Source organism: Syngnathus leptorhynchus, chromosome 2 (assembly GCF_054491065.1).
Source record: "Syngnathus leptorhynchus isolate UIUO chromosome 2, UIUO_Slep, whole genome shotgun sequence".
NCBI classification, from domain to species: Eukaryota; Metazoa; Chordata; class Actinopteri; order Syngnathiformes; family Syngnathidae; genus Syngnathus; species Syngnathus leptorhynchus.
Window position 1 is genome coordinate 6393133 of NC_141196.1, and position 68598 is coordinate 6461730.

The 68598-nt window shown below is 41.2% G+C and overlaps 8 protein-coding genes across 17 annotated transcripts in view; 3 read left to right on the top strand and 5 right to left on the bottom strand.

Moving 5' to 3' along the window:
* cfl1 (cofilin 1) overlaps nt 1-4728 on the bottom strand; it is a 6826-nt gene extending 2098 nt beyond the window's left edge. The window contains exons 1-3 of the mRNA XM_085936330.1: nt 4592-4728; nt 139-449; nt 1-25 (exon numbers count right to left, since the gene is read on the bottom strand). The exon at nt 1-25 is cut by the window's left edge and continues 52 nt beyond it. Of these exons, the coding sequence (XP_085792456.1) occupies nt 1-25; nt 139-449; nt 4592-4594 (339 nt within the window). The 5' untranslated portion in view covers nt 4595-4728. The remainder of the gene's footprint in view (nt 26-138; nt 450-4591) is intronic.
* A 2266-nt stretch (nt 4729-6994) lies between these two features.
* LOC147060458 (atlastin-3-like) lies at nt 6995-16574 on the bottom strand. Its single transcript, XM_085936302.1, has 14 exons — nt 16377-16574; nt 14295-14507; nt 13866-14000; nt 13215-13319; nt 12730-12780; nt 12400-12456; nt 12216-12308; nt 11998-12136; nt 11559-11686; nt 11402-11458; nt 11250-11321; nt 10584-10775; nt 10107-10346; nt 6995-8640 (listed from the first exon to the last, which is right to left on the bottom strand). Exons 2-14 carry the CDS (start codon nt 14496-14498, stop codon nt 8578-8580), a joined length of 1536 nt encoding a protein of 511 aa, XP_085792428.1. The 5' UTR covers nt 14499-14507; nt 16377-16574; the 3' UTR covers nt 6995-8577.
* A 331-nt stretch (nt 16575-16905) lies between these two features.
* On the bottom strand, nt 16906-23990 carry LOC147060459 (forkhead box protein N2-like). Of its 2 annotated transcripts, none has more exons than XM_085905649.1 (5): nt 23046-23990; nt 21140-21730; nt 20576-20697; nt 19528-19583; nt 16906-18059 (listed from the first exon to the last, which is right to left on the bottom strand). In XM_085905649.1, exons 2-5 carry the CDS (start codon nt 21716-21718, stop codon nt 17704-17706), a joined length of 1113 nt encoding a protein of 370 aa, XP_085761775.1. In that variant the 5' UTR covers nt 21719-21730; nt 23046-23990; the 3' UTR covers nt 16906-17703. The 2 variants fall into 2 exon arrangements, with proteins under 2 accessions (XP_085761775.1, XP_085761774.1); XM_085905648.1 differs by having other exon boundaries at nt 16906-18083.
* Nucleotides 23991-24150: 160 nt separating this feature from the next.
* yif1a (Yip1 interacting factor homolog A (S. cerevisiae)) lies at nt 24151-30236 on the bottom strand. 3 transcript variants are annotated; one of them, XM_085905652.1, is made up of 9 exons: nt 29961-30236; nt 28437-28489; nt 27265-27497; nt 27076-27180; nt 26432-26510; nt 25928-25985; nt 25686-25841; nt 25503-25596; nt 24151-25180 (listed from the first exon to the last, which is right to left on the bottom strand). In XM_085905652.1, the coding sequence occupies exons 2-9, from the start codon at nt 28465-28467 to the stop codon at nt 25028-25030; spliced, it is 909 nt and encodes a 302-aa protein (XP_085761778.1). In that variant the 5' UTR covers nt 28468-28489; nt 29961-30236; the 3' UTR covers nt 24151-25027. The 3 variants fall into 3 exon arrangements, with proteins under 3 accessions (XP_085761778.1, XP_085761777.1, XP_085761779.1); XM_085905651.1 differs by lacking the exon at nt 29961-30236 and adding an exon at nt 28802-29416; XM_085905653.1 differs by lacking the exon at nt 29961-30236 and adding an exon at nt 28643-28761.
* A 3650-nt stretch (nt 30237-33886) lies between these two features.
* fosl1a (FOS like 1, AP-1 transcription factor subunit a) lies at nt 33887-38983 on the top strand. 3 transcript variants are annotated; one of them, XM_085906604.1, is made up of 5 exons: nt 33887-33921; nt 34183-34292; nt 35315-35584; nt 37315-37422; nt 37690-38983. In XM_085906604.1, the coding sequence occupies exons 2-5, from the start codon at nt 34188-34190 to the stop codon at nt 38209-38211; spliced, it is 1005 nt and encodes a 334-aa protein (XP_085762730.1). In that variant the 5' UTR covers nt 33887-33921; nt 34183-34187; the 3' UTR covers nt 38212-38983. The 3 variants fall into 3 exon arrangements, with proteins under 3 accessions (XP_085762730.1, XP_085762728.1, XP_085762729.1); XM_085906602.1 differs by having other exon boundaries at nt 33919-34062; XM_085906603.1 differs by having other exon boundaries at nt 33919-34062; nt 35318-35584.
* A 3918-nt stretch (nt 38984-42901) lies between these two features.
* Nucleotides 42902-45267, bottom strand: ccdc85b (coiled-coil domain containing 85B). Its single transcript, XM_085905469.1, has 2 exons — nt 44598-45267; nt 42902-44008 (listed from the first exon to the last, which is right to left on the bottom strand). Exon 2 carries the CDS (start codon nt 43987-43989, stop codon nt 43387-43389), a length of 603 nt encoding a protein of 200 aa, XP_085761595.1. The 5' UTR covers nt 43990-44008; nt 44598-45267; the 3' UTR covers nt 42902-43386.
* A 2291-nt stretch (nt 45268-47558) lies between these two features.
* fibpa (fibroblast growth factor (acidic) intracellular binding protein a) lies at nt 47559-53323 on the top strand. 4 transcript variants are annotated; one of them, XM_085906418.1, is made up of 11 exons: nt 47559-47905; nt 48105-48192; nt 48429-48630; nt 48819-48945; nt 49082-49182; nt 49361-49494; nt 50154-50262; nt 50369-50432; nt 50971-51057; nt 51136-51233; nt 52565-53323. In XM_085906418.1, exons 2-11 carry the CDS (start codon nt 48108-48110, stop codon nt 52632-52634), a joined length of 1077 nt encoding a protein of 358 aa, XP_085762544.1. In that variant the 5' UTR covers nt 47559-47905; nt 48105-48107; the 3' UTR covers nt 52635-53323. The 4 variants fall into 4 exon arrangements, with proteins under 4 accessions (XP_085762544.1, XP_085762543.1, XP_085762546.1 ...); XM_085906417.1 differs by having other exon boundaries at nt 48108-48192; XM_085906420.1 differs by having other exon boundaries at nt 47560-47905; nt 48432-48630.
* Nucleotides 53324-55364: 2041 nt separating this feature from the next.
* Nucleotides 55365-65279, top strand: efemp2a (EGF-like fibulin extracellular matrix protein 2a). 2 transcript variants are annotated; one of them, XM_085906350.1, is made up of 11 exons: nt 55365-55470; nt 60511-60711; nt 61177-61225; nt 61293-61481; nt 61881-62003; nt 62091-62207; nt 62351-62470; nt 62547-62666; nt 62752-62878; nt 63513-63708; nt 64233-65279. In XM_085906350.1, the coding sequence occupies exons 2-11, from the start codon at nt 60631-60633 to the stop codon at nt 64404-64406; spliced, it is 1296 nt and encodes a 431-aa protein (XP_085762476.1). In that variant the 5' UTR covers nt 55365-55470; nt 60511-60630; the 3' UTR covers nt 64407-65279. The 2 variants fall into 2 exon arrangements, with proteins under 2 accessions (XP_085762476.1, XP_085762477.1); XM_085906351.1 differs by lacking the exon at nt 55365-55470 and adding an exon at nt 56499-56677.
* Nucleotides 65280-68598: the final 3319 nt, after the last annotated feature.

The window sequence follows — 68598 nt, forward strand, 5'->3', positions numbered from 1 at the left end:
TTTCAGGGAGGCGCCATCAGGAGCCCTGCAAAAACAACATAGTCACTAAAACCTCAAAATTGCACCGGCATACAAAATGTGGATTGGAGGCACTACACATGCAGCACCCCTGGCCCCATATTTTGAAAAAGGCCTCACCAGAATATGAAGACGAGGTCCTCTTTCTTGGTCTCTTTGGTCTCGTAGGTGGCGTCGTAGAGGGCGTAGCGGCAGTCGTCGGACGGCAGCATATTGACAAAGTACTGGTAGGGGTCCTGCACGGTGGTGCCCAGGTCGCCCAGCAGGATCTCCTTGCCGTCATCCAGCACGATGTTCTTCAGATCCTTGCTCATGCAGAAGAGGATGGCCTTCTTCCTCCTCCGTTTCTCCTCCTCGTTGGCTTGAGCCTTGCGCACCTTCATGTCGTTGAAAACGGCGATCACTTCATCCGTCACTTTCACACCGGAGGCCTGTGGGGAAGGAGGTGACGTCACGTTAGCATGTGGGCTTAATACATCTTTTTTTTTTTTTTTTGGGAAGAAATTTAAACGAAAACTACCTTTTGGCTTCTTATTTACTGGACATGAGACGTTTTATGAAATGAACGAAGTTGGAGCTTTTGTGCTACTTTTGCAGAGCAAATGTATCGCCACGGGGAAAAAAAAAAATGGCTAACTGAAGCGTTGGTGCCTTAAAAGCAAACAATCGCCACAGTGTTCCATGGCCCACAAGAGAGTCGGAGTGGGAGGAAAAAGGGACAAGCAAGAGCCCGAGGGCTGCATGTGACTCTCTGCTGAGGTGTGGCCATGACCGGCTGTTGGCCGTGGGACAGGACGGCAGGGAAGAAACGACTCAAGCGGGACGTCACCATTTTTTTCCATATCTAGAAATACTGAACCAAGAAAGGATCCCATTTTGTCATGCGTTTGGGAAACAACGTTAAAACTAGCTCACTGTATGAGCCTAAACAATACAACTGCTAAAATCATTCAAAAATGAGCAATGTTATGCCTGTGTATAGCAGACGCTGATATGTCAGGCAAAAAATTGTTTTAATGGCCCTTCAATCGAAGGCACCTCAGACAGCTCTTCGCTTTGGCCTGGACATCCACATTTTGATTTCCATATGTATTTTATGTGCCCTCTTTGCATCCATTGCAGCCTAGTGATCGTGAAAGGGGGTTCCTTCCATCTGTGGTCCCTTCTCAAGGTTTCTCATTTTTCCCCTGGTAGGGGTTTTTTGAGTTTTTCCTTGCCCTTTTGGGAGCCCAAGATCAGGGGATGCTTTGAAAATAATTGTCAATTGATGGTTTATGTGAAGCCCTTTGAGACTGCTTGTGATTTAGGGCTATACAAATAAACTTGACTTGACTAATAATAATCTGACAGTCCTCCATGCCAGTAGTTAGCAGTGTACTGCAGTGGACCAACACAAATCATCAGACGTGTCATAAAAAGTATTTTCTTTGTTACAATTCACCATTGTTTATTTAGAATTTCATAAAATGTACAACTAGTGGTATTGTTATTCCATCAGTGAGTACTCAAGAGTGAATCCTCGAGGTGGTCCCAATCTGAAAAATGTGGCATTCTTAGGCATCAGTAAAGGTTGAATGGCGGCAACTGGACACTTATTGAGTTTGTTTAAAAAAACAAAAACCCAACGAAAAACTTGTTACGGGCCACTGAAAGTCTAAATTGCAGCTAAGTTCCATTTCGTTTCCTCCAATGACATATGCAGACCAACAGGCAATACCTTCAAAGGTTGGGAAGGAGGCTAATGCTAACCGCGCTAAGCTAAGGTGGGCCGCGCCGAGTTCAAGCAGCCCACAATGGCGCTTCTGTCTGGCCCACTGACGAGTCACATATGCTGTCTCCACTCACACCGTTGCATCTGCTGACTTTGCTTCAGCCAATTCATCAGAAGGAAAAACGCAGTCTCATGAGGAGAACGCCACAAAGTGCGTGCATGCATGTGTCAATGGGGGGAAGGGAGGCAGGCAGGCAGGAGAGCTAAAGAACAAAGAAAAAGGAAATAAGGCAGGAAAGAGAATCACGCATGGAAAAGAAAAAGCAAGACAAACATGTTTGTCGAAGGTGGAAAAGGAAGTGGGGATGAGCAGTCTCAAATGTAATAATTATTAACCAGGAAGAAAGCCGAACATTCATAAAAGCGCCATAAGAATTGGCTTGACCTATTTTCTGTCTTGTGATTCAAGAACACCAGCGCTTGACGGCACCAGCCAACCAAAAGACCCAGTCATTTTCAATTCATATTGGTTTCCCTGCATAGGAACTAGAATTTCAGCAGGTGGCTCTAAAGTATCGCTACTCCCACAGAAGCTTCAGTTGCTTTCTTTGTTTACATTTTATGTGGACAGCAAATTCAAAGGATTTATTATGTGGAATTTTTTTTTTTTTTAACATGAATTTAGGGTGACTGGAACAGATTAATTTATTCCCATTCATACAAATGGGGAAGGCTGACTTGAGATACAAGCGTCGACACAGAATGAATTTTACTTGCATCTCAAGCCATCACTTGATTGTATGATCAGAACAAAAGGCACAAAGGAGAAAATATAGAAATGAACTTTTAAGAGTTGCTAAGCCTAAAGTCACACACACGCAGTGTAGTATTTGTCGTGTGGGCCCAAGTGAGCAACAGTTCTACGTTTTCATTGCGGCCACACTAAAAGGTATCGCAGAGAGACTGCAGTAAATTCACATCGCTAATCTAATCAGACTCCTGGAGACGCTTACCGATGAGGGCAAGGTCCAAGTGACAACCTCACGTTTACAATCCGGACATCTGACAAATAACAAAATGGCATTTGGCTGCAAATGCTCTTACATTCCTCCACCGCCAACTTTAATGAGCAACATTAATCAAATCAAATAAAATGAAAACTAAAATTTTAATCAACAGTTTCATTCATTCACTGGAGGAATTGGCTGCAACGTTATGGAACACTGTCAACAATATTATACCTCCTACCAACATTTCCAAAATATTTTCTATAAGAAGGTAAGCGTAATGTGAAATACAACAAGTAATTGGGCCTGGTAGTAATGCACATAGTAGTTCACTAATTATGTTTAATTGCATACAAGTAGATCAGAAGGAGCACTAATGTGGGAAAACACATTTGTAAAGGTTCAATTGGGGCTACTGGGCTCTTGTTTAAGAAATTAAGTGCTTTCTTTGTTTAAAAAAAAAAAAAAAAAAAGCTTTAAGAAATTACTTTGATGCCATTCGGCATTTGAATTGAATCCAGTACTCTTGATTCATCAGCTCCAGTTTTCTAAAGAGCTAGGTGACAGAATATGACCAATTATTAAAATGAACACATAGCACAATAATAGGTTTTATAAAACTTAACACAATACTAGTGAGAACAAAGAGCGCTAGTGATAACAACACGGACATTAAGGATATCCAACAATTTTGTCAACGTGTTGCCATACTTGTCGCCTCAAATGGCGTGACGTGAACGCAGGGCGGCGCAGACTGCGCAGCATTAAAAAAAAAAAAAAAAAAAAAAGGGAAGATGCGCAATGAGGATCCGGACGCGGCGACCGTTAGCTTCCGCTACTACAACCGGCTTATATAACGGTTCATAATTCGCTTCAATGTCGACCACGAGCGAGGGACTACGCGGCGAGACAAATATCTACAATTGTGCTTATCATGCGAATAAATAATCAGAATTGGTTAACATTAAACACTAAAGATGAATCACTAAGATGCTCTTTGCACCAAATTCAGGGTGGGGCCGTGAATGCAGCACATGTGACGAGTAGTCGCGAGCACCCTATACATACACACACACAAAAACGACGCTTGATTTACAAGCATTTTGTCGTATCATACAAACCAACACTAGATCTTTTATCACGTAATGTATATATGTGATATCGTAGACTGGACATCATTTCGTTAATCACAGTGAAGGGCTGTGTAGGATTGAAGTTAGCGTCAAACAAGAGACAAAGAAAAAAAAAAAAAAATCACAGCTCGCGCAGCCGTAATGGATGTCATGATGTTAGCTTAGCAGGCTAACAATACCGTTAGCTTTGTTAGCCGCAGGCGTCTTGCTCGCTGTGCACCTGCCAGCCCGACACGAAACATCGCCGAGCCCTACGGCCAAACAACACAGCGAGGCGGCACAGCCATGACAACCGGTGATGGCTCGTCTTCTTACGAACAAACGCGAAGCAATGCGGTCAAGGGGGCTTTGGGTTAAAGAGAAAAAAGAAAAAGCCTTTTATGTGGGGCGACTCACGGAAATGGGCGAAATGGCGCCAGTCGTGTCAGGCCGTGGACATTTTAAAAAGGCCCCCCCCAAATCCTAACATCTGATTCTCACGTTTACCGCTAAGCAATTTTGGAAGATTAAAACGATTAAAAACACATATTTGGCAGACGAGCACACGACCAAGCTAGCTTGCGTGACACTCTGTGAAGCTTGATGCTAAAGTACAGCTTTTATCTTTTGGGGGGTAAAAATGGGGGTCGCCTTGAATTAAACCTCAGTAAAATAGTTTGTTTTAATCTTAAATCCAGCAAATGGAACACTCCAAACGTTGCGTAAAGCGTCGATAAACGTACCATTGTTGTAGCTCTGAGTTGGTCAGCGTCCGGCCAGAAATTGAATGGAGCTCTGATGGTGATGACGATGATGATGATGAAGACTTGCTCGCTCGCTCTAGTCACGGCGTGAACGCGCTGACGTGCGCGAGCCTGAAAGCGTGAGCGGCGTGCACGAGCGCGTAACCCCTTCAACAACGTCCCTAACAGCTAATTTTTCCATTTAGTATTGGAAAACGGGAAATTGTTACATGATAACTAAAAATCATTTTGTGGCTTGGGGCATGTGGACTTAGTTCATTAATGTGGCTTAGGAAATTAATTACGAAAACAAACATTCATTTTAATGTCGTTTGTTTGTAGAACATCATTGCGGTTGTCAAATTTGGCGTCCGGTTCTGTATGGCCTATTTGTAGATTATATCGTAGGGATGAAAGTCGTACATCTGCCGCTTTATCCTGGTCTCAATAAAGTTTCTAGTTCAACAATAGTGTAGAAAACGTATGATTGACAATGATGGTGGCTGTTAAACGTTCTTTTTTAAACAGAAAAATACAAACTATTGAGTCATATAGAGGCTATTGATTTGGCGTGAGTGAATTCAATATATATTAAAAAAAAAAGGTCGTTCATTTGTTCTGTCAGTGATGGCGGCTGTCTCACAAAATCTCATTTGCCTTTTTTTTTTTTTTTTTTAATACACTCTCCAAAATACTGAATATAGACTCAGATTTTCGCATTCTAGCGGGATTCTAGGGGAGGTGTTTATCTGGCCATTATCCTGCCCTTTCTCACTCTCTCTCTCTCGCTCTCTCTCTCTCTCTCTCTCTCTCTCTCTCGCTTTCTCTCTCTTTCTCTCTCTCTCTCGCTTTCTCTCTCTCTCTCTCTCTCTCTCTCCCTCTGGCCGCTCGCGTCTCCTTCCCCTCTGCGGATTCTCGTTGAACTCACTTCCTTATTTGGAAGTGAACGTTGCTCTGCTCTGTGAACGCGCTTAGCTCCGGGCGCGCGGAGGGGGCGCGGTCTCGCGACGCTTATCGCCATATAAGGACACAAGGAACGCCAAAAAATCGCCATGGTAGACGTTTGTGAAGCACGCACACACGCACACACGCACACACGCACACACGCACACACGCACACACGCACACACGCACACACGCACACACGCACACACGCACACACGCACACACGCACACACGCATACTCCCTCTCTTTCTTTCACACACATGAAGAGAGACCAGTGAGGAGACGACAAATGTAAAATGTAAAAGCGGAAGGTCGCGCCGGTGATGACTCAACAATTCATTACCGCGTTTTAAGTGACACAACTAAACCGCTAGCTACCGTTGATAAATAGCTGCCGTCAAGATGATCAGAGACTCGCATTAAAGTTCATCACTACATCACTGATACTTGCATTACAGAAATTTTGTTGAGGAAAAGCACATTAGAACGCATTGTATCTGTGTGGGTATTTGATAGGAATGTGAAAACCACGCCCTATACGCGCTCTATAATGTGAAATAAAATGTTGTCATTTTAAGTCCTTTTAACAACTAAAATTCAGGGTAAAATGGGGTTCATTGTCGAGTCAAACATGTTTCGACATTTTCTGATAGCAATTAATGCACTCAAATGCAGCAAATAAATTATGTAATTGTGGTTTTACAAAATGGCGATATGAAATACTCACTTCCTGGTTACAATGTTGCCCCAGCTGTTGCGTAGGTTTTCTTTGAGTAAAAAAAGCATATGCACTAGCTCCATTACATTGTAAATCCTTCATTGATGCAAATGGGAATAGTTGCTGTCGATATGTGCCGTGATTGGCCGGCGACCAGTCCAGGGTGTATCCCTCATTTTGTCCAAATTCAGATGGGATAGGCTTCTGACAAAAGGATGCACAAAAATCAAGACCTATTTCTTGTTTGCAATCTGCACTACAAAGCAAGTCGATCACCAAGTTACAATTCCTTCTTGAGAGAGTATCATAAATGGAAAAAATATAAATATATTCAATTCTTCAATATATCAGTTAAGATCACAAAGCGTATCAAATAATGTTTTATTTTAATGGCCCTGAAATGAGAATTTGTGAAAAATTAGACTTTTTGTCTAAAAGGCGCACTGGTTAGCACATCCGCCTCACAGTAAGGAGGGTGTGGGTGCGATTCCACCTCCAGCCCTCCCTTTGCATGTTCTCCCCATGCGTGGGTTTCCTCCCACATCCCCAAAACATGCTTGGTATGCCAATTGAGCACTCCAAATTGCCCCTAGGTGTGAATGCTAGTGCACATGGTTGTTCATCTCTAACCAGTTCAGGGTGGGTAATTCTTTTTCCTTTGTGTTTTGACGGCAGAATGTCATAAATTGCTCAAAATTGCATGTCACCTTTAAATTCATTGAGTGAAATGAAACAACAGTTGAGTTGAAAGATCCAATAGTTTATTACCTATATCACCAAATTGACACTTTGTCCCGCTGCAGAAGAATCACACTCTTCTGTCATCATCCTTCTTTGCTTACATGTTAATTATTTTACTGCAATTTTGAATATATTGCATATAAAAACTAAAATCATGTTTCGTTAACACAACAGTACTATACGTACAGTATATTCATCATAGCAAGATGGACTAACTCCAAGAGGCTGCAAAAGCAAAGCAAAGTCTTTGGCTATGTGGTCACTACATCATCAAGTTAAAGTTAGATGATCTTTGTCAATCAATAGAACCTTTGGTGTAAACATCACAGAAATCACTTTCTATAAATAACACATCTAAAAAATATCAACTTTTCTGTATCAAAATCTATTTTGAATAACATGAAAGGGAATGCTCAATAGAGAATTTGGAATGCGTGTTTTTTTTTTTTTATTCTTTTGTTAAGAGTAAACCCCCACATGCTTGCTTCTTTGTCATTTCAAAATAATGTACAATACATCAAGTTATTCTTTTTTTTTTTTATATTAGGCATTAATTTGGCTCCATCTTGGTGACAAGGGAAGGGAATAGATGAGCTACACTTGGACAAAAGTTGTGCTTTTACCAACATCTTGAGCCCAAGCAACTATGTTGACGTGAGGTAAGAAGCTTCATTTAGTCAAATAGTGCTTTGCCTCCATCTTTCAGGCTAAGAATCATAAATGGAGAATTAGACAAACATCTTGGAATGACTGTTTACTAAAGTTTCACCAAGACAAAAATTCTTTGCTGCCATCCTTCTCCCAAGGAGTTATGTTGATGTGATATTTAGACAAAATGGTGCTGTGATGCCATACTGGTGCAGAGGAATGATATTCAAGTGAACCGAGGAGCTCAGTTTGGACAAATATGGAGTTTTGCTACAATCTTGATGCTAAGGAACTATGTTGAAGTGAGAAGAAAAGCGTTCATTTAGGCAGAAGTGGCATTTACATTTGACGCTCATATTTAGACAAAATAGCGGGAGGGGGGGCTCACGCTCTACTGTGGTCCGATTTGGTGACACAAAGTGCATACTGTAACAATCTCCTCTTTGATACAACTGAACTTGATCAGGAATGTTACGTCTCCATCGAGACTGGAATGCTTTCAAGGCACAATGTAAAAGAAAATAAATTGAGCTTCTAAAATATGCATATAAAAAGCTCCAAAAGCTATCCTCATAAGGTAGACAACTAAATTATGCAAAAAAGAAGCCCGTAACCGTTGGAAAGAATTTCTCCTGGTGAATCTTTTGTCAATGCGGCAGGATCAACAGAACGTGCGATGCTTTCAAAGCAAGGCAGCTTGTGTCCCAACGCGGGTATGAAACATGCTTTTGGGAATGTTTCCTTCTCTTGTGCTTTTTTTTTTTTTTTGGTGTTGTATGTTCTCACAGAGAAAGTTTTTGGGGGGGGGGGGGGGGGGGGGGGTTGGGGGAGAGAGATGGAAAGAGTGTGTGTGCAATGATAAGGCTGAATGCGGGTCTGTGCCAGCTGCAGATTTTGCGTGGCGTCGAGATGACCAAAAGCCTCGTCGGTCCTCTATCTGGATTTCTTCACGGGGGAAAGGCTCTGCCCTCTCGACTTGTTCAGTACCACCGTGGCCTGGCGGGAGACGAGACAGCAGTTGAGTTGATTTCGTACCGTGTATGTGAGCTTGTCTATAATTAGCACTCGAGTAGCTAGTTCTGTTTAATGGTTTCATATCTTGTTCCTGGTGGTATACGTTTTAGATATCAAAATGATATCAAACAAGTGTCGATTGATTGGATACACCGTTCACTGTTGTACTCGGATTGGCCTTTGCACTTTCTCACAACGTCGCACGTGTGAACCTGAATGTGCCGTTGATGGCACTTGCTTGCCGTGCCCTGTGGGCATTTGAAAGTTTGCATGTGGTGAATGTGATGAATATCCAAAACAGGAAGTTGAACTTAGCTGCCAGCAAATCACGTCAGTCGCAGAGCTGAACTCTGATTAACCTCCAAAATCGGCCGAGGCCTGGTCGCTTTCTTGCTCAATGCGGTTTGTCATTTGATTGAATCCTGCAAATTGTTTGTTTCAACTCAAAACAGCCTTCACGGCGGAGAGGAAGGAATCATTCCATATTTGTTGCTTTGGGTGGAATGGTCCATTCATACAATACAGATTCAAAAAGAGTGCTTTCTACAAACTTATATCACTATTTATTTGTGTTAACGCGCCATTCGATTGTCCCATGTCAGAAGGCCCGACATGACCGAATATAGGCTGGGAAAACACGGCGGCTTACGATGAAGAGCATCAAAGACTCCCGTGACTGAGCAATTGGAGCTGACCTAACAGCAACCTTTTGCTACAAAGCGCAATTCAGCCCTGACATTAAACGGAATGCGGCGATCCAACTTTTGTTCACCTATCTCGGAATACACAAATGATGTGTTCCATGTGTGTTAACTTACAGCATAAGAGAGTATTTTAAGGATGAATCTAATAAAGTTTTTTTTTTTTCTTTCTTTGACAAAGTATTTTGTGTAGCGTTTGTGCTTGCAAATCTATCTGGTCAACAATGTCTGAAAAGTAGCTAAAGCTCATCTTTACATTTAGAAGCAAAATGAGAAGGATTCATGTGATATGATCAAAAACCCCCAAATGGGCAGTATTGTTCAACAATTGAACATTGCAGCAAATAATTATTTGTAAAAAAAAAAACAAAAATAACACACACACACACACACATGGATTGACCTAAAAGATACATTTTAGAAAAACAAAAAAATATATATACTTCTTTCTCACTCTGATCAGCGTGAGATCATGATCCCCCCCCTTTTTTTTTTTTTTTTTTTTTTTTTAAACTAATGGTGGGCCGTGTTAAAATACACTTTCCCGATATTCTAGGTCAAAAGCAAATTTTATATTTAGTAAATTCCTGGTTTACTCCCACAAATTCCTGTTCATTCGCACACAAACTTTCCAACTTTAAAAATCCCCAGAGTTTTGCAAATCTAGTTGCCAAGTGATCACACATCAAGTGTGACTTCAATCCCAACCTCCGTGTTTTATCACAAGACAAACGAACGTCATCTGACCTGTTCCAGCACGGTGCCCGCCGCCTGGTCGATGGCTCCGCCCACATTCCGGTAGCGGCCCGAGTAGCGGATGAAGGCCCAAGTCAGCATGGACATCATGACCAAGCCCAGGACGCAGTCGCACACCAGGGCGAAGGTGGCCAAGCCCACGAAGAGCAGCACGCCCGACAGCACGTACAGGAGGCACACGAGCACGAACAGCACGGCTGGAGTTCGGAATGCGCTGAACAGATTCTTTGACTGTCCAAAAAAAAAAAAAAATGTAATCGTACAGACCTTAAAGCATGTCTACCCTACAACTAATGGATTCTCTTTTTTGTCTCATGTCTCATTTTTTATTTCCCTGCCCTTCTCACTCTTCTGCCTTTGTAAAAAAAAAAAAAAGCGCCAGTTGGTCACGTCAGACATATTTGGACATGGACTGATTCCATTCATTCCTGCAAAGCTGAGCTAACGTGCGCAACTAATGTCGCTGACCTCGTTGTGCTTGCTGAACGACTCCCACATCTCCACCAGCTCCTTCTCCAGCTGCTCTTGGTAGCGGTCGCAAAACTCCTGGCCGCCCATCTTCTTGGTGGAGGAGAAGGAGAAGAGAGCCTCCTTGAAGTAGAATTGGTGCTTCTCCTCCAGTGACTCAGGAGACACATAGGGCAGGTCTCCGCCACACATCTGAGAGACAAAGAGGAGCAGATTTGATCTCATAGTCTTTAAACTGCTGTACCCCTAGGTTTTATATTAACTTGATAATATCATTTAATTTCTCTATGACTCATTCTCAGGGTCTGCACAGAGGAATCACGCAAAAATTAAAAAAATTAAAATTAGATTAAAAACAAGGCAAAAAAGGAGAATATTACCTCATTTAAGACAAATATTTGGCAATAAAAACAGGAGATTTTGACAAGTCAGCATGCACACAAAAATGTTTTGCCTAAAAACACAAAAATGGTAACTGAATGAGAAATACATGACTTAAATTAAGGAAAATCATCGAGTTTAGTTTCGTGCTTTTCCACTCGGGGCAGTAAGAAGAAAAAAGGAAAACCAATTTGGCTCGGTAAGAAAGTTAAAACATGTTAACAGCTAGCATCAAGTCTGTCAGTCAAACAGCGTTGTGACCGTCTTGTCTTACACTGAACCCACCTTCTCCATATTCCTGTAATACTGATCTTTACTCGCCGCCACGGCTGCCAGGTTGTTGGCCTCCGCTGTCGCCTGGCGAGACAAACGGACGTGTCAAGACGAGCTAAAGGTCATAATAGACACTTTTTTTTTGTCAATCTTTCTGCGCTTACCATGAGCATACTCTTTGGCTGGGGCAAGTCTTCTCCCTGGTAAATTTTAATGTAAGCCTGACAAGAAAGAGCTCACAGTTAAGTTTGGCGGTGAACCAAAACATAAGAGGAACGCCAGAAGAGACCAACGGAGGAACAAACATGAAAGGCGAGTTACCTTGAAGTACTCTAGCAGGCCTCTGCAGGTGACTTTGTTTCCATTGATCTCCTTCTCGGCCAGGTTGTCGGGATGCAGGAGATTGGGGATCAAATTTTTCAGCTGCTCTTTGAACTCTGGTGCCACCGCTGACAAAACAAACACAAGGATCTGAGTACTGTCAACCGCTGCCGTTCATTTTGTACTACGGGGTGCGTTTTTTTGCAGTAAACTTCAACTGGGAATGGGAAGTTAACAACTTGAAGCAAGCACACTTGGCCTCTTATTTAGAGAGCTGTGCGAGCGAGTCTTCATTTTGTTTACTTACAGAGATGCTACGTAATATGGCTCCTATTTCTCCAGAACACACTCAAACACACTACTAAATGTTTTCACAAGTTTAAATGTGTTGAATTGATATTCCACACGATTTACTGGACGAAAAAAAGGGACTTCTCACCATTGAGTTGTCCCTCAAAAGTCGGGCTGGTGGCAACTCTCAAGCCAGGGTGTGGCAGCAGGAAGCAGGAAATGTTGCTGAAGCAGGAGTGGATGTGTTCCCTCACCGTTTGCAGCTCCTCGTGCTGGGCCTCCTTGACCTTCAAGAAGAACAAAGTGAGGAAGTTCATCTCCCAGAGGAACCAAAGCTTGCTCGCATTTGCTTCTGCCTTGTGTTACCTGTAATCGTTTCTCCAGGAATTCGTTGCCTCCTTTAAAGCCGTACGTGTACTCGTAGGGGCAGCTCCAGTCGCGGATGAGGAACATCAAGGACTGTAAAGCACAGGGTAAATAAAAGGAAGGTTACAAGAGTTGCATCAAGACAAAACCAAAAAAGGGTTGTGAAATGTGGCAGTTGTCATACCTGGAAAGGCTTCAGGAAGATTTCATCCAAGGCCAGGCGACCGTACTCGGTGAAAAGCTGCCAGTCAGACAGTTACACAGATAGTACTTGAGTCATTCCATGGGGGAAATTCAATGGTCAGAAGAACAATTAACCCTCATTCATAAAATAGCACAAACTAAACAGCAATGATGACTTCAACTTTTTTTAAACATCTCAAGAAAAAAAAAAAAAAAGGCTTACACATTACATGTTGGTTTATGGCAAGTAGTAATGCTAATACAATATGTCTATTTGATCACTATTACACAAACATTATTTGCATTCATGTGACTTCACCAGGTTAGTTACCTGTAGCTGCTGCAGGTCATCTTCTTGGATGTTCTGGGACAAATTGTAAATCTACAAAGAAGAAATAACATCAATGAGAAACGACGTCAGTGTGACACAAACTGGGAATTAAAATAATCTACTATGTGTGATATATGCCAACAATTTGCAATAAAAGTTCATCAGTTGGGCTGTGGGAAATGATCCACAACAAATATTCCATTTCAGTGTCGTCAATAAAGTACTTAGTGGCAAGATGAACACTTCAATGCTCTTCCACTAGATGGCACAAGATGTATTCACTTGAGACATTTTTGCTTTGGGCTTTGCCCAGTCTCGCCATTCTACTCCTCGTTCGAGAAAGGAGTGCAAGATACAAAAACACCAGTCAGTTCGCATTCAAGATTTTAGAGGTTAACTTGTGTGAAGGTTAAATTTCAACTTTTTGTGAATATTGTATCCGACTGGGTTTAAAATGAATTAATTAGGAAGGGTTGGACAATCACCTGAATGGAGCTGGTCATGGTGCTGAGGGCGAAGATGGTGGCACAGTCTTTCACTGTGGACTGGTTATCAAAAGCTCCCTGAGTGTCCATAAGCATTACTGCCACCTGCAGGAGAACACACGTAAAACACAAGAAGATAGGTGATCACTTTGGTTTCATTATTATTGCAGCTTAAGTACCCCTGTTAAAAAATAAATTAAAAAAAATACTCAAGGTGGCGGGAATTAGGAAACAGTCAGTGTTAGCACAAACCCTTCCGTTTTCTGCGAGACAAAGAAAACGCCCTCCCTCCCAAAAATAAGTCTAATGAACATGAGAGCTTTAGTTGCCATTAGTCACGGGCACTTTAAACAGCGTCGGACTTTGCATGGGTTTAAATGCGACTTTAATCCAAACAGGCACAGTGCCAATTATAAGAGTGTGCATCCTTGTGCAATCACATTCTTACCTCTTGCAATACATTTTTGAGTTGTATGGGCTACAGGGAAAAGTTCTATACAATGGCCTCGTTTTTTTATACTTCCATAATTGGCCATTTGAACAGGGGTGTGTACACTTTTTGGTGGCTATCTTGTTTCTATGTCATCTCCTTGTTTTGCGTAGGTGTGCTTAATATTCTGACGCTTCACATGTCCGGCGCACGGTGACCACCTCGCTTCCATCACTCTTCTGGATGGGGAAGACCTCGCTCCAGATTTGGATGCCGGTCGTTTCCGGTTCGGAGCCCCCTCGCCAGGAGAATCCCGTCAGGGTCTCGTCGTCGTTACCCAGCCAGTTTTCGTCACCCTGCGGTTTACACGACGAGGAAAAAGAGGTGAGGTCAAACTACCCTGGGGAAAGTGTCTGAGTATAAAACAGAAGGTAAATCCAGTGACGCCACTAAAACAAAACAAATCAGCTCCACCCTGGCTGTCATCCTGAATCATTTCTTGTCGACAAACTTGTCAGTTTGCATGTTGCGGCAGGGAGGGGCAACGGCGTGTGACCCTGTACTTTTTCGGTTCAACTTGAATCTGTATTCACACGGCAGGCCCAAGTGGCTTGATATTTGTTGAAAAAGTGACGTCTGGCAATGCTCACCTTTCTGTACATGTATCGCAACATGAAGTCGAGCAGGAAGCTCTTGCCCTTCCTGAAGGCGCCGGCCACCGAAAGCACCACCACATTATGGTCTCGCACGGCCGGGGTCAAGAGGACGCGCGCGAGCGCTTCCTCGTCCAGCGTGAAGGAGTGATCCTCCTTGCACACCGTCACTATCTGAACTGGGCCAGGTTTGCTCCCCATTGCTGCTGCCTGTGGGAACAACCACACGGTCAAAAATGCCACAACATCACAAGCCAAAGACAATAATGAAATGGAATATTCAAATTTTTTTTTTTTTTGACGTTTTGCCAAATTTACTGTGTTCAACAAATACTATATGTTCGGCCTGTATTTCATATGATCATTGGTATTAAGGAACCAAATAAGAAGTTAATTTAGTCATTAAATCTTTTTAAACTACTCATTCGAGTACAGTAGTTATCATTCTTTCTGTCAAAGCTAAATAAATTGGGATTTTTGCATGAAATTTCAGAATTAATTTAAAATGCATTTTGTGTTACGTCGCAGAGCCACATTTATGAATTTTCACATTAGTTAAATTAGTTAGTTCATAACTGATTGCAATGTCCTATGGTAAATAAATAAACAAAAAATATGAAACTATTATTTTATCAATTATCCGACTGATTATTAAAATATATATTGATTCTGCCTTAATAAACGACATAATAAAGGAGAAAGATTTTTTTTCCGTTAGTCCTCATTGAGACATGATCACTATTGAAGAAGTTTTGTTTGGACTTTTTTTTTGTAACAGAATTATTTGATGAATCATTTCACAAGTGTTTGATTTCAGCGTATGGCTAATGGATTTCATGTGACAAAGTGTGAAGAATGTCACAAGTTCATTCGAGTTGGTAATGCTGAATGAGTTTCATGTTGCTACTCAGGCTTAAAACTAGTTCCTTGCTTGCTGTTTGTAACCCCAAAAACGCCTGTCCATGATGCCATAAAAGTAACATTAGGAAGAGTTCAGGACATGATATTAGCTACGCAGTGTGTGTACACTTGGCAACACCCCAACCTACACATGGTCACAATGCGCAGCTCTGTATTAATTAGAAAATGTGCATGCTTCGATGGCTGTCACACTTTGTGGCTTTAGGCTAAGCGTCTCACTGTCGATTGGACGGCCTTCAAGGAGCTCCTTTGTTATTGGCGCTTCTGTGGAGGAACAAGACAGCTCCCACCATGAGGAGTACAACAGGCCCTTTCTCATTTGGAAAAGATGAGAAAATATTTGGGCCACATACTAGTACATACTAGTACTGTATCTTACTCGTATGTTTTGTTTTTTTTGACAACTACTGCCTTAATTGCATAACTGCCAATGGGCAATTTGGTACTACGAGGGTCCAGGATAAAGCTAATGTCTACTAGTTGGGCCAAATAGTGTTACTAGTACTGCACTGTACTTGAAACATATACTTGAAGGTACACTTGCCGTGTTATTATTTACCAGTGAGGCACATTAACTCTTCCATTCCACTGAATTGTCTTATTTGTGAGGACATAGAGCGTCTTTAGTACAGAAGATGGAAGTGGGAGATGAAATATATGAGGGGAAAAAATTCAAATCCCTTTCTATTCCCACTTTTCCAAAACAAAAACAAAAAAAGAACACACCAAAAGGGTGTGGCCCTCAGAGGTAACGTGCCAACATTTCATTACACGTTTTTGTGTTGAACACGATTTATTCAATATCAGGTTTAGCATAGTTTATTGTAAATGACGTCCAGTGCACACGCACGCACACAAAACAGTATTCAGAATATTTTTTTACCTTTCGCCCAATAAAGCGCATGTTACGCGTTTTCACTCTATTTCTACACATCACGTATCAAAGCGAGACAGATGTCTGAATTTAATTAACATTAAAAAAAAATGACAAGTTTGATCAAACTGTTATTTATCTCGCGCTGTTGATAATGCACGCAGACAACAATAACAGTAAAAGAAAGGCTAACATGTATTAGCCATCTGCAGCGGTTAAGTCGCGACACACATTTTGCACAACTGACAGCATCCTAGCAATATAAGTTTAAAGGGAAACTTTACCTCAACTGTGACTTTGCTTCCCTCCCTGGCTGTGAATTGTTGAGTGAAAGCTCTTAAAAGCCTTCGACGGGTTTTAAGACGAACTCGTTAGATTGGATCAGCTCACACCAACGTAACTTTTTTTTTTCTCCAACACTGGCATGAAAACAACCATGTCAACTTATTCCAGGCGCAAATCCTGCACACTTCCGGGTTTAAAGCCACGTGGGACGTTTTGGGAAATGGAGTTATAATGCGCTCGTGAGCGACCGGCAGAGTTATTGTTTGAACTACAACTCCCAGCATGCACCATAATAGTCTTTTACATGGGAAATGTTGTTTTTCACGTATAACGTGTATGTGTGTGTATAGAGTATTTTCGGGAATCACGGTCATGGGATACGGTTTTAAACAAGAAGATTATGATGATTGATGATGATTGATGATGATTGATGATGATGACGATGAGATGCAGTGAGAGGATTCACCGTAACTGTCAAAATAACTCCAAAAAATAAGTGATTTTTATTTCTTCAATTATGACAAATTACTGTGACATCAAATTGATCAGTTTTCCTGTGCGGCTCTTGTAAATGAATGTAAGGAACATGCAGAACTGTAAATCAAAAACAAAAAAAAAGTGAACACAATTATGTTACTCCACGATAGCACTAAAATATGAAGAAGAAAAGTAAATCAGTGAACAAAAATGCTAAATGATTACGGGGAAAATGAACTACAAAAAGGGCCTATAGTAACAAAGTGCATAGAAAGTGACACGTCCTACCGAACCAGAAAAAGAGACACGACAGTCACAATAACAGAATGACATATTTTATTTGTTAGATTAGAAAAATGTGTAAGCAAAAATAGTTTTTACATGATTTTCCACTACTAGTGCCACTTTTGGCCTACTAGTATTCAATCAAACCTTATTAGTAAACTACTGTCTTGCACTACTAGTGATCTGCACTGGTAGCCTGGATCCATTATCGAGGATTTTGACTAAACGATATCCAGCTCAAGTATAGTACTACTATACTGCTTGTCCTCACTTGGACAATTTTGACATGCTAGTAGTACTGAGCCACTGAGGGGGGGCTAACTTCATTTTGTTGGAGATTTAAACATGTAGGCAAGGATATGAAATAAAAGTGTTTGGAAAACACTTGTAAGTGTCCCAAAACATTTGTCTACTGTACTTGGTGCATGTTTGATCAAGTGCTTAAAATCAAGTGATGCAGTTCTAGACTCGTAGTACCCATATAAAAAAAAAAAAAAGCTACATGTTTGCAATCATTGGGCAGTGATGTTGTCACCTATAAGAATACAACAAAGACTCAGATGGCTATTGATATCCGCTCCCCGCTAAATCCAGCAGCGAGCCGGCCGCCTCCTGCGCCTCGGCGTCCAGCTGCAGAATCTCCACCGTCTCCAGGTCCAGCTCGGTGTCGTCGGGCAAGACCAGATACTGGTACTCGGGGGACTGGTAGTAGTGCAGCTCGATGTAGCCGCTGTCGGCCAGTGGGTCTTTGTCCAAATCCCCGCCCAGATCTTCCGCTTGGTATTCCACGGGCTCGATGGCCACCAACTCCTCGTGCTCCGGTGTCAAGGGGAAATCCGGGTGGTCGGAGAAAGCGGGATTATCCTGGCTGGAGCTGTGGGGCGACGGCAGCGACAGCATCAGGGTGTGAGGGAGGCAATCTGGAAGGGACAAAATACCAAAGCCTGCATACATTATTATATTCATACAGACGTAATTTTTACATGTTTACATATAGAAATACAAATTGGAAATACATGCTACAGGATAGTAGCAAAGGTCTACACTACTTTAGTCCAAATCAAATTCCTCCTCCTAACCCTAACTCCCGTTTACTTGACGTCACGATGCTGAAGGATATCAGCAGAGCACTACTTTTGTCAAAAGTAAACCTTCAATTGAGTTCTTTGACACTAAGATGTCATAAAATAGCAGGGAAGCACTATTTTCAATCAACTAAAACACATTCAACTTACTTAATAATTTCTTCGACAGATGAGCACAAAAATGACAAACGGTGCTATTTTCCTTTGCAAATAACTGAGGATAGGGTCATTTGAAGAAATTCCGCAAATATGAATTTGTCAATACTTAACTTCAAATTTTATGGGTTCACTTTTGCTTTAAAATAAATAAATAAAAAGCGTTCCATGTTTTGGTGTAACCAAGATTCTACCAGATGGTGGCAAAAACAACAATTGGGTGAGTTTGTCAGAATAAAGGCGAACAGGTTACAAAAAATACGACCAATAATCAAGTAGACATGTGATTGAGGACCCGTGACTATGTGGGGTTCAATAATCCCACAAGATGGCGCCAAAGCAGCGTTTAAAAAAAAAAAAAAAAAAGATTATTACCGTAGACTTTCAACAAAAATGGTAAAACAAGAAAACATTTGGGGAATTTGGATATTTCCCACAATACTTGATTATTTCAATCAATTACATTGGAGCACATTTCACGGAGAAAAGTGGACATTATTTGTAAAGAAGCTCTTGATGAGCCCATATGGAGGTCCGCATGTCAAAGGCGCTGAACATTATGGAGGCTATTGGCTCGTTACCACGGAAATAGAAGGTTGTAGCCATGGCGACAGAAGGCAAACACAGGAACAATGTCGCATGCTGAGAATGTCGGCGAGAGGCTGAAAAGGCGGCGGCAGTAAAAGTGACAGCAAGCGCTGTTACACCGCTGATAAAATATCCTATAGGCTCAAATTCATAAAGGCTCACAGGCGGGTGACTGGGTTTAAGTTTACTCATTACCCACGGCGGGTGGGCTGGACCAGCAAGACCCTACTAGAAGCCCTTAACTACAATTACAACCTACATTCTGATATTTATTCTATTAAAACATATTTATTCATTAGATACTTTGCTCTATTCATTTTGAAGCATTTCTATTGGATGAACTACTTCCGGTACGCATATATTTTTCTCCAATAAGATTTAAGCGTCTGTGTGTTGCTATGTCAAGCTAATCTGCCCATGGCCTTCACAGCGTATTTTAATAAACAATTTTGTTGAATCACATTTCAATCTTGGCCTCCCCATGTTTGTAATAGTATTGTGGATTTTTTATTGGATTGTATTTTTCCCTGATTGACTTGTTTTCTTTTTGGGTACTAACCTGACAGTTCCATGGAGTCGCACACTACAGACACGCCATAGTCCACGCCTTCCAACCTGGAATCCAATTTAAAAACATATCAAGTCAAAGCCCAACAATGTGGATGGTTAAATATTCATCTTAGAGGTTGGTCACAAATTGTACTCAGGAAATAGTTTTGTTACTTGAGAATAAGACTCAAGAAAGAGTAGAAAAAAAAAAATACTTGAGTTTTAGTAAATATAATTGAGCCACCGAAAACAAGAGTGAGTAAGGTTTATTTTTGTTTCTTCAAGATAATTGAAGAAAATCCACACCCTCTTAACTGTGAGGCGAGTGTCCTAACCAGTGTGCAACTATGCCACCCTATTAAATAAATAAATAAATAAATAAATAAAGATAGATAAATAGATAAATAAATACACATATACACACATAGACACATAGACACACACACACACACACACACACACACACACACACACACACACACACACACACACACACACACACACACACACACACACACACACACACACGTTTACTGTATATTCCATTTTATCAGGCCAGTCAAGTTATGAATAGTTACACAACTTTACACAACTTCACACACACACACACACACACACACACACACACACACACACACACACACACACACACACACACACACACACACACACACACACACACACACGCGTTTAGATGACTTTTACTGTCCAATACTGGACCAATTTACATTACCATGATGATGACTCCCATATGACTCTTGCAAAACATCTCAGGAAAAAAAAGCCAGTGTGTCTGAATGTCATTTATTATATTTTATCATATTTTATCAATTTTATACGATGTGGGCTGTTTGAATTTAGACCACAATAACTCTAAACCCTTTTTTTCCCTAATCCCCATTTTTTCTTCTTTCTGGCACCCTTAATTATAGAAACAAAAATGACACAAATGGGCTTTACTTTAGTTTTGTTCACAGTGGTTTGATTCTACCAATAGATGAAATTTCAACAAATGAAGAAATGTGTCGGACAAATGATGAAAGTGTGATTGCTCTTACAAGGCAGGTTTGTTTATGAGGCTGCTGCTGTTGCTGTGGTAGGCGTGCGTCTTCCGAAGAACTTCCAACAGCGACGTTCGATGATCTGGATTCACGCGCCACAGAGATCCTTTCCCTGCCGACTGAAAACAACCGCACAATAGTAGAATAAGTGGAATTTCCCTGTGTGGGGGGGCAAACAAAGAAATATTTGATCATTTAAAAGCCCGCTACATAGATATACATTTCATCCTGAACAAAAGCATGTTTTACATTATCTGCAAGTAACAGGTCATAATTATACAATAGAAAAAGTTTGGGTCCAAAAATCAACCCTTGTGGCACTCCGTAATAGATGTTTTGATTTTGTATTACTTATAAGAGTAAAATGCCTCATATTTTCCAAGGAGTATTTTTAACCACTGATCACTGCTGATGTTTTTATTGCAATAATATCAAAAGCTTTTTAAAATCAATGACTGACTAATTTTGGATATGAATGAAAAGTTGTGTCTCAATGAGTCACGATAGATTTAGTTCTGCAGGTAAGAAGCGACTACGTCGATGTTATTGCACTTCACCTACCTGACTTTTGTCCCTATCCATGCGGCAGAAGCTCTTGCTCAAGGACAGATTGTGCCTGACTGAGTTCCTCCAACCTGCGCTGGCTGTCCTGTAGTAGGGAAACTTGTCCACAATCCAGCTGTAAATGTCCTTCACCGGCAGCCTCTGGTCCGTTGAGTCCTCTATGGCCATGAAAATCAGGCTGCTGAAGGAGTACGGCGGCTTGGCTGAAGCGGGGTCCCGTATGGACTCCTCCCGGGTCTGAGGCAGCGTCACTTTAGGAATCGCCTGGAGTGGGAGAAGGTTGCCCCGTTGGTGTAACCAGCTGAGGCACGTCAGGTCATCCTGGTCCCATGTGCCCGGGGGACACTCCAGATGTTGGGACACCATGCAGTTAGAAAGCGGAGAGCAGTAGGAGGAGGAGGAAGAAGAAGAAGAGGAGGAGGAAGATGGGAGCGACTCAGCTGTGGTCGGTGACGGCGGGAAGGAGATGGGCGACAGGGGAAGGGAAGTCATGTGGCAAGAGGGGGAGAAAGGTCCCCCAAAAGCAGCAGGACAAGGGCATAATGGCGCCAGGGTGTGGCACAGGTTCTCCATCATTCACGTCGACCTCTGGAGGGGGGAGAGAAATGCTACTGAGAACAAATGTGGGCTAATTCCATTTCTGACATGTTCGATAAATCCTGGTCTAAATAAAAGTTTGGTCCGCAATTTGGGAAATTGCGACGTCCATTATTGCTCTCAGCAGTTTCCCTGATTTATCAGTGCAACACTGAGCCAACATTTAACAAAGTGACATTCAGAGAATAATTTTAAGTCTCAGAAAGTGAGTAGGGCAGAGCAGGGGAAAAGAGCTCAGCAATTCAAATAAAAGTATAATCCAAATCAAAATAATTATATTCCACCCAATCTGAGGAAAACCAATATTTTTGTAAAACTATACTGTACAAAATACCAGCATTAAACACATCGATGCTAATCGCAAGGCTGTGTGCTCATTGTATGTTAGCATTCACATTGTGGAAGCTATATTACAGCTTTGAATGCAAAATATGTAATTGTTTTTGTTTCTTTCAACAATAGTTACTTAAGATGTTATTTTCTGTTCAAAGTCACTGAACCATTTTGCAAAGGAGTTAACGCAAACAAAATCAAAGAGATTAAAAAAAGGGCCACAGTTCTCACAAGATATACACTCACAAATAATACACGCTCATGTATTTGCAAGTCATTTGCAAGTTTTTGTGTGTGTGTGTGTTTTAAATATTCATGGAAAGAATGGGCACAGGAAAAAGCTACTTTTCTCATTCAGAGCCAAAAACTTGGAGGATATCTGTGAAAGTGGCTGTGTCAAGACACACGCTCACACAAACACTTTTTTTCCCATCCATTGTATTTATGGAACTCCTACTCAAATTTAGCACTTGCATGTAATATGACATAATTGAGTTGGTCAAAATTGTCTTTATTAAATATATGAAGTTGGATCTGCGTTAGACTTTTAAATCTTGATCACATTGTAAAAGCTACATGATATTTTGATCGGATGGCGATCTGAAGACTGATTATTGCGCCTTGATTCACTTAGTTGATAGTTATCCATTTGCTTCAGCCTCACCACTGATGTGCATCCACTAGAACGTTCATAGTCCATCGGATGTTTATGGCATTCTCGGGTACACACGCCATGTGCTGGGCGCATTCAAAACTAACGTGATCGGGCACGAGTGTATGCGTGTGCGTTAGAGAACGCACAGCGCGCCTTAAAGGCGCAGAGTGGTTCAAATAGTAAATCGCATCGCCATCTAAACTTTCCATTCTCTCTGCGTATTTAAGAATTTGAAGCCGCCCTTTTACTCTCAGGCGAGCCACTCCGACTTTGCTCTATTAGTGTGTGCGGAATAAAATGAAATTATAAATAACTCACTAGAGTGCCGTCAAGGTTCCCTCTTCGTCGGCTTCAAGGTGGATTTAGAAGACCTGAAAGTTGGAGGCGCAACACGTCTGTCTCGCTCTCCGTCACTCGCTCCGTGTGCGTTGACTTTAGGTTGCCATGGAAACCGAAAAGGACGCTTTGCAGCCGGCGCGTGGACGGCTGGCAGGCGTGCGCGCTCCCGACTACAACGCTCAACGTCACAAAAGATAGGAACATGATCCGGTCAAAGTTGCCATCCAGCTTCCACTATGATAGTAGTTAGGCTAAATTGTGTGAAATGAAATATCTTACTAGTAGGACAAACGTTTTTATTGGGGCTGGAAGAGCTGCCCATCTTTGACGTGAATTCTTGTTTGTATGACTCCTGCTCTACAGGCAGAATGGAAAAAAGTGATATATTTTTTTAACAGTACTGAGATCAAACGGAATTCAAAGTTGTTGTTTTTTTAATATCCACGAGTGACCTCTCACCGCACCAAAAAGGATTTCAGATTTTTATAGATGCCACAAGATGGCAGCAAAGCACTACATGAAGCTGCCCAGTTTATGAAGCTCATTACTGTAACACCAAGATGCCACAAGATAGTGCCAAAGAGGACCAATCAGTTCTTCAGTCAGAGAACTTAAACAGTGAATAGGTGAACTAACAGTATAAATTGACTTCCTCAAAAAATCCGTGATGAGCAAATCAGATGTGCTCGGGATGCCTGAACTGTCACTCGGCTAAAGAGTCGAGTTGACACAAGAATACAGTTAGCGTTTCGCGTGTTTCCACTAAACAAGAGTCCACAAGGGCCCACAATTGAATACACAAAGCTGAATAAATTTATTTTCTTTCCTACAAAAAAAAATCCAGAGTGTCATGCTATATTTATGTTTCAGATCATTAAAAATCCAGAAAAGAATTGGGAAATGGTGACATCATAACATTTATGGAAAGCTCAGTCCACATTATAGATGTATCTCGAGCAGGATTCAGTGTCACATTTGGATTACCAGTCAGTAAATCTTACTGGTTAACTGGTTAAGATTGAATAACACTACTAGGCCCAACTCGTAGTTATGTTTCACATGCTAGTAGCCTCCTCATCATGGATAACAAATGCAAAAGCGACTGTACGTGAAGCATTTTGACTATTTATCACATATCCTTCAAATCTGGGTTTAAGGAACTGCTACGCTCTTTATCCGGTGTGGTACTACAATTTTGCGTAGTAACGTCTTTCCCCCACTATTAGTCCAACTTTTAGCCGTCTAATACACAATTAAACCTTGATACTGTGTTATACGAGTAACACCACTAGGCATGTGTCACATACTAGTCAACGTCTGAACCCATCTATTCATCCATTCGTTAGTATCCACAAAATGCCATCTATTCGTTTTTTTTCTTTCTAGTATGCAGTAGTTTACTAGTGCAATAGTAGAACGATATACCTTACTAGAATTGTTTTTTCAATTCCATGACATTTCTCCATACTAGTCTGACAACTCTGGTGTACTTCTAGGACAACTAGGTTACTTCGTGATGCAAAACTGTGCACAAAATGGCATCGACCATCCATTTAATAGTATATTAGATGGCCAAACATTGCCCTGGCAGTGGGGGGGAGAATCTAATGAGACGGTTTATGAAGGATATGGGATAAATGACAGAAAAGAGTTTTACTTTTGACAAAGGAAACGACGTGAATCCAATGATGAAACCAAGCTCTGAATTTGGCAGCCCTTGTTTTAACGAAAAATGTAACGACGGCAGAAAATGAGCTTTTGTCAAAATCACGACACATTGAAGTATTTTATACGTTTCACGCGATTTGGTTAACTCAAATACACAAGTTCCTTTTTACAGCTGTTTTGCTAGCTCAACACGCGCGTCCAAAACTCAACGTGTGGAGAAGGCGGCGAGCACACAGTCACACGTACGCGCGCTAAAGCACTTGGACGAGCCAGCTCGTGTGAACGCCTCACAGTCACCTGACCAGGTGAGAGGTTAACCAGTAAATGATGATGGGCTGAAAGAGGGCGGTCACCATGGTGATGTACATGCGCACTTGGGGTTTGGCGCTGGTGGACATGGAGTCCGACGTCAGCGACGTCAGGATCTTCATTTTCAGGGAACGCACCTGCACACATTTCAGTTTCATGACACATTCGCTTTATTAGGTACACCGGTGGGCTAACTACAGTGGTACCTTAACTTAAAGGGGAACATATGCACTGGCTACTCTCCTTGCCCACGGGTGAGAGAATTATAGGTCATTGCTCCATTACCTTGAGTAGTACCATATTACACTTGACCACCCTTGTAAATCAATTATTAGCTCACAGCAAAAACACACACAAAAAAAAAAACAAATAGCAAAGGATTGTATCAAGAAAATCTCAGGAGGTTTTAGCCCTTGTACGGTACCACTGAATTTCTATGTGAAGAAACTGAATGCTTACGATGAAGAACATAAGGGCACAAGAAGACCAGGCTAGCGCCACAAAGTAGCCATCGCTGCCAAATAGCAAGCCGCAGAGCACGGTGAAGATCATTCTGGGGAAAGAATAGCAATGTTTAGTAGCCCATAGATCACAAGAGGGACTCGGGCATACATCAAAGATGAGCATTTCCATAATATTTACCCGACATATTTGTATCCGCTGTAGGCAAGAAGGTCAAAAGTGGACAGGTCGCTGTGTACTGTCAGCAAGTACAAACTGAGGAGCATCACCAAGACCTCAATGATGACCCACACCAAGGCCGTGCTGGCGCAGAGTCCTAGCACCTCGGGACTGAACCTTAACCACAAGTCAATTCAACGCGTCAACACGCTAGAAGGTGGGGAACTACAACAACAAAAAAAAGAAGAAGAAGAACTTCTCACCTTTTCTGAATGCCAAGGGCCATTCCAGCCAGTAAAATGTAGGTAATGAAAGCCATTGCTAGAACCACAAAACGGGGCACGAGTTATTAAAACATTCCAAGCTGGTTCTGATGGTGAGTATATGTTCAACATTTCGAAAACTCCCCCAATCACTTGGTCTTTGTATAGCAAAACTAAGAGGAGACATCCAGCCGGGCGCCACCAGACCATCCCTACACAGAATGTTTCTATTGTGACTTATAATTGAACAAAATGTACAATTTCACATGTACCTGCAGCTAAAAAGTGAAGCGTGGGGAGTCTCCGACTAAATGACCGAATAAAGTCAGTGAATAGGGTGCCGACTATTAAAAGCCTCTCAAATATTCACAGTCTCGCTTTACTGATTGCCTTAGAATGTTTTTCCTCTGCAAGTGGTATGGGTGTGAGGGTTGAGTTGACAACTCATTTGTTCGTTTAAATGTCAATGTGCAAATTCAAATTGGCTTCTTCATGCTGGCTTACTTGGTATGTAAAGATCAGGTGCGTTGACGTCTTGTCTTGGGGTTAGCGGAATGTCTCGATGGTAGCGAACTTCCCAATCCTAGTAGAAGTCACCAACTCAATTTAAAACGTCAGCAAATTGGACATTCACTGCTACCTACAGTAAGTTGCAGCAAATATTAGATTCATGGAAGAAAAAAAGAAGTTTCAAGCGATTTATTGCCCTTCCAAGTTTACTGTCGATGTAATAAAGAAAACCAAGAGACTTATACCTTGTCCATTTATGACAACCTAACAATGTTGCCTTAAGAATGGTCGGCTGGCTTAACGCCTACAATAAATGGCATCTATGAAACCATGCTACAACTCTTTAATTGACTAAATTAAACAAATGGAGCACCAACATTGTAACACAACTGGCATCGTTACCTTCTGCGAAGCACGACTAACATTAGCGCTGTACCGATGACCTGAGAGAAGTTGAGAGCTGTCAATGAAGAGTGTATCCACCTGACCTTATTATGTAATACTCTGTGTGTTATAACAATGTTCCCAACTCAAATTCCGATGCTCGCAAAATCAAGTTCAAAATATCTCTTTGGGGCTCAATAAAAGCCTAACACAATATTATTGAGGAACAGCTATTCATATCATTGTCTGATTACCTGATGCGTGTACGGGAACATGAGGATCATGAGTTTCTTCAGCACGTATCTGGTGTCCACGGCAAAGAAATATTTCAGCTTGTTTACGGACATAAATCTGCTAATCTGAAAGTCAGAGGAAGTGCAATCGTCAGATGCGCGTGACCACTTGCCAGAATCGAATCCTCGAGTCGACATTTTGAATCCCACCTCTTTGTTAACCATGTCCTTGCCTTGGTTGGCTAAGGACGACCCGTACATGACTGCGGCGTTGGCCATGGGATCGGCAAGCAAGTTGGTGACTCCCGCTTGCATGTCGCTCGGGGGCCCCGCCATGTTGTAGCCTGGAGTGTAATAGCCCTGAGTGTTCATGCCTGAGTTGCTGGTGTCGTCGAACAACATGGACTCGGCGCCCGTAGGAGTGCCGCGACCCCTCTGTTTACCTGAGGGAGCAATTGTACACCACCTCAAACTTGTTCTGTGACAAAGGCTGTAAAGATTTGATCTGAACAAAAAATATTGGCATGTATTGTTTCATGTTATACACTTCCTCATCGAATATTATTTTGAATACAAAGAATTTGAAGTTGCATCTTTTCTCGTTTAAAATTCTGCTGCATGTACTGTACTGAGAGGTCTTTTGGGTTTTGCCATGGCATCACTTCAATATCAGCATTGAGGTGCTTTATACAATTAGACATTAAATTAGAATTTTGGTTGGGAGAAAACAGTAGCAGGATCTTTGTTTTAATAAGGCGTGGCCTAGTAAGAGACATCAGTACGAGCATCTTTAGTCCATTTAGCTAGTCAGCCTGCGTTGCGTGCGAGTCTCTGGACATGAGTTGTGGTCAACAGCAGGTCCAAACACTCAAAATTCACATGTGAATTTGAGCTAGGAATTACCATTCTGTAACTTCCACCCTTTCCTTGACTAATATCCTGCTTGAAGACTTGCAATTGAGTACTTGTTCATTAGTTAGCACTCTTCACGATGTGATGCCATCAAAATGTGAACAGCCTGATGAAAGTGACTGTTTTAAAAAAGTAATGAAGCAATGACATTGATCACCTGTTGTAAATGTTGCCATTCAGTTGTTTATAGTTCAATAAAAATGTGATGCATTCCGAAATGTCACTCGGCAGCCAAATACTGAAACCGAGTGTGGTTAACTGGTACAATATTGCAGTTTTCATTTGGATGAGAGAGTAATTCATGTGGCTCATGCGTGTATTGTGATTTGAGTGTATCTATCAACTGGATGCATTTAGCGACCGTTATGGAAGTAATTACTTTGAATAATTGACAGTTATTTTAAAAAAAAAAAAAAAAAAAAAAAACTTGATTTATTTGCAGCAACATTGGTGACTCACGATGCACTTACTTGCTCGGTATCCGTGATGTGGCAAATCCATTGTAAATTCTGGCTGACGTTAGCTTAAAAAAAAAAAACAGTGACACTTCAACCAATGCGTGCAAACCTTGACAATAATAAGATTATACGCAGCAAGTAATTATACATGTCATAGCAGTACAATTATAATTGCTGTGTTAAATGCTAATACTTTAGCTACAAACTTTAACACATACTGCTTGCTATCGAAGCACAGCTGGTAAATTAAGAATGAGATTGCGACGCTCCACAACACAAATCAATTTGGCAGAACTATAAATGTCCGATCCAAACTGCGCAATAATTGCCCTGATAATCAACATAATAAACAAACAATACGAAGTAAAGGAACTTACCTAGCCCGCTAACGTTAGGTAGCTAGCTACGTGGATCTTCAGATGACCCAGCTTACTCGCTACGATTGGTTTACGTCACGGTGCCTGCGTGGCAATGCACGCACGTACGTACAAACGTAAAAAAAAAAAGTACGTACGTAATTTGCATAGCGCCGTTCGAGGCGTGGCTCAGTGGTGTGGACGTAACCGTTTTACTCTGCCCGCAAATTTCTTCCCCTTTCCTATCTTTTTAAAAACAGTTTCCGTGGTGGCTTTAATGACGCACTGTCTTATGACTTCACATAAAATCCACATACTGATCCATATTGAGAATTACGCCATCTGCTGGGGACATGTGGAACAGCGCCCAACCCACTCATTTCTATACGGAGGTTGATTTTTGACCACAACTTTTTAAGACAGCGGCCTAGACCAGGGATGGATAATTCTGGTCCTCGAGGATAATTGCAGATAATTAGCAAGGTCTGGAGAAGCTGGATAACAATTCTGATCATTTGAATCAGGTCTGTTGCAGCAGAGAGACCTACAAAACATACAGGACACTGGCCTTTGAGGACCTGAATTGCCCACCCATGACATAACCCAAATCTTGCAGGTGTTTAAAAATTATGGACGCCATTGATTGAGATACTATTTATAGCCAGTTGTAGTTCCTGAAATGAGCCAATGATGTTAGATTCAACATTTAATCGCACTACATGGTCAGACTGTGTTCGGAAAGTGCCAAGCCATTTTTATTATATATATATATTTTTATATATTTTTGTCTAACTGTCCAGCCAGCCAGCCTCAACTAGCAATCATATTTTAAATGAGACGTAGAAGTTTGCTTTGATAGCTTTGATCATATAAAGCGATGAAATGATTTGTTTGCAGAGCTTTGGTAACCGAAGACATTTAGCGGCGGCAGATGCTTTATGGAAAATGGACAGAAAAGTTGACGTGGCGGTCAAAGAAAGGGCGCGCGAAGAAACAACGGATTGATCCTAAAACAGATGGACATGAAACTCAAATGAAAATGAAGCTATGGCTCAATCGATTGACAGCTCGCTCGCTCGCCTGGTGATTTCGCCAGGTTGCTCTGGATCCGAGTTGTGAGGAACCTTGCACTCGACCAGTCTGTTCACATCCAAAAATGTTTTGAAGCACAAATACATACTCATTTGCCAGGTGCGCATCAAACTGGTCACGCTTTGCGTCTCTCGGCAGCCGAGAGGCAGCTGTCACTCTAGTGCAATTGCAAAACGGTGGTGGGCTCACATGAAGACATAAAGCGAACCAATTGTGTGTGTGTGCGTGTGTGTAATTATCTCGGACGCATTCCTCAATGACTCCTGTGGCAACCATGAGAATGGATACTTGCAATCTATCACTTTGCCAACAGCAGTCGTGAATATGATGCAACATTGGCATAAAAAAACAAACAAACAAACAAACAAACAAACAAACAAACAAACACTTGCAGGTGGTTGGAGGGGGGTCGAGAGAGGTCAAGGGCCTTCAGCTTTGCCTTTGTCCTCTGATGCAAAGGGGCAGGGCTGTCAAAGGTGCGGACAAAGTGATGTTTGAAGGCTTTGAATTCTGACGATGACGCCGCTCAACCCGGAGAGAAACGGACATTATGAGTGTGATTCCAGACGTTTCCATTGCAAAGTTGCTTGCCAAAATGTAAAAATGTTACAAAAAAATTACAATAATAGATGTCATTTATTTCTTCTTTGTTTGATTTATTTCAAAGAATTCGTGCCAATACTGGTTTTGTGGTTTAGGGTTAGGGAGCGACCAACCTCCAGCTACCTCTGGAGGAACTATAACGGAGTAAACTTAAGCATGAAACTCGAGGGTTTTTTTTGGTTTTTTTTTACTCGATATATTCATCCCCTCAGTGCTCTTCATCCATCCCACAGCCACCACTCATGGAAACAGAAACTCATGGGAAATGTGGTTGACTTCAGGTAAAACACTACCGTCTGTGTCCATGTGGTGTCGCCAAAATCAAGACGAAATAAATTCTGCCTTATGGTTTTGATTCTCATCCCCTGAAACTGTGTCAAAATGACACAAATACATTTCTCAAGCAAGAAAATGTCTATTGGGGCATGTGACCTTATGTCACGGTACAAGAGAGTGACGCGACTGCCGTAAAACAGTTGTCGGAAAAACGTTGTGCGTCTGTGCGCGTGCAAGTGTGTGTGCGTGCGTGCGTGCGTGCGTGGGTGTGTGTGTTGTATAGGATGTGTGTGGGCGGGTGGTAGTGTGTGAGTAAGTGAATAAATATGGTGATTTTTGGGTGAGTGAATTGCAATGGAATCCCCAACTTCCTTTACTTTTGGAGAAAACGTGAGGTCAACTTAACTAACTTTATATGTAAATTTGTTAGACTAAAAAGATACCTAACTAATACTGGTGAGGCAAATCTCTGCACTGATTAACATCTGCATGCTAATAATACTGTATTACTCGTGAAGCGCTAGATGTTGAAAATATCTTCAAACTACTTTATGGAGAGTATTAACAGTATATAACTGTAATTGGATTGGATTGTGTGGTTCGAGGCCAAATGTGACATTACTAGTCATGGAAAAATTGACCAGTAAATTACAATCGCAAACTACTTGCGCATTGAATTGTTTGACAATAATGACTTTGCATGTGATTACCACATGTTTTGATAACTTCAGGCAGGCGTTGGTTGAACATAATTGGGTGAAAGGCCGACATGTAACGGCACGTAAAACGTCGAGACGTGGTGCGTGTCATCATGACATTCCAGCAGCTTGAGTCATGTGACACTCACCTTTAGCACACACACACACACACACACACACACACACACACAAACACACACACACACACACACACACACACACGCACACACACACACACACACACACACACACACACACTGCAATGGTGGCGTACACTAGGAAAACACACTTCCTGTGAATGCTCCCTCACCATTATTACAGGGTGGGATTCTGAAATGGGACACTTGACAGTAAAGCAGCTCAATGAGCAACCCGTCGGGGCGTGTAGAAACTCCACGTGCTGTTAGCAGTTTCACTTTGGCCCTCATGTGACCTAACAGAGACTTGTGCCATAATCAAGCGACAAAAGTGCACTTTCTGTTCACGGCCTGTTTCTCATCCAGTCATTGTCAGCATGATCTTGTCGGCTATATTCCCAGTATCAGTTTCATCCAAAATCTTTCGTAGATTTCTCGTAAAATCTTTCTTTTCGTCGGGACTTCCATGGCTTCTTTTATTTCTAATGCAGCTTCTATCAACTCACAAAGATTGAAACCACACTTAGAGATTTTTACTGCTACTCGTAGTTGAAGTCTATGCCAAAAAGTAAACATAAAACAAGCAGCATGACACGCTGTGTTTTTGAAACAACAGAACAACAATGACATGCTAACGGTTAATATTGATAACCTTTGAAACAAAAATGGCATCGCGACATATGCAATAAAACAGTACTCGCAGACATATTCTTTATCTTTTGTGAAAAGGGAACTTCTATTAAGTACTAGTAAAAGTACTACTCTTTATTTGTGTCTGCATAACTGTATTACAAATACGTAAATTTGCTCACAGAGGTCTAGGCAGGCACACAGAAAGGAGCAGCACTATGAAAGGGAATTGCAGCATTAAATCAATCACCACACACACATTGTTTAATTGTTTGCATTCTATTTAAAAATAAAACCTGATTCATTTAAGAATCTGTTCTATAGTTGAAGTTGCACCAAATCATGAAGGCCCTGGGCAGATTACATTGGCATGATTGGACAAAAAAAAAAAAAAAATCCCACCAACATATATTGGAAGCAGGGAAATACCACCCACTGAAAATAATGGACTGTTGGGAATAAGTTACTACAATTTCATGGAACAAATACTACCACTAGGGTAGTAACCGGCTACCACTGATCAGAAGTAACACGAGACGTTGGTGCAAGAGTCAGCAGCCGGGAGTCAGCCCATGCCGGGAACTCTACATGTCCTCAGGGGAATCACAAACTCAGCAGCTGTTGTGACAGTAAGGAAACTTATAACGTATAGCTTTTACTTCTTTTTTTTTTTTTTTTTTTTTTGTCTTTGGCCGTACGTGTAACAGTAGTGTTCATCAGCACAAAAAGCTGTCATTGAAGAAGGATGGAGATGTAATACGCTTTTGTGGCAACAGGTATGACTCATCTCCACAGGGATGTGTGCACATTAATGTGGTTTGTGAAGAGAGAGTTACTCTCTAAAAATCTTCACACCCTCAATTGTGAGTTTCATAATTGGCCTAGTGCGCAACCTTCCCATTATCACTAAGCGTTGTTGTAGCATAATGTACAAAAGACAGCTTTTTAATGTGACATCTGTAGGTGTTTAAACCCCAAAATGTAATCCACAGTACCCTAGTCTGTTAATGGTGTCTGTAGGGCACCAATATTGAAATATTTTACCTAATGAAATGTCTTTGCCAGTGTCAAGTCAAGCAAAATGTATGTATAAATTTACTCAGAATATTTTACTCTCTTCCAATTTATTTTTTTTACTCTGTGTTCAGAGTGGGATTAAATAGATTTATTTTAGAGTAAAATGTATTCTATAAAATTTATTGTATACACAGTATATTATATTTTATATCTGTGAATTTGCCATTGTATTACTTGACTTGACTTGACTTATTTTGATTTTTATGTGTGTTCCAAGTTTGATGATCAATCGATCTTACATACGGCTATCGCTGATATACTGAACTTTCAGTGACTTTCAGTGACTAACTCAAACTAAGACTCACTCACTGACTGTAAGCGAGTGATTTTTTTTTCCATAGGCTCAAAATACTTAGTGTCGACAGAAGTCTGCATAACGAGACACCCAAAATGTGTTTTCTCCTAAAAGTATTAAACAGTGGTCGGTCGCTGTGGCTGTGAGCTTTCAAGTATCCCGGCAGAAGGAAACTCTCCCCATATTAGGTAAATGACGTCACATCACGTGTCTGAATTCCGCGAGAGATTCCAGACAACATTATTTCCCGTAAACGGGGAGGGGCGTGGCAAAACTGCAGTCCCAGTTTAAGAGTTTACAACGGCACAATCATCACCACACTATGATTTCTAGGTGAGTGACTCATCATCATATGATACGCTGAGGTTCATTTCTGGACGTTTGAGGAGCTGTGAATGAAAAACAAGACGCTTATTTCTTGCTCTAACACCCCTCCCATTCGTCACTGCTTGGACTCGACCGACTTGCCTCCGAGTGGGTTCACTTTGAATGTGAAAGTTTCTTTTTTAACATTCACGTGGACTACATCATACCATCTCCAGATACTTCAGGAGTAGTTGTTTGATTTTTTTTTTTTCTTAAATATTTCAACAGAAAGGATGTACCGAGGTCAAGGACGAGCCAACCCGGCGTACACGGGCGGCGCTTCTGGGTCAAATTCCACTTCCCTGGAAAGCACCACCACTTCCACTACACAAGAGCAGGTAGGCCAATATACACTTGCTGTCATTACCCATTTGCTTAATGATCATTATCGCTTATTAACATATGTTCATATTGTAATAAACACAATTTGTGATTAGCATCAGTTAGTTAGCATATATCTTCTTCTATATCGAATCTCTTCTTGATTGATCTTGGCTGATCAATTCAAAGAAATTCAATAAAATGTCCATCTATTATAGACAGTTGAATGAATGGAATAGAAAGATTCTGAAACCACCACAAGTTGTTTGTGTTGTCCACCATTTATTTGCCTATGCAGAGACTCTCCAATACCCTCAGGGGATATGAGCTGAGCCCAATCGCGAGTTGCAAAAAAATTGTAAATAATTGACGAGGCCTTCTAATTGCCATGAAACCCCAAAACAACAAAAAGTGGCATCTAATTGATGAATTCACAATCTTTTATGCTAATTAACACAGTGAATCACAACCATCATGTCACTGGAAATTGTCCAGTTTGACTGAATTTGTCCCAAACTTATTGATTGACAACAAAAGTATTTAAAGTTGTTCAATACCAGCATCTTGTAGTATTTATTATTGGTAATAGTAAATCTTTTTTGCTCCATTGCTCAGTTCCTATCAACAAAAATATAGGGTATCATGATGTTTTTGTGATTTTTATTTGGTGGTGTGTGCTGTGGGATTGTTTTTCCCAAATATAAATGTGACTTGGCTCATGAAAGGCTGGGAAACACTACACTACATAATGTCAGGGTTCTGCCACTAGAAAAATTGAAAACTTTTCATGGGAATTTATAGCAATACAAATGGGAATTGAGGGTCATTTCATGGAAAATTATTAAAAAATTTTTTAGACATCCATATAACACAAATAGCTTTCCTTTTCCATATGTGAGGGCATTCCAGTGTCATAAAATTGACAAAGTTGTCTTGGACATAGCCTCTTGAGCCAGACAGCCCACTAAAAAACACCAAATTTTGCATATATTTCGCATTGATTAGAATAAGAATGCCTAATTCCTGTGATTTTTGACAGAAGTTGACCTTGGCCAGCTCCAGCCAATTCGTTCCAAGCCTCAACGCCATCACGACCAACCAGGATCTCCAGTGGCTGGTCCAACCCTCCCTTATGCATCCGCCAGGTCCTTCCCGTTCCCCGGTGCCACCTTACCCGTCCCTGTCCAGGACATGCCCGCAGGGTCCGCCGCCTCCACCACCCTCCCATTTGCACTTCATCCGTCCAGGCGTCATCAGAGCGAGCGCCAACCAAGCGGCGGGTACGACACGACGTAGGAACGACGAACACGTAAGATAGCCCTAAATCACAAGTCGTGGCCTTTCTGATGCAACCTGTGTCAGTTGTGAGGAAAATGAGTCAATGGTTGATCAATGTATGTCAAGAGTAGTGCGTAGTATCCTGTGACACTCACTGCGCTGTCCCAATTGGACTTGCACAACAAATTTGTGGAGACACTGATGAATTCGATCTTTTTTACTGGCAAGCACACTCCGTTTGCACAAATTGAACAAAGATTACTGTATTTATCTATCTATCTATTTATTTATTTATTTATTTATTTATTTGTTTGTTTATTTCCTCATGAGTTGACACTGACGCAATATTGACAAAGTCAAATAATCCCTCGGGACAAGCAAACATTAATAGCAGTTGCGCATTAAAAAAAAAAAGGCAGCCATATAATGACACGATTCAACAGTTGAGCATTCTGGGAAAAAAAAATTCTCGCCATTAGAAAGTACAAATATTTTGTTCCTGCATTGTATTACCGGTACGAATATTTCCCAGGTATTTTTTGGATGTCAGATAGATGCTTTCTACTCGCAACTTTGTCAAAATATGCCTGTAACTTTTTTATCCTAGGCAGGTTATGGCCTTGACATTAAAAAAAAAAGATCAGAACCATAACAAGAGAACAGTACACATCAGTGTTGATTCTCAGTCACCCTGGTCATGCTTATCAGCAAAATGTTGAGATTGATACAACTGCTGGGAAACAAAAAGAACGTTGACTTGATTCATTCTTTGCCCATAAACAGAGTAGGGCTGGGTATTGTTAAAAACCTCACAATTCAGTTCACATGATTGCTTTGGTTGTGATTTAATTCAAAATCAATTCTTCCGATTGTGATTCTATTTTGTTTTACTTTTATATTCGAGTACATTTTCAGAATGTATTTATATTAGTACCATAGTTAAACCAGTACACTATTTACTCGAATTTTCTTGTGTCTACACAAAATCTATACTCCTAGTCAAGTACAGTACTTTTCTCAGAAGAAAAAAAAAAATTGCCACATTTTTTTTTCACGTAGTGTAACTCGCACAGGAAGTGGACTCGTAGGTGACTCACAGGGCTCGCAAGTCATGTAGAGTGACTCACACCTGAGTCACCGTTGTGCTCTAAGAGTGACTCATCAGTCTTTTGAAAGAGCGGGAAACTGCAGAACCATAGTAGCGCTTCAATCTGCTGCCAGTCAGCACCATTGCGGGATGGAGGCCGAGTCGGGGTGCAGCACAGACACAAAAGCTGGCGCATTTCAAACATTTTCTGCTCTGACTCATAAAGTAGCTTGGCAATTTTCTTCTGTGTCATCATGATTGTACAGTTGTTTTTTTTTTACTACTGTCTGCTATTACCTTTCACATTTGAAATTATCTTTAGTCACAGCAAGAAGATTTTCAAGGTGACTCACACCACTACATAGATAATATACCAGTATGTATATATAGATATAGATATAGATATTCAAATAATACAAGAGAAGCATTGAAGCAGAATTAAAAAAAAGAAGATGGTACATGTTGGTATGCGCTAAATAATAAATACGATAGTCTATTTCTACTACAGCATTTCTAAATGTATTATCATACTTCAGATACCCGATGCTAAAGCCCGACAAGATAAAGCGCCTCCATTCATTTTGACCTCATTCCTTTCGTTAAAGTTAGCAAAGTCGCTTCTGTTGGGATTGCTACTTTAGTATTTGTGACTAATTATTCCTCGTTGCTTTCAGTTGTCTCACGAGGAGCTGGAGAGACGGAGAATCAGGAGAGAGCGCAACAAACTGGCGGCGGCCAAATGCCGCAATCGCCGTCGGGAGCTGACCGATACACTGCAAAACGTGAGTGTACAGATTCAGCAAAAGTGAAAGACGGGTGAAAGTAGTCATTTCCAACACAGTCCATTTTTGGCGACTGATTGTTTTCAAACAAATCAAATAATATCAAAATAACAACACTTCTTACCTATCGTACTCTGGCATTTCAAAGAACTAGAAAAGTGATGCTTTGTTGCCATCTTGTGGCATCTAAAACTTCAACATAAGGGTATTTGAATGTGTTCTGGTCTCAGGCCCTAAATTTCATTTTGGTTGTTTGGTGTGTTTTAGGAGACCGACCAACTGGAGGATGAAAAGTCACATTTGCAGAAGGAGATAGCCGAGTTGCAAAAGCAGAAAGAGAAGCTGGAGCTGGTCCTGGAGGCTCACCGTCCCATCTGTAAAATCCAAGACTCCGACTCCGACTCGGATGCCAGCGCCGCGCTCTCGTCCCTGGCGGGCATCAAGATGGAGCCCAAGGACTACAGTGCGCCCGGACCATCGCGACTCAAGCAGCCCGCCAAGGCAGAAAAGCCCAAACCAAAGATCACCATCCCCACCAAGATGTCCTCCTCAGCTTCATCATCAACCCTGGCCGTCAGCCAAGAGTCTGAGTCCCTGCACACCCCCGTCCTGACCTCCACCCCTTCCCTCACCCCCTTCACGGCCAGCATGATTTTCACGTACCCCTCGGCCCCGGTGGATGCCCCTCATCAGGCCCCGCAGCCTTGCGGCGTGGCGCACCGACGCAGCAGCAGCAGCGGCGATCAATCGGATCACTCCCTGCACTCGCCCACCATCCTCACACTGTGACTGACGACGTGATTGCAACCGACCATTTCAAATTTCTTTTTTTCTTTTTTTGGAAAAGGCATTTGCTCTCCAAGGGTTTGGAAACTTTTGAGGTTCAGGGTAAACATTTTAAAAGAGCCCCCTGAAAGTCAAAGTAATCCCGTGTGTAGGAATTCAAAGCTGCACAATCGTATCCGAGATTTTAATTGACCTGAAATAGTTTTATGATGTTTGTTTTATTGGTGCATAGTAGGTATGCAGTTTTTGAAAAAAGTACAACATACATTTTTTTTTCTGGCAAATGATTTTTTCGGGTCCCCAAAGCTGCTGCTCGCAGTCCCCCAGGGCTCCTCGGGCCCCCGTTTGAGAATCGCCAACCTACCCAAGCGACATCAGGAAACACTCATTATGCTTTTACTTTCTGGAGATTTTCTTATCTAAATCTATTATACCTCTCATTTGCAAGTGGCACAATTGTATTGAAATGAACAATGCATGCAGAATATTTTATCAAAGTATATTTGGATAATTTTCATTTTTAAAATGGAATTTTTATGCTAATGTTACATCACAGACTGTAACATTATTATGGAAGGGAAAGTTATTCTATATTTTTTTCTTTTAGTTTATATTTTATTGACCACTAAGGCTGGGCCGTAGGAGTTAATAGCGAGCGTATTTATTTGCGAGAGGGTAATATATTTTTTTATAATGGGTGGGCAGTGCCTTACTTTTCAGCTTTGAGCTCAGCATTATTTCAAAGACTATAATAAAGACTTTCACAACACCTCAATTGCTTCTGATGTCATACGTGTACATGTATAATATTGAAAATTACATGACTTGTACTTTGTGAACTCTTTGTCCTCACCAGCAAAACACAAATTCAGCACACTGGTAGCTAAATGCTACATAGTTAAAAGTTAGCACTACACTAACAATATTAGTGAAGTGCAAATTAGTGCAGTTTTTCCTCACTACATTAGTAAACGCAGTTGTTTTACTAGTGCGCCCAAGTCATCGATTAGTATATAATAATTCAATCCTAACAATCTATTCTAGCAGTCTCCAGTCAATCAGATTTCATCGTCTCTCTGTTGCCATGCCAATCTAATCTGCCTAGTGACTTCACAAACGAGACCCACTGGAACATTAACTACAGAATTTTCTTCACATTTGACTTTTGCATGGAATATGTGCCACGGCTCAAAAATGGGTAGCAAAAATGGCACTTACTCAACATTATGATCCCGGATAAGTGCAAAGTGTCACTCATCCGGAGTCTGCTTCTGGAAATAGAAGCGAGCGCTTGCTAATACAGTTCATGCGTGTCTCTGAGGGCAACGGGTTGCTACGCTCAAAGTGGGTTAGCGACACAGACGAGGGGACGAATGACAGATGGAGAGCTGGAGGGAGAACATCAGTGTGTCGTGCGTGTGTTTGTGAGTGTGTGTGTGTGTGTGTGTGTGTGTGTGTGTGTGTGTGTGTGTGTGTGTGTGTGTGTGTGTGTGTGTGTGTGTGTGTGTGTGTGTGCGCGTGCACCACAAAAGCCAGTGCGCCCCGAATCAATGACAAAACATGCGAGGCTGCAATGACACCGTGCCGAGAACCCCCCATGTAGGGCCCCTTCCCATCAGGTTTTTGGGGAAAAAAAATTCTTCTGCACTCAACTTTCACTTTTTTATCCACTGCATTTCGAAAGATATATCGGCTATATTGATCGTAACCATCTTTGAAATTACAAAATCAAATTTAAATGTTGACAGAATGCCAGACCTAAGCAGCATGAAGCAGAAGAATATTCCTGGACGCAATTTACCAATCCACAAGGTCTTACCGTTAGTTGCTGTTTCTGGATATGATCTATAAAAATATCTCCCTTATTTTTGATGAACCCTTGGGCCTTCTATCTACCAATGTTGGTCATTGTAGTATTTGTGGAACCAAGTAGAAGGTTTGAGCTATCTTACTAGTGTTGCCTTTGAGCACTTTTATTTATTTTATGAATAACAACACACTATTCAAAGTTTGTTTTCAATATTGCTATTGAAGTGACTCATTATCCACGGTTCTTCTTGCCTGAGGGAAAAGGTCAACATGAATCAATGGTGTGTGTCACGTACTCATAATAAGGACGGGACAGCGGCAAAGTGTGATAGCACTGTATTTAAAGCTCTTCAAAACCCAGCGTCCGATATAGCAACTCAATCCTGTGCATTGCCCAATGAGATCGTTCAAATAAAAGGGTTTTCAATGCCATGTCATCGGAGAAATCAAGAGATACAAGAGGACTTAGAGATATATATTGTGTTTTTCGCAAAAGGTTTGGGATATTTTGACATACGGGTGAACGATCTGATGCTTTTTTGTGATGTTTGCGCTGTAAGTTTAGAGAAGCTTGTCATCAGCAGATTGCAATGAAGACTGGAAGGAAAACACAGAGAGCCATAGCAGTGGGAATTGCTTAACAAAAAAAAAAACATTTGAAATGAAATACATGGAAAAGAAAAATATCTTTTTGAACTCAGAATGTACTTTACATTTGATGAAAAATAAAATGTTTTTTTCTGTAACAAAACATTCACATAAATCAATTTTTAACCTGAATTTATTTTAACACTGACCATTTTTTTTCCTACAATTAATTAATTATAATTGACAAACCTATTTTTAAGTCTTTTAAAAATAATTTAACATTGACAATCATTGGTTAGTCTGAATTTATTTCATCATTGACAAAACATTTGTGTCAAACCATGACTTCATTTGAAAAATGATTTAAAAAACATTTTGAAACTATTGATTTCAAAACTGACAAGAATTGCTTTTTATATTTACATTGGAAAAAGTACTTTTTAGTCTGAATTTATTTGAACAAAAATATTTTATTATCTAAAATATAAACATTGACAAGCACCAAAATATTTTCCCCCCACTTTGAGTTAATTGACCGTTGACAACAAAAAAATGGTTTAAAATTTTAAAATATTTAGAGTTTTTTTTGTGTCTGAAGTGATTTTAAAACTGTTAATTTAGCTTGATTTGAACAAAACAACAAAAATTTAAGGTCAAAGTGTATTTCATGCTTCTCTTAAAATTTCCCTCTCAAAATCCCAAACTTTTTGCGAATAGTGTAAACACTCCTTAATGTTACAGGGTTTTTGTAAATACAAAGCATACAGAGAAGATGCAACTTAAAAGTCTGTTCTGTGTCTTAAGTGAACATCAACAACAACTAAGTCAAAACACAGTAGAGTGATGAATCCAACACGTTCCTACAAGTTGGTCCTCCGGTTTGATACAAAGCCTTTCCAGTTGATTTGAAAAAGTGTTCATGTGAGTCCGAGGGCATCTAGCGCTCGCTCCATTAAAACCTGAAGGGCCGTCAGTCACCTTGGACTGCTTGGCAAACGCAACCATCGTCGTATGGCACTCGAATCCTGGTCCTGAGGCGGAGAGTGCATAAAATACAACACGTCGTTGGGCGCCCATGGCAAATTTTCACGGCCTTCAACACCAATTCAGTGCTATGAGGAATTCCACTGACAAAATATGGCTCAAAACCGGATTGAAATTGATCTTTAGATCAATGATTGCGCTGTCCAGTGCAATAGAAAAAAGGCTCGATTTTTTTTTTTTTTCTACCAGTGTAGGCTAGTCCAGTGTGGGGTTGCAAAATCCCACGGAACATTCCAGCAAGAAATTTATGGGAATAAATCAGAAACATCATCCAACTGAACCCAAATCCCTGTGTTGAGTTATTGGGTTGATATTAATTTTTTTTTTTTTTTTTTTTTTTTTTTTAAGTGAGTTACTTGCAAAGCAAAATTTGAGGTATGAATGATGTTCGGAAACGCCATCACTCCGAAAAAAAAATTGACTAATTAAGTTAGTGTAACGTCCTCATGAGCAAGGTGACAAAAAGTACTGTCAACAAAAATTAAAATTTTATATTCCCATAAATTTCCATGGATCATTCTCCACCTTAACATCTAAAAATGTATTTTTCCACCACTTTGCAACCCTGGTCCAGTGCATGAGATACATCAATGCGACCCACTTTTTTTGGTCCCAGGACTTTTTTTTTTTTTTTTTTTAAACATCAAACCACTGAAAAAGGATTTGGGCAGAAGAGTCATTAGAAAACCTGTAAAACAGATCTAAACCTACAGTTTCTAGAAATGTCTGTGAAAAGTCCTGAAAAGGTCAGCGATGTGGCACACAGCGAGTCTTGCAGCATTCAAAAGGCTCACGGAGTTGAATGGAATCATTTGGCTGCGCTCGGAATCATTCCCTCGCCGCAAAACAGTCACAACACTATTTTGGAGTAAAGTGGACCACTGCTATTTGCAAGAAGTAGGAGAATTTGTGTCCTTGACTTAATTACTATATCACGCAAACATTCTTGAAAAAATCAATATAAAAAAAAAACTTTCAATAAGTTGCCCTCATACACACAAAAAAAAATCACTAAGCCCGCCAATGGTGTTTCCTCTTATATGTTAGCATAGCTAGCGAACTTTGGTATTTACATGGTTTGATTGAACATTTCGGTGTTAGAATATTATATATATATATATATATATATATATATATATATATATATATATATATATATATATATATATATATATATATATATATATATATATATATATATATATATATATATATATATATATATATATATATATATATATATATATATGGTTTGGTTCTTTTTTGTTTTACGTATACGTCAGCTTTGCAGTCAACTTCAACTTGGTCTTTTTTGGGATTTCAGAATGACTTTAGTCTATTGAGAATTTGACTCGACTCTTTGTGAACTTTATCTATTTAAAACGAAAAAAAACACCCAGTTGAGATTAGGTTGTCGGCAATGATTACTGAGTTAGAATTGATGAGTCATTTCCGACTCCCTAATCATCAAAACAGCGATTTTAGCAGATATTTTAGACACTATCTAGGTCCACAATATAAAAATGTCTTCATTTTTTTTTTTTGGGATCAGTGAGTCAGGAATGATTCTAAATGTAGTCACTGCATTCGGAATCCTTCACTCATTCTCAACTCCCAAATCACAGCAAATGTATTTTCTAGCGGGCCATGCAAATGTTGGCAATTAGGCAAGGATTCCGAGCACAGCCCTTGTGTGTCTAGCCCTCAGCGTCCATATTCCAAGCCCTTGTTGACGCGTCAGTCATCTGGCGAGCACACCAAGTGGAGCTGGTCCGGACTCCCCACGCTTCCCGTACTGGAGCTGCCGTCCCCCAGGTCCCGAGCCACCATGCACTGCAAGGCCAGCTCGGTGGACCCACCGGGGCTGGAGTCGCTCCGGCTGACGCACTCCTCCTCCAGGACCAGACACAGCTCCTTCAGGTCCAGATTCTCCTTGACCAGGCCGTCCTGGGTGCGCTCCAGCTCAGCCAGCTTCTTCAGGTAGCCACCCAGGTCTTCGCGCATGACCTTGGCAGCGTGGTGGCCGAAGTGCTGCCACTCACGCGCCAGCTTCTTCACCTTGAGTCGGTCGTCGTCTAGGAAGCAACACAGATCCCGCAGCTCCACGTTCTCCTCCTGCAGACGCTGGTTGATGACTTTGAGTTCGCGGATCTCCAGCAGGTGGCCCTGGAGCTGCTTGTTCACTTCCTTGATGAGACGCCCCCGCTGAATGAGCGCTGAGATCTTGTCCGACTCCTCCTTGCGCAGACGACTCAGCAGCTCCTCCTTGGAGCACGCCAGCAGGTCCTCGTCCGACATTTTGGACAGCTCCCGCGTCAGGAGCTCCCCTTCGTTGCTCATCTTCTTCTTAAATTCAACCCTTTGACAACCGAGACAAAAAGTATCATGCATCCGGCATGTACAAAACCCATGTTACATAGTATTTGACGTTTTTGTGATTAAGGGCGATACAAATAAATTTGATTTGACTTGCAAGCACCAGATTATAGACCCTCCCCACAAAAAACAAGTGTTCACCAAGATGCCACATGATAGTGGCAACAAGTCATAAAAAAAACTCCACAACTCACTTCAACATAGTACCTTGACACAGGGAAACCACAGATTGGTGCCAGAGCACTACATTTGTCTAAATGCTCTGCAAACTCCTTTCATTATATTCTTTCCTTTTCTTTTACTTTAAATATTTTGTTTGTAAAAGCATTTAAATAATGTCAATGTAACTTATTTTCGTTTTTTTTTTTTTATTTGTTTTTGTTTCATTATTCACTGCACGACTCACCTTTTTTGTTTCATCAGATTTTTAAGGCTTGAAACTATCGGTCATTATGTGCAGAAACAAGTGGGTGAGTTTTTTTTCCAGCAAATAACGAAGGCTATAGCCCTTTCCCCCGAAAATGTGCAAATGGACAAATACTGTACGCGGGCGTTCACTTTAGCTGTTGTACCTGAGAAAATATAAAAGTGCAGAGAGGATGGAATTGTTTCACAAGCTGACCACCCTCATCCAGTGCGACTTCTGTGTGCAAACATCACACCAGCAAGGCTTCTTCTTCATTTGCCCAGATTTTGTGCTCAATTGTGTCTGTCGTCCAAAATCATCAGAAGCACCAAAGCAGCTTGCAAAACAGGCCTTCACGAGTAAGGAACGGCCACTGTGCTTATTTCACCTATCCCCGAAGATGAGGATGATGATTCTATTTTCCAGGCAGCAGCTTGCAAAAAATGGCTCGCTCCATCCATCCACCGCCGCCTTTAGTATTCTTTATTTTTCCTCTTTAATCCATCAGGCAATGATGCATAAAACAGATGTTGGCTATTGTGTCTGTACCGCCGTGGTTGCCACTCGCCATCCGGATTGGACTCCGAGCTCTGTGGACTCTCTCCGGTTTCTCCGGTTTCGGTGAGAAAGCTAAAGCTTCTTCTCACAAACGTTTCGTTTTTAGGCGTGGGAGGTATAAAAAAGTAAAAGGCCTACAAAATAGTCCGTTTTAGTCCGCGTAACGACGTTTGTAGCCATGATCCGGCTGGAATAAAGCACAACAATGTCCGCCTCCACAAGACACTTTCACGGTTGGGATTCTCCGCTCGAGGCTACACGCCATGAAGCTAGACGGAATCACCGGAAACAGATAAGATGAGGTTTCGAAATATGCCTTCATAGATCTAAGGTCTGTCAAGCTAACTTTCCGCCCCACCATAGACACATAGCTATAATGATACTTTTCGCCTGGCATCATTCATACTTATTTATTTATATATGTACTAATATGTTAAATATTTGTGGTATATATGGATTAGTATTCTACTGGATTGTTTTACCACTAAGGACAAAGTGTGCATGAGCTGTGAGCAGGATATCACATAGTATATGGAATAAATGCCTACAACTTTAATATAATACTGATATACTGATATACTAATATAATACACGAGAATATTCCAAGTCAAACGTCAATTTCCCCTTGTAGTTGATTTACGACCTACAGCTTTCAGCTGCTTTATTTTGAAACTTTACCGGAAATACTCTTCAAATGACGACTAACAATCAAGTCTTACGCTTCTATCTAAGAGATAATCATAAATATTTGTGATCTCCTCCTGTCACTCCCTAGGGAGCTCTGGCTTTCAAAAACATCACGAATAATCAGATAAATCTATTAACTTTTAGATTAGAGATCTGTGATTGAAGAACTATTTCATTCCCTGCTTTCCCTTGGGGGATAATCATAAATATCAATGATCTCCCACTGAGTGTCTCCCAGTGGAGCACCTATTTTGAAAACACCACGAATAACCATGGACATGATTTAAATATCGGTGTTCATTTTAAAACATGAATCATGCGCTGACTTGTACCTCTTATTGACAGGTTTAGAGTCGAAAGAAGAAGCCAAGCCATGAAAATAATTAAATTCTAGGAAATGCCAAGGAAAGATGGACTTTCCTCCTCTGGGATGTTCTCTGCAGGATAACACTGACAGCAGGAATTAGACACGTTACAGTGTATGTCTGCTTGTTTGTGTATGACTGAATCCCCCCCCCCCCCCCCCCCCTTTGTGCTTCCCCAATAGCTTTGTGCTGAGGCATTCACACACACATCCTTCCGCCCTGTGTCCCACCTCTATTGTTGCATGGAGACCAGGATAATGTAGGGTGTTAACCCAACGGTGACGGCATCGGAGTGTAATGTGAGTTAAAAACAAGGGGAAAAAATAAATATGCAGCGAGGAGGGGATTTGTTCCCCACCTTGTCGACACCTCCCATCATCGTGTAGTTACTCTGAAGGACACATGCAGAAGCACAGAAAAGGGGAGGGTGCAACCAGGCTGGGATTATGGGGATTTATTTAGATTAATCGCCAGCGGGGGAGCAGATTGTGTATTTCATGCGGTAAAACCCAAGTCAGAGCAGATGTGGTCTGGTTTATTTTAAGAAAGTTGGAAATAATTAATAAGCAGATCTGCCAGCGTCTGTCATCTCTTGCGTTTCCAAACGGACGTTTGTTTATGACAAGCAGATTCAGTGTTTAAAAGTTCAGCAGCTTCTTTCATGCTCATCTCGTCCTCAAATTCAAGCCTTTGACAACCAAGGCAAAAGGTTTACATCGGAAGCCACTTTTATTTGTAGGTACTTCCTTTGGATAGATTTAGATACTGTGCTCTAAGGCAACCTAAACATAATACAAAAATAAATAATACATTTTAACTAAAGATTGGAAATTGTAGATATCTGACATAAATCATCACAAATCTGACATTCACAAATGAAGTTTAGTTTTGTTTTGAACAAATTGGCTATTAGTATTGGAATGAAGTCTTATTTTTCCTAGAAAAAAAGTTGTATCTTGGGAAGAATATGTATTGCACATTTTCCATCCAAAATTGAAATTTACGTTTCTTAGAAAAATACGATTTTAGATCCTGACAAAGAACGCCTTTGGTCCTACGAAACAACTTTTTGAAAAAAAATATAATAACATTATTTCCTTTTATTTCATTTTCCCCCCAATTATCATTTTTTAAATATTCAAGGTATAAAGTATAAAGCCAGAATATCTAGGTAAAAAGTTTGTATTTGTATATATTTCACTTCTTACGTTATAATTTTCTTCCCTCCTTAAACTTTTACTTCAATATATATCAACATTATCTCAGAAAAAAAGGATTAGATAGTTATGCATTTAAAACGTGCTTATACCTCACGATACATAGTGCGTGCAGGATGTGTTGAAGACTAGTGACAATTGCAAACATGCGATATGATTTTAAAAAGCGCGAGAGTAAACACGATTATGTAAAATACTTTGCGTATTATGTAAGGATTGGTCCTAGTGAGCGATCTGAATAAATTCTACATTTATAACGCGGTAAGCGCATACGTCATTATCAAACCAGACGTCTTACGTCATGACGCGCACTTCTTCTGGTGACGGAACCCGGAAGTGGGCTCGTGTGTGTGACGGCTGTTGTTGACGGTTGTGCACAGACCATTATTCTTATACGTACAAGCGCGCCATGTGAAATTTAAGAACGACTGTAGCGTTTTACCTCACTGCACGCGTCCATTTTATCTTTAGTTATTTTTTGGGTGGTGGAGAGGGGTTGTTTCGTAACGCCGCTAAATTCGACGTAGCTACGACAACCCCGGTACAAGTGGCTATCACAGAGTAGCAGGCCAAGTGAAGCAAATTCATACAAAAATCATGTATTTGGATTTCGTAGCCTGACGGTGTTGGGAGGAGATTAAATTAAGGTAATGTTTGGAGCTAACCGTATCTTTTTTTTTTTTTTTCCAAGTCACATCTAAGTGAGTCAAGCGTTGTCTGAATTCATTGCTTTCCGTCCAACTATCCAATCATTTAGTCAGAATTCAAATTGCTGCACGTTAATTATACAAGTACCAGCTTTGCTATGGCTAATCTTGATGCTTGTTGACTTTTCTGGTCTCGAAGCAGATGGCTGTTGAGCTGGATGTGTTTGTGGGTAACACCACTATCATGGACGAGGAGGTTTATCAGCTCTGGTTGGATGGATATACAGGTACTATATGCCACATCATTCATTTTGAACGAGACTCTGCTTTTTTCCCCCGTTGTTTAATTTGTTGCCATTATTATACTTGTAGTATGACAAATGTTTCATTCAGTCGTTTACATGGATACTAACTAGGCATGTTCAAATACAGAACTAAATTGTATCTGAACATTAAAAAGTCCATTTTAATTTGTAATCAGTTAGTTAAGCAAGTTTGAAAGGACCATATTTGTTCTCTGGAGCAGTAAACGATGCCGTGAAGGTCCGAATGGAGGGCGGAGCGCTGGACGAGTGCGAGGCGAACGCGGAGGTGCTGTTGAGTGACACGATGGACCAGTACAGAACTTTCCAGATGTGTGAGCGCCTGTTGCACAGCCCATCCAAACTGGCCAATCAGCTGCTCTTCCAGATCCCGCCTCATCGCCAAGCCATGCTCATTGAGAGGTGATGGGCTTTTCCCCTTTAATTTTTTCTCTCCAAACTTTTATTTCCATTTCATGTATTTAATTTAATACATTTAATTTCGAAAAGGACTTGCATTGTCCTATCTAGTCACTATCGCTCCCTTCATTTTGTTTCCTTGATGTGGTTCAGTCTAACTTAAGTCGCTCCTTGTTCTTTCCTAATTTAAGATACTATGACTTTGATGACGCGTTTGTGCGCGAAGTCCTGGGCAAGAAACTATCAAAGGGAACCAAGAAAGACTTGGATGACATCAGCGCCAAGACGGGCGTGACTCTGAAAAGCTGCAGACGACAAGTAAATTGCTAATTAGGATGTTTGAGCTGCTGTTTGTCATTTGTTGAAAAATCTGACAATTCCATGCCTTTCAACATGTCCAGAATTTTATGCAACTCTTTCAAAACAATTCCATGCATTTGATGTTTAATTGCAGTTTGACAACTTCAAGCGTGTTTTCAAAGTGGTGGAAGAGCTAAAGGGCCCTCTAGTGGAGAACATACGTCAGCATTTCCTTCTCTCTGACAAGCTTGGAAGGTAACAAGCGTCCTCCCGATAAAACCTTGACTTTGTGAACTGAAAGCGTTGCTCATGTTCCTTTTTTCTCCCTGTCTGGTTTCACAGCACTGTGATGCTTTTAACTAACTCCTGTTATCCAGGATTCTGGCGCCAAGTAAAACAACGGCGCACTAACTGCCTTCTTGGCCTATTTCAGGGATTACGCAGCCATTGTGTTCTTTGCCAACAATCGCTTTGAGACGGGGAAAAGAAAGCTGCAGTATCTCACGTTCCAGGATTTTGCTTTCTGCGCCGGGCAGCTTATCAACAACTGGACAGTTGGAGCTGTTGGTGAGAGATTGACTCTGTTTGTTTAAAATGAAAGGCATCCTTGGATTAACGTGTGTCATTTTCGACATGATCATGAACTGCCTTACTTTAAACGCACATCCAAGACAAACAAGATTTTGAAAATGTGAGCCCAAATTAAAATGCAAAATATTTGCCATGTGAACGCACTTAAAGTGGTAGCAAATACAAGTGACCCAATTTATTTTTTCATCTGAATGTATACAATCTGAGTTTTTGCTTTTACAAACTTGAAAGTGTCCTCAGCTTCTATAGCACAAGATGTGTGGTCATGTTATTTATGGTAGATTTTTTTTTTTTTTTTTACGTCAGCTTTAACCCCTAACAAATTGTAATGTAACGTCTTTGTTGACGTCAAAACCTTGTGGCACATTCAGTGGAGTATCTCTAACTCTTGGCCACCAGAGGTCGCAGGACCCCCGGAAGGAAGGGAAAACTCCCTCCCCTCTGTCAAAATCTAAAACAAAATATTATAGAAGTTTCTTGTGTATATGAGTAAGAATGATTTAAAGATGTAACCATCTACAAAGAAAATAGTTTTTTTTTTATTTATTATAAATAAACGTATAGAATAATACGATTGACACATTTCTTGAATAGTTAGTTTGAAAATGATCAAAAGTCACACTTACTCATTCTAGATAACATGGTGGAAGACATGGATGTGGATCTTGACAAAGAATTCCTCCAAGAACTGAAAGAACTGAAGATTTTAATCTCTGACAAAGATCTGCTGGATCAACACAAAAGGTCTAAAACACACACACACGCATGCGCACACACGCGCATTTGCTGATGACCAGTGAATCCAAAAGTTCAATTGCATAGGCCTTATGCTCTCTCATTTGTTCTCCAGTCTTGTCTGCACAGCCCTCAGGGGGAAAACAAAAGCGTTTCCTGAGATGGAGGCCAATTTCAAGGTAAAAAATTAACAATAATTATCATGACTTCTGTGTGCAATTTTCCTCCAAGCATTATTGTGTGCTGTATTCACCGGCCGATTCCCGATCAGTTGTTGACTTCTTTATTCACAGATTCATTTTTTAATTTGATCTAACTTTTCATCATTTACTGAAAATGAACATATTGCGTTAACGCCATCTTGTGGCACGTAAGTGTCAATAAACTATTGAAGTGAGTTTCACATAGAGCTATGCCGCTGTCTTGAGGCCATACCGTTTGCTCACTTATGGCGAGTCACCTGATATATTAGCAACAAGCTTACAAACCTTTGCTAGACGAAATCATTTGGTTTGCGCAAGACGTTTTGCCTTTTATGTGTCAAACAGCCTGAAGCACTGTATAGTCCATTTCATCACTGTACTATTGTCAAGATGGATTCGGTTTGTACGACTTGACTTTATTTCTCGCCAAGGTTTTGCTCCAATTCCAGATGATTTGACTTGGGAAACCCTTGGCCATTCTACTGTGCAAATGAATCATTTTTCCTCTTGGCAGAATCTTTCCAGAGGCCTTGTGAACATCGCGGCCAAGTTAACCAACACCAAAGATGTCCGTGATTTCTTCATCGACCTCGTGGAGAAGGTGTGTAGTTTTTTCCAAGGCTGGACAAAAGCATGACGGAATCCGCCTGATGTAGCACCACCGCCTTTCTACCCTCAGTTCATCGAGCCGTGTCGCTCGGACCGATGGACGGCGGCGGATATGAGGCTCTACTTGACTCACTACAGCAACTCGGCGCACATACTAGACACCTTCAAGTAAGCATCATGGAATACGTTACAGAATTAACTTTTCAGTCTATTTTATTTTGTAACAAATAAAATTCTGCTACTTTAATGCTAACATATCATGTGAAATGCCATAGACAGGATAATCGAAATTATCGTCGGTGTTGCAGTCATTAACTACTACTAACTACTACCCTACTAACCCTAACCCTAACCCTAACCCAAACAGAGAAGGAACGCGTAAAACCAGAGTATTTTTAAACCAAACCATACAATATGTCATTGCTCACTGCTGCCATGGGGAGTTGTGGCATAACATGGTACTACACCAAAGGCACACAAATCTAAATTGGGACTTGCTCGTACACAATACAAACTTCAAAATCCCATGATATCGCTGTCCCAAATGTGGCGGCGGGCCCACCAGGCTTGTTTGGATCTCTGTCCAGGCGACCCACTGTGAAAACAGACTACTTTGGTCAACTAAACAAAGTCAGATAAACATTTGGACTCTACCATTTGGCGCTCAGCCATCAAGTTGTGCGTCATGCTGTCTCATCCCTCATTCTTTAAACTGGTAACAGTGGAAGCTTAAAGGTTGGCCATTCTGGAATGCTGGACCACCTACAAGTTGCCTCACATTTTGCTAAAAAGAAAAGAAACTTTACATAGGTCAGGTTCCAACAGATGCACCTTTTAATATCACATATATATATTTTTTTATGTTTTACCCACGTGCATTCAACCTAATAAAGTACGTTCAATCTTCATCAAAATATTCCTTCATGCCTGTTCTGATGCTCTCGCCGTCAAGAAACGAGAGACCATTGCACACATTTTTTTTTAAACAAGAAGCAAAGTGTGCTTGCTTCAAGTTTGTCACTCCCAGTTCAAATGAACTCTCTAGTCTGACATGTAAAACAAAAGAAAATGTATCAGCAGAGCTCAGCCCAGCATGTTAAGACACAGCTTGGTACCACACTGAAAGTTTCATTAGGTTTTGTGTAACACATTGCTGGGAGCGATGGAACAAATTAATGGCATTTCATTTCAATTGGTCACGGAACAAATTTCTCTTCTCGGTCAAGGTACCACTGTTTTTTTTCTCCAAGACTTTGGGTTAAGTTCCGACTCCTATGACCCCATTCAACTTTCGAGGCTCGGCTGAACCTTGTTTTTCATGTAAACATTCCAAAATGGAATCCGGCTCAGGCCTGAACCTCTACGTATTCGACAAAGAGATATTCATGAAAATGGTTGCCTTGCTGAGTGGACAAAAATAGCCTTGCTCGACCTTTTCTTGAGATTTGCACTTGGGTTGAATCTTTGTGTGTGTGTCTCTGTCTCTTTTTGCATATCAGACATCAAGTTGTGTGGGACAGATACATGAACGTCATCAAAAGCTGCATCTTCAAAATGTATCACGACTGAGTGGCTTTTTTTCCTCAACCGCTCCATTTCACTCCGCTCCTGGCCGGAGCTGTTATCTTAACCACCCTCCTACGTATGGAAAGGCATGTGAGCATTTTTTCTAGATCCTTGTCATCCAACTGAAGGTTCATATGCTAATATGCTCTTTTTACCCTCAACGCAAAAATTGTAGGGATGGGCAAGTACCGATACCAGCCTTGTTTCAGGATATGATACCTGCAATTGTTTTAGATCAGGACTTTAGAAATGAGAAGGATAGAAATCTGACATCAAATTAATGGAATTTCAAGATTTATTTATTTTTTTACTGTTGGTCTTTCAAATTGTTTGTCATTGTTTGGGGGAAATTTGATCTATCAAAAGTACTAGTGGTATCGGTGCTCGGTATCAATATTGGTGACAACTCAAGATTTTGGTACGTGTACTGGTATCGGTGGTGGAAAAAAAAAGCGGTATCGAACATCCCTACACTCTAGTCATGTTTTTTTTTTCACTCCGAGTGACACATCCACCATGAGGTGGATATCAAGAGCATGACATGAATTCTCAAACGTGTTTCCTCACCCTTATTTTCTGCCTCCCTTGAATTGTTTTTTTTTCCTCTTTCTTTCCTGTTCATGTGACTTGAAGCCTCCAAACAGCTTCTCTCGCTGTCTCACTTTGTAAATAAAAGAGCGTATTTACATCAAGATGTCATCGTGTTTTATGTTGTTGCTATGAATAGCACGATACCATCATGAAAAATTGAAGGACCTTGGATGGAGATGAGAGGCAGAAAGTAATGAAAAGCCTGCATGAAAATGAAAAGTGACAGCAGATCAAGGCGTTCTACTGCGTTTGAATTTCTTTCTGTGGGATGTTTGTGTGCACGTGTGTGGTCAAGGAAATAAGGGAGCTTGCAGGGGGGGCTCGCACAGTTGCTCCGCGTAAGGGCAGGGGGGGTCGAGGGTGTGATTTTTTTTTTTAACAAGATCCTCCTGTAATGACAGCTGCTACCACCCACAAACACACACTTTGAGCAAGCAGGCGTCGTCATCTCGTCGCTCGTATAACGTCTTCTAAAACCCAGAGGGCTGTGCTGACCATTTGTGACCACCTCAGGTCTTGTTTTTGTAACCATTTAAGCGGTGTTAATGCAAATGTAATGAAACTTCCTCAGGATGTGGATTTTTTTGTTTTATTTTATGTTTACATTACATTAACCATTTCTTGAACAAGAAAGCTATTTCATGTTTGCTGTAGAGTCATTTATTGGCATGCTGCACTCCAATTGGGAAAAAGATAGTTTTGATTTTTAAAAAGTAGAAATACCCTCTGCTGACAATTACATTTCAATTTAACAAGTACAAGCTCATTTAATGTGACTCTCCGAAGTTGAACAATATTGAGATACTGTAAGCCCTTGCTATAATCATTAATGACATATAAATTCCAGAAGATGGCGACACAGCAGTTAAAAATGGAAATGCTCATAAAACATCAACGCCACACTTTTAAGTATGTATATAATATCCAAGTAATGTTACATAAACGGCAATTATTCAACACAAATGAACCACCTTTACCAGATGCTCCGCAATAGTATTAGCAAGTTCACGCTAGTGAAAACTGACGTGACCTCAAAACTTGGACAAACAAATGTGCACACAAACACCATCACGTCAGTAAACTCACCATTTACCCCCAGTGATGAATGTCGGCAAAGTAGACGACAAAGTATTTTGACTTGGGGTCAAATGTTTACCAACTTGATGTAGTACAAGAAACAAAAAAAGACATTTCCAAGTGGCCAGAATTAGCCATAAACCATCTGCAGGGGTTACAAAATCCAACAAGGCCCGAGGGTTAAAAAGCCAAGTTAAACTCGTGTCGGAAAATATTTCATAACGTGCTGGAATGAAGCCTCCGGTGGCGTCCGTCTTGAGTCACACGTCGACTACTGTAATGCAGGTTAAGCAACATCTAGAGCGCTTTGCAACACGTCCAAGACACGATGCGTACGTCTTGCGGGAAAGAATCCCCGGCCCGGCCAGAAATGATTCCAAGCGGCGTTAACGGATTAGTCACGTACAAACAGTCGAGCGGCACACTTGGAGAGTGATAATGACAGTAGTTTTGTTCGAAAGCATTTCAAGGCAGAAAGTCTTCATTCTTGCTGAGTAAGCAGACACTTTTTCCACTTTCCACTCTCTAATTTTTGTCAACATTCCATTTATTTCTCTCTTGCTCTGTGACTATAAATATCCTTTTTTTTTTTTGTGGCTTTGTGGAAAAAGAAGGCCTGGCCTCCCCAAATATAGGTGTATGGGGGGTAAAATGGTAGAAGGGTGGGAGAGCTTGGTCGGGGCTTTTGCGGGGGTTTTAGTTTAAACGAAACCAGGTGTGTTGTTGGAGCGGGATGGATGGATGGCGGTTTAGGGGGGGTCGCGTGTGTGTGAATCTGTGAAGTTGTTGTTCGCTCGCCATTTGGACGGATTTTCGGGTATTTGGGCCGCAGACCAGGAATTCGCATCTCTAGACTGGGGGAGGTGAGGGGGGGCTTTACAGGGTGGCTGCGCAGGGGGCCAAAGGGGGAGGGGGGGAAGACGAGTGGGCGGTCTACTCTCTCTCTCTCTCTCTCTCTCTCTCTCTCTCTCTCCGCTTTGTGTGTGTGTGTGTGTGTGTCTCTGGCTGGCTGGCTCGCCCTCCCTTCTGCATGTGTTCAGCTGCTCCAGCTGTCTCTCACTCAGTCTCTCAGGGTGCACCGCTTGGAGCTTTAGGGACCACTTCCCCGCAGTCGGACACGCCGGGGTCAGGCCGACCGACACGACGCGCACGCCTCAAACAAGATTTGCTGGTGAGTTTGCTTGACTTTATATACTAGCCGTCATTAGTTTTGGCCACATACTCACATGGGTCTGTCATTTAATTCAGAAGACCCTTCAAAATGATTGATATAGGACATATTGCTAATACTGTAGTTGTTCTAGTTGCAGGCAAGGTAGCTTCTACTTCTGAAATGAAATCGAAATTCTTCTTCACCATCAGCTCCTCTTGGTCGATACGAAATGGTTTCAACCTGAAAACGCCTCTTTCGAAACCCCATTGTTCGACATTTTACCCCAATTGTTTGATTTAATCCAGTAAGTTGGAAAAAAATTCAAAATATTTGTTTTTATGGCTTTGAATTGGTTAAAAGTGGCCACGGTAGAGCCAAATGTTCCATCTATCCATTCATAATAATAATATTAATAATAATAAAATTACAAATTAACATACTAAATCTTCTCAAATCAAAATACACTATTACTTTCTTTCCATAGAAGCGTTGCAAAGATTTCTTCTCTCTTGTTGCACATATCTAAAGTAGACGACCCGTATAAGGGCACCAGAGTTACGGTTCCACAGGCTCCAGATTCCAGCGGCCCAGACCAAAATCCCCACTCTTGGGAAGTCTCAACATTTGCATTAACACGTCTAAAACTGTAAATACAAATGGTCAGCATTGAGCCCACAAGATTCAATCAGGCGTGTCCAAGCTTTTCCCTCTGATTCTTATACTGGAAAATCAAAAGATTCAAGTGCCACTTTGTCACTTTTATCTCTGTTGAACGTGCTAGTCAGTCAGTCCAACAAGCCAAGCAATTATATATTGTTTTAATTATTATAAAATTATTATCATCGCCAATAGCAAAACCAATCTTTTTTTTTTTTTTTCCACGTTATGGGCCGTAGAAAAGGGACAGCAGGCCATAAACAGTCCCCGGGCCAGACGTTGGACACCCGTGGCTAAACTTTATGACTTCTCTATGAAGAACTGAGCTCCTCTCTTTGCTAACATGTCACATGACTGCTCCAGTGATCTACTTTTGGAGCGGCAGTATAGTAATGCGGCCCCATAATCACTGGAGTCGGCTCCTTGGCTGAACTTGGCGCGTTTCGGTGGCTGTAATAGGAGGGTAGGCAAGACATGCAGTGGGATTGTACACCATTGTCACCATCTCCGCTTCATACAGGATTGAGGCCACTGCAGGGTCAACCGGGTCAAGTAGTCCGAGTCACAGGTATCAAAGTCAAGGGAGCCAAATCTGTCCCACTAAAGTAAATAAAGTGTGCCTGCCGACTTCATCTTTCTTGCTAAATGGGTTTGTTCTTTTTAGTTTGGCAGAAAAAAAATTGCAATTTCTCAAAGGTTTTAACAGATATAAAAAAAAAAAGTCTCTCCCAACAAATCCCCTTTAGAGCATTAGTTGCCATATTTGATACATTGAAATAGATGGTTGGGTGGATGGATAAATAATGATTAAAAACTGTTTATTGGAAGAAGAAAATAAGTCATTCTATTTTTTACTTTTATTATTTTTAATTTATTGACCTACAGTTACATGAAACAATTATTCAAACATAATATTTGCTGTATGTGTAAAACCTTTTTTTTTTCAAATATTGTTCACAATGAGAAAAAGTTCGACTCGCTTTAAGCATTTTTGGGGAGGCGGGGAATGTAATAACTGTATATGAATGTATCAAATATGACAAAGCGGAAGCTCCTTCACATTGCATTTCTGAGGTTGAGTATTTAAATCTCAGCTCTGTTCTTCCTGCATCAAATACATTTACAGTAGCTACTTTATATCAAACAATTGGTGAAATAGACGTTTTAGACTTTTTGGATGTCCCTTGAGGTGTAATTTGAGGCAAATGTCTATATGTCTGATATAAAAGTATTGATTTGGCGCCATTTGTTGGCATCTTAGTGTTAAGCAACTGTGTTGAACCGGGGGGGGGAGTGACTTCATTTCGTTTCGTTTTAATTGGTGGCGGGTATCTGTCGCCAGTAGCCGATGTTTCCGTCAGGGCCTCAGGTGAGAAAAGCATCCGGAAGGCAACAAAGCATTTTCTTGGTCCTTATTGTCAGCGCAGATGACAAATCGGGCCTTTGTCCCACTTGGCAGGGTGAGCCGGCGGAGCTTCACAGCGGGATCGCTGGGTTTGAGAAGAGAATTTCTCACGAGCCTCTACGCCATCCATCATTGTTGGATTTTGCAGGTGGAGCGCTCCCAGCAGTACCAGGGCGTTCTTCACTGTGCCCGGCCGAGCAGAACAACACCAGGTCCGCTCATGTGGACGTGCGTGTCGGCGTGTGGTCCCCCTTGTCTGTTTTTCCAAGTCCGCAGGTGGTCACTTGTGTTTGCGAGCTGACATTTTGCCTGTTACATTGGGCTGACGGGTAATTTAAAAATGGACCCGCAGAGGTCGAGCCCCAATCCCAAGTTCCCAGAAAAGCGATACTCTGGGAACCACGGGCGTGCCAGGGCATCCCAGCTGAGACGCGGCGGCCACATCCTCACCGCGGGCATTCCACACGTCCGCCGCCGACTGGAGTCACGTCACCTCACCCCAGACGAATTGGTCACTTTGTTTTTGATAGTTTTGCTTCACATTTTGGCCTGTCCAGTAAAGGAGGCCAAAGTACATGTTTGTGTAGAAAAAGACATTGTGACGTAGAAAAAGGAAAAGTTCTCAATTCACTCAAAGTTAAAAAAAAAAAAAAAAAGAATGTAATGAAGACAAAAATGTTTTTTTTTTAAATAAGGACTGGAGATGAAGCGCAGTAAGATGCAGCAATATTTTAGCGAGGATAAAGAATATATATCTTTGAGTATTGTCTTATTGTCCATCAACGTGTTGATGCTTTGTGCACTCACGTATCCCTTCCTTCCTTCAACTATCAATGCTAACCGTTTGCTTGTCAAAGGGATTTCGTATTGTATTTTAGCATTAAGCTAATTAAACGTTCCTCAGGCAAAGTTATGTACTTATTTGAAATTATTCTCTTTGTTTGGCTGCATTGCTAGATAGTATTTCATTGAAATACTCCAGTTAAATCACAGTTAGCTGAAAACTCAACTCAGGACAGTTTGTGTTTGTGTAAATGTTTATACTTGGTGACTTCCCACCATCCCGGTCCAGTCAGGTCACGTACTGCGGACATCTTGGTATGTTATGCTTCTCATGACACAAATAGCTCATGATGTCACACTCTTGTCTTGGGGGCTAGGGAGGGGGGGGGGGGCACCACGTCAAGCCTTGTGGTCTGCACTTTGTCTTGTGAGTGAGCTGCCGCTGATTATAACTCCCTGTCATGCGTTCAAACTCCAGCTGCTTGGCATGCACTCGCGTGGCCCTTTTACACGACAAGGGGCCATATATAGAAACTTACATCCACTGTAAATACGCCTTAACTATAAGCTTGCGCAATCGGGTGATTTCTCACAACCGATCGGCACAGAGACGATAACAATGGAAAATCAGGAAGCATTTTCTATACTGCTCAGGGCTGGAGTGGAACTCGTTTTTTCATTTTAGCATTTCCTCTATCAATATTCATATTGCATTTGATGTAAAATGTCATTTACAATTGAATGTGCTCACCAGATCACAATCAAATCTTTTTTACACCACTTCTGCTGTCCCACTTGGCGCACTGTTGCAAACTTTTGTAATCGGAGGAGGTGATTGTGTTATTTCAGGGGTGTCAAACTCGTAGCCATAGTTTCCATTATGCCTGTCAACGCCTTATATTATACACAGTATGGGCTACACAACAAACTGATGAATAACTAGCTTTGAAAGCAGAGACTATTAAACATGAATGGTAATAAAAATTGCTAGCATTATCTCCATGTTTTAAAGTGAAGATGATTTGATGCACAGTTTGTCTTCGCGGGCCACATAAAATAATGTGGCAGACCATATCTGGCCCCCGGGCCTTGAGTTAGACACTTATGTCTGTTTTTTCGGACTGACGTGGTGTCATGTAGTTAGAATGTTCTTGTTTCCAGTTCTTTCATAAATGATTGCTACTTTTGGTATTCAAATTTTGTGACTTGGTGACACCCTTATTAATTAAGGAAGTCGGTGCTATGTATAAAGTCACGGCTGACCTAGAATGCATTTATGCGATAAAGTGACATCATCACGCCACAAGATTGTGATTGCAAATTCATCCTTACTCTTTTTTTTCCCCATCAAACCCATCGAAAGACAATGACGAAACAATTTTCTGAAAACTTTCATTTTTGTGGCAAAATACTCTTTGTAGTATGTACTTTCTGTACAGTGGACCCCTGTAAATGTTGTGTTTTGTGACCTAACCTGCCACATGTTGTTCTTGGCTCCAAGAGACTTTTTTTCTTGCCTCTTCTAAAATGAAGCTTTTCTCCAGTGAATAGCTAGGCTCTACTGTCCTAGAACAGTGAAGCACTGTGGAGAGTTTCTATGTGACTGACGGTGAACTAGCCAAGGTATTCTTACAAACCATTACCGTCTGCCAGGCGAAAGACACAGAGAGGTTTCTATTCAGTGCCAATATTAAAAAATAAAAAAAGTATTTGCGTAATGTTGTAATGTACAGCTGCAAGACGTCACAATGTTTACGTTCTTCGACCTGCTGAAAGTCACTCTCGCCAATTAGCAATTAAGGCCACGCATTTTGGCAGCAAACACGCCAGCCGATCTAAGTTTTTTTATTTTTTTTATTTTGGGCTATCTAAATATCAATCAACATAAAAACCAAGTGTGCCCATAGATGCCATCGCAAAAATTTGCAATGTCATGACAACAAAGTTTGGTAGCTTAATGCTAACACATATAGGCAAACACCATAGACAGGCTAATGGAAATTAGCAATGATATACACAAATCAGATCACATTTACAGGCACACGTTCTCGCTGCTCTGTGAGAATGATAACTACCACCTGAGCTTCAAGCGTTATTACTCTGCCTCCTCTTCTTACTGTTAATTACATAGCGTGTTTTCTCAGAGGCCTTGAGTGGCGCCATCTTGTTGGATTGGTGACATCTTTCATGTTGTCATTTCCTCTTTCCCTCAGATGCTGAGCGACCGCGCCGGCCATCCAAAGTCAACTGCCTCACCCCTGCCTCATTGCTGTGTGCGTGTGTGTGCGCGCACGTGTGTGTTTTTATGTGTGTTCTAGTCTCACATAGTTAGTATGCGTGTGTCCATCGTGTGCCTGTGTGTGCTCCTCCACGGCGTTATTTCACAGCCACCCAAAGAAATTGACACCCAAACGGTACGGATTTGTCACTCATCTTTCTATATTGTTAGCTCAGCGAGTAACACCTGTACTATGTTTTGCGTTTGCATCATTTCCGTGGAATTTTACTCATGTACGCACACGCACACACTTTTTCACAAAGATCTCTTTCTGTTGGCGGCTTGTGAGGATATTTTGCCTCCATTTCTTTTGGCCGAGTTTTACTTTCCATCAATCTCCAGCAGGTACATTTTGCCCAAAATAATAACATTCATTCATTCATTCATTTTCTGAACCGCTTAATTATTATAATGAATAATAATTATTATCATACATCTTAAAATGTAAATATTGAGGTGACATTTGATGTTTTAAAATGTGATCTATATATAGTAAGCTTACTGTATGTATGAATTTGTATCTTAGCATCTGTTCATAGTTTAGGTCATATTTTGATCAATTTTCTGTCTTTATATTTGATCAGTTTGTGCCTCTTTCTAGGAATGCACAGATGGCTATCATTGGGACCCTCAGACAGAGCACTGCAAAGGTAAAACAGATGAGGATGATGAAGCCTGTTGAATATTTTGGGGACATTTGTGGATATATGCCGTCAGACATCAATGAGTGCGAGACCATCCCGGACGCGTGCAAAGGGGAGATGAAATGCTTCAACCACTACGGAGGCTACCTGTGCCTTCCCCGCTCGGCTTCAGTCATCCCGGTCCCTGAACCCGCCACAGCGCCCACCGAGCCTTTCAACCCCTGCCCCCTGGGCTATGAGCCTCAGGGTGACAGCTGCGTGGGTGAGTGTGGCTGTGGACAGGTGGTTTGTCTGTGTGTGTGTGTGTGTGCGGGGGGGGGGTCTGGATAGGCGTCAATGAGTGCTTGCCCCCTGTGGTTTTGGTGTCTAGATGTGAGGAGGAGGGGGGGGGGGCAATGAAAATGTGTGTAGGAATTTGTTACATTTCACACGACAGCAGCTGCTGTGTTGCAGGCCTGAAAAGCTCATCTATTGGATTTTCCTGGTAATGTGTTTCCACCATTAGTGGAATTTCCTAGTGAGGCAGAACTGTGCACTATTTGATATTTATGTGCTACTAATACCGCGAGTATAGCCCTAGTTGTCACTAAAGGTAAGCTAGAATTTCGAAATTTTATCGATTGTATAAATGACCAGCCTAGTTCCTCTTATCCAAGCGCAGACGTGGACGAGTGCGAACGCGACGAGCACGACTGCCAGCCCAGCCAGCAGTGCGTCAACACCTTGGGGGCCTTCACCTGCCACTGCCCCGACGGCTACCGTAAAGTGGGCACGGAATGCATCGGTGAGGCGGCATTTTTTTTTCTTCTTTTTAGTCTAGGAGACTGAAGAAGCTGAGAGATTAACTATGGTCCGTCCGCTCTTCCGTTAGACATCGATGAGTGCAGGTACAGGTACTGCCAGCATCGCTGCGTCAACGTTCCCGGCTCATTTAGGTGCCAGTGTGAGCCCGGCTTCCAGCTGGCGGGAAACAACCGCTCCTGTGTCGGTGAGTTGCAACCTCCCACTTGAATTTGAATCACACACACCCTTGACTGGTTGCCAGTTTTTAGAGACCAATAAAACAATAAAGTCCAAAGCCAAAAGAATAAAAATGGCCCTTGAAGCTGAAAATCTATTGTTTCCTTTCAGATGTGAATGAGTGTGACATGGGGGCTCCGTGTTCTCAGCGCTGTTACAACACGTACGGCACCTTCCTGTGCCGCTGCGAGCACGGCTACGAGCTGGCGCCCGACGGCTTCGCTTGTAACGGTGAGTAACCCGATCGACAGCGCGTGTGACGTACGGCGCGAATCCGCATTGAGTGACGGCGCGTTAACCGTGACAGATGTGGACGAGTGCAGTTACTCCAGCTACCTGTGCCAGCACCGCTGCGTCAACCAGCCCGGAAAGTTCTCCTGCGTCTGCCCTGAGGGATACCAGTTGCAAGGCACGCGACTCTGCCAGGGTGAGTCAGAATGCGTGTGCGGAGGGAGGTGCAATATGTGCAAAACCTTTTGGCTAAAGCAATACGTTGTTGCCTGCCTGGGCAGATATCAACGAATGCGAAACAGGCGAGCATCAGTGCACGGATACGCAGACGTGCGTCAACATCCACGGACGATACCAGTGCGTGGACGCTAACCGATGTCTGGACCCGTACGTGCAGGTGTCGGACAAGTAAGCGCCTGTCTGCTCTCACTCACGGGCGCGCACACATGCTCCCAATATGTTGGCCTTCATCTCGACAAGCAAGATGTACTCTCCACTCACACGCTCCCAACTGCACACTTTCCATGCGGCGGACTTTTCCCCCCCACATAACAATGCAACTTTGGCTTTGTTAGATTGCTAACAGGTGGACGACGCTTTCAACATACACACGTTCAAACCAAGAGCAAATGTGGATTTTTCATCTGGTTAATTTATGACTTCAAAATTTGTAAATGACAGTAAGAGCTTATTTTATAGATTCCCCACCCCACCCACACATTCACGTTCCAATTTTGGATGAAAAGGCAATCATTCAGGAGATAAAAACGCATCCTACCAAAATCAAAGTTGGCCTGTTTAACATTTGAAATATTGTTTTCGGTTAGGATGATTCATAACATATTGAATGAATGAATCGTTTATATTTTTTTGCATTTACGTTGGCTGTATTGTGAAATAATCAGATTCTAATCACGCATCTGAACTTCTGATTTTAGCTCAGCAGTTTGGGAACTCAAACGCTAACTAAGCTCTGCTGACCTCTGCTGGTTAATTATGTAACTTCTCTTTTTAAGTACTGTATTTTTCCCACTGTGTGCAGCCGTTGCGTGTGTCCGGTGACAAAGGCGGCTTGCCGAGATCTGCCGTTCTCCATCGTGCACCGCTACATGAGCATCACGTCGGAGCGCTCGGTGCCTTCCGACATCTTTCAGATTCAGGCCACCAGCGTCTCCCCAGGGGCCTACAACACTTTTCGCATTCGCGCCGGCGACACGCACGGAGACTTCTACATCAGGGTGAGAACGCGGCATCATAAACATGGATCGATTGGAAAGAGAGCAAAAAAAAAAAAAAAAGTTAGATATTGCTGGAAAATATTGTAGTTTACTTTGGAAGTATCGCTGGCCCATCAGTTGTTTTCTTAATTCAGCATCATGTTTTTAAAACTACATTTCTAACACAGATTGCGAACATTTAACTTCCATAAAACTTTGGTCTTGGCTTTGTTAGATTGCTAACAGGTGGCTAACACTTTACACACATTGTGAAAATTTAAAACTAAATTTTATATAAAAAGTTACAAATTATAAATCCAGTCAAAGATTTGGCAGTTTTTTTTTTAAATCAGATAATTTTCCCGTACCATCAAATCAAAAATTCTAAACTCAGTGTCGTTTTTCAAAACAACATTTTAACAATGTTTGATATTAAAATGGACATGACAAACTTTTAGCATGAGCCTGTGAACTCATGATCGACACCATTGCGCCGTTGGTGACGTGTCCACTAATGGATTTTTTTTTTTTTTTTATGCATTCAGCAAATCAACAACATCAGCGCCATGCTGGTCCTTGCCCGCGCCGTGTCGGGCCCTCGCGAGTACACGTTGGACCTAGAGATGGTGTCGGTCAACCCGTTGCTCAGCTACCAGGGCAACTACCAGAGCAGCTCTGCCCTCAGACTCTCCATCTACATCGGCCCCTACTCCTTCTGATTCTAGCTAACCAATAAGACACCCGCAGCAGCCGGAGCGGAACGACGAGGCAACGACAGAAACCGGAAGAGGAAAAGTCATCTTCGACTGTGCCAACATTTATTTTTCAGCTCACATACATGGAAATCCCTTTCAGCATTTCTTTCATGTCCTACTAGTGCACCGAGTTTGGAATAACGCACTAGCAATAAATGCTCAAACATTGTCAATGGCGCACTCATTCCATATTCTTCATATCAGAAGGTCCGTGCACTCGTTTTTTCTTTCTGCTCACTAGTAAGACCATTCAGTCTAACTAGTAGGTTAATTATATCTTACTCTTTTATACTACTAGTGACCGTTTTTGCCCACATTTTTACACATTTCAACTTTACTAATAGTAACACGACTAGACCCAACTAGTTGGGACTGTTAACCACTGAAAGGACTAGGCACGAGTTTGTTTTTTGTCCTCACTGGTAAGACAACTAGGACATGTTTCTGAACCAAGTGTGACCTTGGCGTTGAACTGGTCTACTCAATTGTCTTACTCGTGAGGATGAAGCGCATGCCAGTACATGGACCTGAAACACATCAAGAAAATGGTTGAGCTAGTCAGGATGGCTTTCCACGCATTGGTGGACTTTGAGCTTAAAATCGTCTGCTGAAAGCTGATAAATGAATGGAATGTGTGTGTGTGTGTGTGTGTCTGTGTGATCATCTCATCTCTTCCTCCCGTTTTCATATAGTGATCCACGACGTACAAATTTCAGACGTCTTTTTCTTCTTGATGCCTCCTAAATTTGCGACATTGGAACATCTTTGTTGTATTATTTTTCTGTCTGTCTTAGATTTTGAACACCAATAAAAATGCGAATCTTTAATCCCCTAGAATTTTTTTTTTTTTTTTAACTATACATCAACTATTTCCATCCAAAACCTTTCCTTTAAATACACCTTTTTGACAAAATATTTGGATTTTTTTTTGTAATGTGTATATATCATATCCACTTCCACCACTAGTACTGGGTCTCGTAAAAGTCATGAGTGACTTGGCGCGAGAAGCAATTGACACCCTCACACTAAATGTTTTGTAATTGTTAATAGTTGCCACAAGATGGCGACGGCTTCTTTTTTTTCCCCTCCCACCCAAACTACTTCCTCACTTCAACATGGTTTCTTTGCCATAAGACGTCACAGTGTGTTTTTGGTTTGAGCTTTTTTTTTTTTTTTTTTTTTTTTAAGATTGTAAGTTTGTTTTGGGGAAAATAAAGCATCGTGTTGTGTAGATCTTCCTATGCTCACTACGTTGTGATGCTTGCTAGATAAAATGAAAAAAGTATATTTGTGTTCATTCCTCCTCCCCCTTCCAAGCTCCAACAAACATCATTGTCATCAGAACACCATCGATCACATACCTAAAAAACAAGATACGATTTTCAAAAATGAATTAGCCTTGAATGAAACAATGACATCAAACATAATATCCCTCCCGCACACCCACCAAAAAAGAAGGTAAAAATCTAACACGCTATGTGTCACGGATCGGAATGGAGCAGGGTTTACTGAAGTGAAAAGGTAAGTTAGAAGTGAGGATAAGTGGAACAAACTAACAGAACCGGCAAAGTGACACAACTTAACGGAACCTAAAAGAAACAAGAACGACATCGACCACCCGAAAGGGAAGTGAGGGGCAGACAGGACTTAAATACAAGACAGGTAACAAGAGGCAGGTGACTGTGGTTACATTGATTGATGTAACACAGAAGGGGAGGGGCGTCGTGAACACAAACCATGGTAACATACAACATAATAAAGCAACCGGGGACGAGTCATGACACTATGGAAGAGAAAAACCCTCATTTAAAACCCTAACCTTAGGTCCTAATTTGAAACCCTAGAATTGGTCACAACCCCAAATTTTAAACCATCACCTGAGAACCTGAAAACTATAACCCGTTTGGAAATTGGAACCCCTAACCTTACTTTAAAACCCAAGTTTCAAACCCCAACCCAGGTTTCAAACCCAAATTTGAAAGCCAAACCATGTTTTAGAACCATAATTTAAAACCCTAACCCCAGATCAAACCCTGGTTTCAAACCCAAATTTGAAAGCCAAACCATGTTTTAAAACCATAATTTAAAACCCTAACCCCAGATCAAACCCTACTTCCAAACCCTGATTTGAAATCCTAACCCTAGTTTCAAAACCACATTTGAAACCCCAACCCTATTTTTGAAACCGACTTTCAAAGCCTAATTCAAATAAATTTACCTCTAAATTGAATCGCTAAGGCTAGTTTCAAACCCACATCTAAAGATCTAACCCTTATTTAAAACCCTAATTTCAAACACTCACCGAAATGTAAAACCCTGTTTCACAACATTAAACCCTAACTCTAACACCCAAAAATTTAACACCCAAAAAAAAACAACATTTCCAAAAAATAAAATTTCTGGAAAGCTTGTCTACAAAGGTGAGGAAAACCTGACACAGATACACAACCACACACACACGCACACAACAACACACACCACCACCACCACACAAACACCCATCTGGTGTCGCTGAGGGTGGTAATGAGTCACACACACTTGTTTTATATAATCCGACCATCCCATTCTGTGCTTGTCTACTAGTGTTTAATGTGCCAACCCCCCCCCCCCCACCCACCCACACACACACACACACACACACACACACACACACACACACACACACACACACACACACATCGTGAGAATCCGTTACGTGTTCGTTGGACTTTTTATTTTTTCCAATCAAAAAAAAGATTTATATAAACGCTGTGACCTCCACCTTGGTTCCTTTTCACATTACATAAACACGGTTGCCAAGAGGCAACAAAGTGTTGCTATGGCGGCGTGGGCGCACATCCACAATATATTGTGTACTGCTCAAGACGTTCACCCACAGGGACAAGAAATAGCAACAACTGCCGTGCAGAGAAATTAAACCCAGTATAAACACGCATTCAGAAGAAACACATTTCAACTTGTCACATTTAACCAACAATTTGGCCTGTGCCAATGGGATTTTAAAATATACAGTATATTTTTAATCAGAAAAAAATCGAATAAAACATAATAAATGGTCAACTTGACCTGAATCCCAAAAATGTTAAACCAATTTTAAAAATTAACAAGTTGATAAATGTAAAACTCAATATTTTTGCACACTTTTTTGAATTATTGCACAAATTCAATAAAAATAAAATGAAATTGGTATAATGGTTTACATTATTATCTTCACGGGAAAATGAAATAAGGCAAGCAAAATATGTTTAATAGTCATTTAAAAACATATTCTTAAATATAACTAACTATCTATATATTTTTTATCTTTTCACATCTCAATTGTTTTAATCATTGTGGGTTGTTAATAGTAAATTCCAAAATATAGTTTCAATGGAAAAATCCACTTGAACTTTTTTGTTAAACTTTCAAATGAACTTATTTGAAATCATGAGAGAGCATAACTACATAGTCTTAATCAAATCTATGTTAACAATGTCAGCAGAAGTTTAATTGGTGCCGGATTCATTTAAAAGAAAGGGAGAGAAAAAAATAGGTGCAGCAATTGTGACTTACATATACAATAATCTGAATAATGATTAGACAGCAGTATAAACACCATTGTATCCAAGTCTCATATTTACAAAACATGACTTTTAGCATCAATTCCACAAAAGTGGATGATTGCTGCGTATTTGTTTTGAAACAGAAATCTTCTTTTGCTAACTTGTTTGTTCTGCGCTGGTGGCTTTGACTCAAGTGTGCCGCTCGCATCTATTTGGAGCGTCAGTCAAAAATAGTACACATGACCATCACCGTGATGAAGTGGCATCGGACAGTCACTCTTCATGAATCAGGAGTGAAAGTACGTGTGAATGGCAATGACAGCTCACGCACACGCACACGCACATGCACGCGCACACACACACACACACACACACACACACACACACACACACACACACACACACACACACACACACACACCGACGTGTCCTCATGTTCCAAACTGTGTCAACAACAACAATAATGGGGGCGAGTGCAGCATACGGACAAATGTAGTTCAGCAGCGCTCAGTATCAACCATCTGAATGAATGACACTTTGGTTTGATTTAGTGAGTGAGTGAGTGAGTGAGTGAGTGAGTGCTACAATTAGTTTATGAACAAAATTAAAAGTGT

Excerpts from the sequence above, each read along its gene's own strand:
- yif1a (XM_085905652.1), bottom strand. The coding sequence starts at position 28,467 with ATGGATTTGCCACATCACGGATACCGAGCAA. Across the intron at positions 27,498-28,436 it reads ACATCACGGATACCGAGCAA|GTAAACAGAGGGGTCGCGGC; the intron begins GTAAGTGCATCG and ends TTGCTCCCTCAG. Across the intron at positions 25,842-25,927 it reads GCCCTTGGCATTCAGAAAAG|GTTCAGTCCCGAGGTGCTAG; the intron begins GTGAGAAGTTCT and ends CTTGTGGTTAAG.
- ccdc85b (XM_085905469.1), bottom strand. The coding sequence starts at position 43,989 with ATGAGCAACGAAGGGGAGCTCCTGACGCGGGAGCTGTCCAAAATGTCG.
- LOC147060459 (XM_085905648.1), bottom strand. The coding sequence starts at position 21,718 with ATGATGGAGAACCTGTGCCACACCCTGGCGCCATTATGCCCTTGTCCT. Across the intron at positions 20,698-21,139 it reads TGGATAGGGACAAAAGTCAG|TCGGCAGGGAAAGGATCTCT; the intron begins GTAGGTGAAGTG and ends GGTTGTTTTCAG. Across the intron at positions 18,084-19,527 it reads CGACTCCATGGAACTGTCAG|GCTTTGGTATTTTGTCCCTT; the intron begins GTTAGTACCCAA and ends TAATGTATGCAG.
- fibpa (XM_085906418.1), top strand. The coding sequence starts at position 48,108 with ATGGCTGTTGAGCTGGATGTGTTTGTGGGTAACACCACTATCATGGAC. Across the intron at positions 48,631-48,818 it reads CAAGCCATGCTCATTGAGAG|ATACTATGACTTTGATGACG; the intron begins GTGATGGGCTTT and ends TCCTAATTTAAG. Across the intron at positions 50,433-50,970 it reads AGATGGAGGCCAATTTCAAG|AATCTTTCCAGAGGCCTTGT; the intron begins GTAAAAAATTAA and ends TCCTCTTGGCAG.
- LOC147060458 (XM_085936302.1), bottom strand. The coding sequence starts at position 14,498 with ATGGGGAGCAAACCTGGCCCAGTTCAGATAGTGACGGTGTGCAAGGAG. Across the intron at positions 12,457-12,729 it reads ATGACCTGCAGCAGCTACAG|CTTTTCACCGAGTACGGTCG; the intron begins GTAACTAACCTG and ends TCTGACTGGCAG. Across the intron at positions 10,347-10,583 it reads CGTTCAGCAAGCACAACGAG|TCAAAGAATCTGTTCAGCGC; the intron begins GTCAGCGACATT and ends TTTTTTGGACAG.
- fosl1a (XM_085906602.1), top strand. The coding sequence starts at position 33,984 with ATGAAAAACAAGACGCTTATTTCTTGCTCTAACACCCCTCCCATTCGT. Across the intron at positions 34,063-34,182 it reads CTCGACCGACTTGCCTCCGA|AAAGGATGTACCGAGGTCAA; the intron begins GTGGGTTCACTT and ends ATATTTCAACAG. Across the intron at positions 37,423-37,689 it reads TGACCGATACACTGCAAAAC|GAGACCGACCAACTGGAGGA; the intron begins GTGAGTGTACAG and ends GGTGTGTTTTAG.
- efemp2a (XM_085906350.1), top strand. The coding sequence starts at position 60,631 with ATGCGTGTGTCCATCGTGTGCCTGTGTGTGCTCCTCCACGGCGTTATT. Across the intron at positions 61,482-61,880 it reads TCAGGGTGACAGCTGCGTGG|ACGTGGACGAGTGCGAACGC; the intron begins GTGAGTGTGGCT and ends ATCCAAGCGCAG. Across the intron at positions 62,879-63,512 it reads TACGTGCAGGTGTCGGACAA|CCGTTGCGTGTGTCCGGTGA; the intron begins GTAAGCGCCTGT and ends CACTGTGTGCAG.